This window comes from Pelmatolapia mariae, linkage group LG7, assembly GCF_036321145.2.
Source record: "Pelmatolapia mariae isolate MD_Pm_ZW linkage group LG7, Pm_UMD_F_2, whole genome shotgun sequence".
Lineage (NCBI taxonomy): Eukaryota > Metazoa > Chordata > Actinopteri > Cichliformes > Cichlidae > Pelmatolapia > Pelmatolapia mariae.
Window position 1 is genome coordinate 9,476,042 of NC_086233.1, and position 67,894 is coordinate 9,543,935.

General features: G+C 38.1%; 2 protein-coding genes and 1 long non-coding RNA gene across 5 annotated transcripts; 2 read left to right on the forward strand and 1 right to left on the reverse strand.

Annotated features, from left to right (window-relative positions):
- Positions 1–6,633: 6,633 nt before the first annotated feature.
- LOC134631945 (uncharacterized) lies at positions 6,634–8,391 on the reverse strand. The gene is made up of 3 exons (XR_010094425.1): positions 8,137–8,391; positions 7,161–7,244; positions 6,634–7,037 (listed from the first exon to the last, which is right to left on the reverse strand). It is a non-coding gene; the product is annotated as an uncharacterized LOC134631945 (long non-coding RNA).
- Positions 8,392–19,054: 10,663 nt separating this feature from the next.
- LOC134631670 (ATP-dependent RNA helicase DDX54-like) lies at positions 19,055–24,385 on the forward strand. The gene is made up of 8 exons (XM_065471466.1): positions 19,055–19,130; positions 19,739–19,831; positions 19,948–20,021; positions 20,113–20,313; positions 23,605–23,753; positions 23,845–23,958; positions 24,048–24,158; positions 24,274–24,385. The coding sequence occupies exons 1-8, from the start codon at positions 19,055–19,057 to the stop codon at positions 24,383–24,385; spliced, it is 930 nt and encodes a 309-aa protein (XP_065327538.1).
- A 20,590-nt stretch (positions 24,386–44,975) lies between these two features.
- Positions 44,976–62,374, forward strand: scarb1 (scavenger receptor class B, member 1). 3 transcript variants are annotated; one of them, XM_063477798.1, is made up of 13 exons: positions 46,956–47,295; positions 48,433–48,593; positions 49,996–50,137; positions 50,235–50,438; positions 50,585–50,680; positions 50,802–50,917; positions 51,008–51,174; positions 52,697–52,815; positions 56,289–56,362; positions 56,526–56,577; positions 56,731–56,877; positions 58,688–58,757; positions 61,535–61,636. In XM_063477798.1, the coding sequence occupies exons 1-13, from the start codon at positions 47,176–47,178 to the stop codon at positions 61,537–61,539; spliced, it is 1,473 nt and encodes a 490-aa protein (XP_063333868.1). In that variant the 5' UTR covers positions 46,956–47,175; the 3' UTR covers positions 61,540–61,636. The 3 variants fall into 3 exon arrangements, with proteins under 3 accessions (XP_063333869.1, XP_063333868.1, XP_063333867.1); XM_063477799.1 differs by lacking the exons at positions 46,956–47,295; positions 58,688–58,757 and adding an exon at positions 44,976–45,122 and having other exon boundaries at positions 61,535–62,374; XM_063477797.1 differs by lacking the exon at positions 58,688–58,757 and having other exon boundaries at positions 61,535–62,374.
- Positions 62,375–67,894: the final 5,520 nt, after the last annotated feature.

Below are 67,894 nucleotides of genomic sequence, written 5' to 3' on the forward strand. Positions count from 1 at the left end.
AAAATGTAATATTGTGTTTAATTAAAAATATTAAATAGGCTGAACTCAATTTTTATCAATTTGTTATTAGAACTCAATTTAAATAACTTACCAGTACTTTTTATGCAAAAACGCTGATAAACTCGATTAATTTGAGTTGTCCTAACTTAGAAAAACTAAGTAAGCTGGAAGTTTTGCTTCTCTGGGCGGAAGGATGAAAGATGTGTTTTGAAAATGCCACGTGACTACCGTCCTCCTCCCTCGCGGATCAGTCCGCATGTTCACGGTGCCAGCATTTGTTATGGAATATGTTGAGCAAACCCAGAGAAGCGTCAGCTCAAGAGACTATTGTTGTCATTACTGTGGATCTTTACCTGATACACTGACTTGGTGAGTAAATGTTTACTCTTATTCAAACTGATTTTGTGGCTTCTCTTAGTTTAGCACCAGGTTTAAAATCTTGCTAGCTAGTTAGTGTTAGCCTAGCATTGCTGCTGCCGCTGGGCTCATGTTACTTAAAAATTAACACCACAGCCTTAAAAACCTTACATAAAACTATGTCGGTGAAATTTTCTGTTGATCGTTTGAAATAAATAAGTGAGATAAGAGCCCAGACAAAATTCTTTGGGAGGTGCAGCCGTTAGGTGTGGGGGATGGATAACAGAGCTCTCCGAAAACGTGGAAGCACTTTTGCAAATATGTGATATTTTGATAAATTAAGTAGATATTTGAGCATTACACAGCTACATTCTCCCCTGAAAATATCTTAAAAGGTTATTTTGTGATCCAGAAAGGGTAGTCTGGGGAAAAGGAGGATCGCATTTGTCGGCCACGGTTGTCGGAGCCTGTGCGTACTTGTAAGCGCGGCAATGGCGGAGGAGCGCGGCTAAAAAACGTATTACTTTTTCTGGGTCACAAAATAAACTTTTAAGATATTTTCAGGCGAGAATGTAGCTGTGTAAAGTTCAAATATCTGCTCGATTTATCAAGACATCACATATTTGCAAAAATGCTCCGACGTTTTCGGAGACGTCCATTTTTTTTATGCTTTGTGGCAGCTTTAGAACATCTGTGGCATCTATTAATGCCAAATCTAGCCTTTATTTAACAAAATAAGCAAACTCTATGTTACAGTGATTGCACAGCCATTAAGGATCAAATCAGTTTCTGAAATATGTTCTGTTTTTTTCTCCCTCTGCTTGCTTCTTACTGTCTTTGAGGCTCGGGACCAGCACTCCTGTTGTTGGACAGAAAGACATCAACTCAGTGGTAAGGATTTTTGGTTTTCCAATATATTAGCAACTGTTAGTGACATTTATATTAATCAGGCTGAACTTTAATCATACTTTAGATCAGCCTGTTTTACTTATTGTTTTGTTTGTGCTTTGGTTTGGGGAAGTTGTTTCTTTACTGATCTTTTCCTGTCTTCTGTTATTAGACTTGAGATATGACTGCACTATGCTGTTGCTGTGACTCCAGTTAATTCTACAAGACATGCTGTGTAAGTAAACAAACAACAACAGTTTGGTCTGCATTTCTTCAAACTTAGTTTAGAGGGTCTACACTGTATATAGTGAAGTCTGCAAGTTTTCGAACAGCAAAATTTGTTTTGTGCCCAAATCATTTTGCACATCATTAGAATTAAAGTTATTGGCCATGTTTGCATAGCCCTTTTTAAAATGATGCTTTCATGACATTATTGTATGTTGGGTGGTGGTCAGGGCTATCCAGACTGACAATTGGGACATTGAATGTCACCTCTCCGGTGGGGAGGGAGCCTGAGATTGTCTAAATTGGAGTCTGTTTTATACCAAATGCAGAAAAAAATGTTTTAAGAAAGCAATTAAGTTCATGTTCCAAAAATATGATTGTTTGCTTGCAGGACAACAGGAGAGATGAGTCCTCCGTCACAGATGGTGTGGTCAGTGAAGATGGTCGCCTGCAGGTTCAAGCTCATTGCATCTCCAACCCACATCCACTGCCACTGTACTTAAGGGAAGTTAAAGACTTTCTTCTGCACTTACATTTGGATCACCTCGATCCATGATAGTCATTCAGGCAGTAATGCCTGGACTGGAAACAAGCCATCCTTAAAATAATACAACATTCCAGCTCCTGTGTTGGAATGAAAAACAAATGTGTTGTTTAAATTAGAGACTGCACTTGTGACAGAACAACAAATATTTTATTTTGATTATATAAGTAATGTAAGTACAAAACAAACTTGTGGTAGGCCTAAACTTATTTTCAGAATAATTACATCTGAGACTTTGTTTCATTGTAAGATTATAACAGTGATGGCAATATAATTGTTTGTTGTTCAGCAGAACAGTGTCCAGTATGTTGGCTGTTGTACTTTGTTGTGTTTGAAAATAAAAGTTGGGCTCATTTTAACATCATTACAAAAATTGTTGTTAATTATTTTTAATCATATTCAGGTTACCACAAATTGTTTTTTCATTTAGTTGAACTTGAAATGTTTGTCAGTAGGTAAACAATTAGTATTGTCAGAAAGTCAGAAATATCAAGTTATTCTTAATACTGCAGACTTGCAATGTATAAGTTGTCCTAACAGTCATCTTAAGTAAGCTTTACTTAGTTTTTTTGAGGCAACGAGTTTCCATAATTTTTTTGAGTTCTGGGAACTAACAAGGCTGTACAGTGTACTCAAAATGAGTAAGTTGCCCTAACATGGTCATCTTACGTAAACTTGATCCAATTTTTGAGTTCTGGGAACAAATGAGCTTGTACAGAGTACTCAAAATAAATAAGTTGTCCTAACTTAGTCATTTTTAGCTAAGCTTTACTCAATTTTTTTGAGGCAACGAGTTTCCATAATTTTTTTGAGTTCTGGGAACTAATTAGATTTTACAGTGTGTCCTCTGCAGAAATGCTGGTGTTCCATAGTGATGTAAAAGTATGTTAATAATCTTTAAACAGACACTCGCTGATCCTGTAAGAGCAGGAATTTAACTACAAACCCTCATAGTTCCCATCAGTATCATTCATTCTGCTCTGCCTCAATAGTCACAGTGGCTAGTTTAAGTACGTTTGCCCCATAGAAATCCACTGATGTTCAGTGAGTCCCTTTGATACATATTTAGACCTTCATAATTTTCAGGGTGCATGAGTGTTATATCTCCATCTCATCCTAAACATTTTACCAACATGTAAAAGGCATACGTCCACAAGATTTTGATTTGTTTAATTTTCATTGAAACTTGTTTTATTCTGAATAAATGTGTGAGATGGCCCTCAGGCCTCTAAATCCACGTCCAGGTTTGGGTGACTACTTGGATTAGGGGAGTATTATTTAGAGCAATGTTTGTCACATTGGTTAATTGCTCAACTCAGGCCGTTTTTGTTCAGTCTTTTTCTAACTGAACTTTCACATTTAACATGCTAACTGAAGCCTGCAGTGTCTGAGATGTAGCTCTTTTATTTTCTCTATTGTACAGTCTGACTTAGGGGTGAATTTGCTGGGATTGGTGACTTGCGTTGCATGTTTTGAATAATCTTCTTCAGAGTAGACTTTTGGTGTAAGCTGATAGTGAATGAAGGTAAAGTATAAAAAGCTGCTGTGGTTTTAATTTTCCAAGAGAGGTAATGCACATAATGCAGAGAGTGTGACAAAGTGGAGGAGCAGTTGCAATGCTCTCCATTTGTCCCATATGTGTTTACCTTTTTTTGCACATTATACACATTATTCTGTTTCTATGTATTTGCTATGATTTGCTATTTGTCAAGTAACATTGCTTCACTCACTATCCCGGGTTTGTTTGTGTAGGCGTTTTGTTGCCGGCAAATCAAACATTCTGCAAATTAAGACAAATACTTAGTTATGTTTCTTTATATTTTATTATGTTACAGATTAAGTCATTTGTTCATACTTACTTTGTTTGTCTTTTCAGTCTTCATGAGGGTCAGGTGTGGGGAAACGCCCGCCTGGCATTTCCTCATTTTAAAATCCTGATGATGTCAAACATGACATCAGCAGGTCAAACCAAGTGGAGGGGTTTCTTTTTCCATAGAGATGCTTCCTTTTGTTTGTGTTAAGGTTTAAATGGATTTTTTGGATGTTTTTCTTTTCATTAATACTGCCATTTAGTTGTGTAAATGTGCATATTAGAAGTGTGTAGAGGTTTTGTGTTTTTAAATCATCTGTGTAGAGTTTTACATCCCTCAGTTTGAGTGAGTGGTACTGGCTGGGCAATTGGAGGGAAATTGATGGCCCTATTTAAAGCCAGTCTCTACCAGATGCAGGAGAGGTGAGCTGTGTTACCAGAGCCATGTTATGTTGAGTTTTGTTAATAGAGTTTATTTGGGGGGAAGTTTTGTTAAGTTACATTAAATTAAGTTCACTGTAAATAAATTGCTCACCTTGGAAACCTGAAATGTCTGCCTAGTCTGCTTCCCTACCACCTTCCTTGACGTTCGAGTCTGACTACCCCACAGAGACGAGCGCACGGGGGATATCCAAATTCTAGGAAGGCAGCCTGCTGCTGTACACAGGCGCATTCTTCTCAGTCATAGTTCTTAACAACTTGACTGTTTTCTCAAACCACACAAAGAGTGCTGTTTCCATTCTGGGAAGGCTACTCATTGGTGTAGGTAGCTCTTCAAATTATAAGTAGCTATATATGAGCAGCTATATTAGCTTTGACTTAACATATGTTAAATAGTATACTTTCCTGGTTTCAAATTTATGATGGCTCAAAATTCAAACCTTACAAATTAAAACCCTGAATCATCACCACTTGTGTAAACTACAAGGGTGCCATCATTTTTCTTTTCAATCCATTAAGTACCACATTTTCCACACTGAGCAAGAAAGGAAGTAAGCTCTTCATGGTGACCCCAGAAATTTTAATGTATCACTTTCTAGCATACTACTGACACTGCTCGACATCTTTTTTTTTTCTTTTTTATTTTGCCTGTCCCGTTTGGTTCTTTTGCCATCAGAATTATTGGCTGTGTCCGAATTCAGGGGAAGGATGCTCATAAGGACACTACCTACCTACGTCACAAGGTAGTGTCCTTAGACAGACGGGTAGTCAGGAAGTGAGCGGCTGTGGACAGCCCCCTTTTTTTCTCCATAGAAACTTTATTGAACAAACAATGAGTATTCAAACATAACAGATGGGCTGTGGACAGCCGCCTAGCCTTCAACTCCGCCCTTACTTGCGTGTTTTTCCGGTCGCTAGCGCCACAGCGCGAAAACTTTAAAATGGACCCAGAAATGTCGCTCCGTTGTTTGGGCAATTTTAATTCTCGAGGAGCTAGAAAAATCTTATCGTCGTTGGCCGCACGTTTTGTACCTTAGGCTCATCAGAGACAATCATATCCAGGTAAAATAATTTCCTTTAATCTACACGCATTTAGGAATTACTGAGATATTTACACAGATAATTGAATTATTGCCAGCGTTGTGCCAAAAAAGTGTTCGCCTGCCAAAACTGATTTCCAATGTTTCTGTGTGTAATATGTGTAATATCTTTATGTATGTTGGTAAATAGACTTCGGTGAACATGGTTTACAAAGGGGTTTTATACATACAATAATTACCTGTTGTTCAAGTATCTTTATAACTCTGGTTATAATCTGGGTACAATTGATATATTTGTTGCGCTGTCTGCTGTCCTCTTGGCCAGATTACTCTTAAAAAATAAATTTCTAATGTCAACAAGATTGTTTGTGAACTGGATAAATAAAGGATATATAAAAGTCACTGCCAAAAACTGATTGCAACTTCTACCTTGTTACAGGAATGTTGCTGGTGACTCAAAGTGACTTGATATCATTGATGAGGGAAACATTTGACATATGTTTCACGTATTATAGACCAACAAGTTATTCATAGCAGGTTAAATACGAGCAATCAGTTTAGGGCAAAAACCGGAAATCAGTTTTTGGCAGACGATCATTTTTTGGCACAACATCGGTCATTCTCACACATGTACTGTATCATATAAAATATATAAACTAAATATCTTTGAAACGTATAGAATCTAATCTTTTGTTTTTTTTTTTTACATAGCACTTTATCAAACTGTTGTCTGCTACAGAGTTACAAGTATTATACTAATAATATAGCATCCACCATCTCCTGCTTGCATATTTCTGAAAACATCTTAGTGGTGTGGCAGCCGTCGAGTGAGCCAGCCCTGCAAACCCTGTGGATGGACGATGCAGTGGACAGTGGGAGGAAGCATCCTAAAGCTCTTTGCAGACCACCCTGTGTGATTCTCCACTCCCCGACCAGAAAAGACAAACCTCAGTTGCAGCACCCCATCCACGTCTGATCTTGCTCCGGCAGATTCAGCAACACTGCCAGAGACTTCCTGTAATCTATTACAGTTGTTCAAGAAACGGTCCAGGAACAGGTCACTCAGGTTAATCCTGTGTGAACAACTGAAAATATTGTTTTTCCATCTTTGCATACTGTGTATTTGAAATATTCTTGTTTAATTGTTATTGTTATTTACTTTATTGCTATCAAATAAATATCCAAGTAAAATTGTTCAAAGTTAGCGTTATGTTCATACATGTTAAAAATGCCTGTAAATCAAATTGAGTTCAGTGACAATTACTGTTTGTTCGAATCAATTTATTAATAACATAAAACCTTTAAACTAATGCAACACATATAACAATGTAACAAATATATTCAAATAAATAAATTTCTCAATATATAACTCATTTTGGAACACATCTTTCTAGAAGTGAAAACAGTCTGTCCATCCTCTCCCTGCTCTCCTCTCCTCTGCCTCTCTTTGCTGCCTCATGTCCTCTCTGATGAGGTCTAGCAGCTCATCATCCCTGTCTCTTTTCCTCTTTCTCCCTGTCGTAGGTGGCTGAGCCGCTTCGTCATCACTGTCGTTTTGGTCACCCACTGTTGTGCTTGGCCCTGGAGTGTCCTCAGGGAGAGAGGACATTTGGACAAGAGGCTTAATGGAAGGCCTCTGTCCTATCACCTCATCCATGAGGGCAAACCAGGGCCAAGTAGCAGCAGTGGGCTTCCCACTGACCCACTCTCCTGAGCCTGGATACTTGCAATCCTAAAGGCAGAGGAAATCAAAAATGACAGCAGGCAAATAAAAACACCACAACAACTCTTAGTAATTGCACATTTATTAACTTGTGTTCTTAAGAATTATCTTCTTGATAACACACATACGTACTTTGTATTCTTTAAAGTTATCTCATGTCTTCTGGCCTGCAAGGGGGTGACTTTCCCCTGCAGGCCCATCTTCTCCAGAATTGTCCTGATCACACACAACAAATAAGAGAAGAAAGGAAACCATGGCAACTATGTTAATCCCTAAACCCAAAATTTTTCACAGCAGAACACCAGAGGAACACCGTCTGGACATCACAGGTTCTGTACAGCAGCGGTCCGTGAGTCGTTTGGTACCGGGCCACGAGAGTTGAGGCTCCGCTGTGAAATTTATGGTTTTCAGGGGTTTTATCATTAACTCTGTTTCCCTGGGTCTTTCCCTTGTTGTAGTTTCGTGTCTTATTTTGAAAGAAATATTTACACATTACCATAGCGACCAGAGAGCATTAAGCGGCAGAGAGGAGGATGTTACTCTCAATATTGGCGCATTTTCAGGAGGACGCTGCTAATAAAGTTACACAATTACACAGCACATTCACGTTTATTATTATATTTACAAAATACCAGTTTTTGTCTTGGTCGGATCATTTTATGTGGTTGTATTTATCCGCGATACCTTAAAGGCCGCTCCGTGTCTGACATAAACCGGTCTGTGGCGTAAAAAAGGTTGGGGACCGCTGCTGTAGCATGAGGGTTAATAGGACCGTACTCATATGAATATGATGTGTAAACTGATTTATTCTTGTACCTCCACGCCGTAGCGGCTCAATTCTTCACCCAGTGAAGAGGTGATCGTTTTCTCCTCGTTTTAATAAATTAAGTCGTTTGGTCTTTGTTCCACACAACATATCACCAATTCGAAAAAAATCTAAATTAGCTGTATGTAAGCAGCAATACATGAAAAATCGCGGGACCCCCCATACAAACTGGTTTACGGTTATTTTAAAGAAAAGAAACATGTCTATGCAGATGCCCAAAGCTTAACAAAACGACCACTATAACAATTTAACTTTTGTACAACCAGATTTTCATATACTTACATTTGAAAGTGTTTTCCTCTCCTGCTTCGACCACCATCGTTATCAGAAACAAATCTCCTCTATGACCCGCAATGAATCCTGGGATATAGTAGGACATGAAGGATACATCGGACCATCCTTAGAATTCAGGGCAAAGTAGGACACATTTGTCACCACATTTTGAGGACTCTTTGAATTCGGACAGCCTTCGTCTCGTCGCCGTGACGTCATTGCCTCCAAATATGGCTTTTAAGCATCCTTCCCCTGAATTCGGACATAGCCATCGTCTAAAGACAAAGAAAGATGCCCAACGGATTTACTTTACCAAATGGACCATCCCAGCCTTGCCGTATTGATCTATTTGATTCACCTTTGCTTTTATTGTTTATTTTGTTTTATTTTCACTTGCTAAACATGGGACAGATTTGACTGGGGAAAAGAAAACCAAGAAAAACAGCGGGGAAGAGAAACGGTGATAAAGGGCAAAAAACAAAAACCAACAAAACAAACAGACAAAAAATACATATATCAATCACCTGGATCACCTGTTAGGAAAGAAAAAAGAGAAAACAAGCAATAAATAACATCATCGCGATGATCTATGTGAATATAACAGTAAATACTAAATATTGAATATTATTGCGCAGCACGTAAGATTGACAGCGCACAGTGTGCTTTGAGGTAGGAGCCAAAAAGGGTGTAGTTTGTTTGTGTGAGCACCCGTGTGTTCACCTGTGAGCATGAGCGCGCTTGTATTTAAAAGGTTCCTTCATGTAACGATCTGCTAGAGGGTGTGGGGGGCCACAGCCCAGTCCTCCAGGGCATGAAGCAGGTATGGAGGAGATCCAGGCTCCAGACATCCAGAGGCCCTCAGAGCACACGATATCAAGGAAGACCAACGGAGAGACAACCGTGCCACTATCCCCGAACGAGCTGAGGAGAGCCCCAGATGAGGGGTCACTCAGCAGCTGCTGAGCAGAAGCCAGGGGGTGGTTGCAATGACGTGCCCGTGAGCTCCGCCGGCAGCCAGCTGTGCCAGAGTGACCGAGGGGGGGGGGGGGTCACTGCTCGACATCTCACAGTACAGTATAAGAGTCCCACCACAAGGAGACACTAAAGGCTTTCAAATCAACAGTTTCTGTTTCCAAAGCGGCGCCAACCGTCACCACCGATCATCGTTCTTATGTAACATAGACTGTGGATGCATGTTTAAGTTGATACATCACTTAAAGCCACCACTTTGGCAGGAACTTAAACAATTGAGGTGAATTAACACAAGTTATTCATATTCAATAAACCTGTGCAATTTGTGTTGATAAAATTTGATTGAAACAAAATATCCAATTTGAGCTCCTGGATATTTTAATCCTATACAATTTTCACACTTTATTCCACTTGTGGCCCACGTCACCCCTACTTGCCACCCCTACTATTGACGTGAAGAAAGGAAATGCAATTTGGTCCTTGAAGTTAGTTTTTGTTACGGGGGATTTTGTTGTTGAGTGCAATTTGAAAATAAGTTGTTTAAAAAGCAAAAATGTTTTAAAATGAGGGCAATATGAGCAGAGAGTAAAAACATGTTGAGGGATTGGCTGTATTAGTTCAGTGAGAGAGTTATATGTAAAGAAAACAATTTTCACTAGCAGTCAAAAACTAATGTGTTCACTTATGTCTGCATTTTTATTTTGTTAAATATGGACAAAGTGCTTCCACGTGTCTGGCCAGAAAGAGAGTACCTTTCCTTTTTATTTGTTAGTTCAATAAAAGGTTTCAGTTAGTTAAGAGTGAGAAGTTTTTTGCATTCACGTTTGCAGTTTTGTCTTGTTATACAATATTTGAAACTTAAAGCAAACAAACAAAACACTACATTTTCTGAAAGATTTGTGTGTGTTTTCTTGTTTGTTTGTTTTTGTACTACTTGAACAGTAAAGTGGCCCTCCAATGACATGACAGTACCAGCAGTGGCCCACAGCTCATTTAAGATTGACACCCCTGCTTTAAGGTGGTATTATGTGGATATATGTTGGTTTTATTTAGTTGCTGTCAACAAGTGGAAGGTAACCTAATGAAGCCTGTTATTTCTTTCTGTGGCTCACAAGTTGGAAATTTCAATAACAGTGCGTTATCCAATTACTCAGATTGTCAGAGGAGTTCACATTTCCCTATATAATCGATTAAAGTACCCCATCTTCGATTCATCCGATACAGGTCACCCTGACAACACTGAGCAGTCCCTTCAGTGACAGGCTGCTGCACCCACAGTGTGCAAAGGGGAGATTTTGGAGGCCTTTCCCTCCAGCTGCTGTCAGACTGTACACTGCACAACAGCAGTGAATGTACACCACATATGAACACACTGGGGTCTTTACATATATCAGTGTGCAATACTCAATACCTGCTACTATTAACACCCAAACACTGCACTATGTTTCATTCTTCTTCTACTAGTAATCTGTATAATTGCATCATATATGTGTATATATGTATGTCTGTATATGTATGTGTGTGTGTGTGTGTGTGTGTGTGTGTGTGTGTGTGTGTGTGTGTGTGTGTGTGTGTGTGTGTGTAGATAGATAGATAGATAGATAGAGTGATTTACATATATAAGTACACATGTATTTATTGTACCTGCATAGTCTATATTTCTTCTATTTTTGCATAGCATTATTGCTGTTAGGAATGTTGCACGTGTTCATTTGTTCCTGCCGTGTGTACTCTGTAGTCAAAAATCTCCTGTTCTGCTTTTTGTATTCTGAACTTCTTGAGTGGACAGCCAACAATCCTACAAATAGACTAGATTTGCTTGAAAGGTTTGTTAAAACAAATAACTGGACCTTACTTGTTAAGCTCAATGTTCTCACTGTCACATGGAGACTTTCAGGTTGCTATATTTGTCTCACGTTTACTGTCACAAATAAATGTTTTTTCCCTAATGAATATACATTTTAGGTCTAAAGTGTCTAAAATCTGCAGTTTTGGAACTTTTCATGTGGGATAACAAAATTAAAAAACAAACAAACAAAAAAAAACACTCCAAAAAAACAAGTGATACATGTGATGAAGGACTGACATAATTTGATTCATAAGACTTTATTTGATATTCACATACTGTAAGCAGAAAACAGCTTTAACAAAGCAAACTTGGTGGAAAGGACTAACACCAAGCTTATCCATCTTTTCCTGTAAAGAAAAACTGAAAAATCAAACTGTTAGGTCTAATTGTTGAATGTTGCCATTGTGTTTCTTAAATTTGTACAGTCTTAGTTCAAGCAGTAGGATCAAAGCCATTCCTTTGATTCTAACCACCTCTAACCACTTTGTGCTGGGGGAGGTTTTATTGCAGATACATCCTATCTGGAAGATCTGCTTCTTTTGATGTAAACTTCCTGCGTTTACGACCCTTTGGTCAGCAGGAGGTAACACACACACACACACACACACACACACACACACACATTCTTACCTACATACAGAAGTTCACACATATACATATAATGCCTTGCTGTGTTTTGTGTGAACTGTCTCTCAATAAAAGGCAGCGAGAGGAGGCCGGATTTGGGGTCATTTTCGTGCTGGACACAGATGTGGCCTCCCTTGCGCAAGTAATCGATCGAACGCTGTTGCCTTGTTTTTCTTTCATGATGAATAAGTCTCTAGAACTAGCGGGGTTTGTGGGAACAGACCCAACACAAACTAAAGTAATAAATTACAGATCTATTCAGATGGGTATAAAAGTTAATGTTAACAGTACCAAATTCATGGAACACGGCCGTGAAATTTGCTTTGTCGTTGGGGGGGCCTCAGACACTTCAGCACATCTCCTATACTGATAGGAACTAGAGAGCTGGGAGCTGGACATGTCTGTGGCATTGGTGCTGGTCAAACAAATTCTCTCAGCTCCTCCTGAAGAGTATTCTTGAGATCCACAATTTGCTTCTTCATTTCTGCGAGAATCTCCGCTTTAAATTTATTTATTTAAATTCCAATTCAAGTTATCCTGCCACTTTAGATCTCCTTTTACTATGCCACAAGCAGAGTTTTCATACGAGCTATGCAAAGCATCTGCTTCTGATTGCAAAGCCTCTTCACACACCTGTTCAAATGAGAAAGGTCATGCCTTAACACACATCGGAGATCTTGTTGTATCTTGCCCTCTCTGAGGCCCAAGACAAACTGATCATGCATGTACAGGTCGGCACGCCAAGGGTCTTGTGGCTCTTTTATCATGACCTATCTCCCTTAAATGTAAAGTGAACTTTCTAATAGGCTCTTCTGGCCTTTGTCTGCAGTCATAAAACATGGCACGCAAGGTACCCACAGCTGTTTTGTCCCCATACAGTTCTTTAAATTGAAGAAAGAACTTATCTGGCGTATCCCACTCCACTTGCTCCAAAATAAGAATTTCACGTTGTGGTTCTCCTAATGCACTCAGCTCAAAATCACACTGCTGTTCTATAGACCACTTTTGAGCATGGAGCATTGCACTAATCTGGCTCTCCCAGTCTTCATAATTAGCGTTAAGCCATGTGGTAGGACTTGACTTAAGCGGCCAAAGAAGTGCAGGAGACTGATGCTGTCCAGTGTAGCAAGTTATTTATTCACCATTTTGTGACCCAAACAATATTTACAGAGAAACAAATAAGAAACTCAACTCTATAATTAACTCAGTTCAACTAAATATAACTGAACTTAAATCAACGGAAATTATGGTCAAACTGCACACAGCTATCCTGACCTGAACCTTTCTCCTCAAACACCTGAGTTCTACTTAAATAGTCCACTTAACCAAACGATTTCTCCTCTGGACTATTCCATTCAGTAAGTAGGTAAGATGAACATGATTATATTCAAACCTCTACTGCCACTCTTTACTAGCAACATAAACTCTATGGTGTAATCAATACAGATTACAGCAATAAATCTATTTCTCCATAAACACTCTAAAATCAACTTTATGAAATTACAAGAATTCTTCCCCTTCTGCACTTGGTCTCATCCTGTGACCTCAGATGAACCCAGAAGCTATAAAGCAGGAAGTAAAACTACATTTCCTCCTTTTGTTTCTGGAAGACAGGTAGGTAAGGTAAGTTCAAACAATACAAATTAACAGTTGAAATAACATGTTAACTTAACGAACTTGTAGGAATTTACTTAAACCAAGATGTTATATTATATAATCTGTAAAAGTGCAAAACATAAACAAACCCGGGATAGTAGAAGTTTGCCTATTGCAGACTACATATGAAATATGGTTAAATCAAAACAAGAATGTTAACTAAGAATATGGACAAGTGGTACTCTCACCCACTTTGTCACAAGCCACAAAATTCTGGTACACAGGGTGCACCAATAAAAAATGGTGACACCATATTAACGGTTTCAGATAGTTCATCAGCCATATTGATCAGTCTAAGGCAGGTGGTTTTGTATGCTGGTCACAAATCCTGTCGACAAACGCCAAATATTACGTACGGCTCAAAATGACTCCCGCACAAGAACGTGGTAAGCTCTAATATTGACCAGTAAGAAACCACCACACTCACACTGCAATGGGGTACACAAGATTTAGTTTTCTTCCTCCAAGTCAGACTACAGGCTGAGGACTCAACTCCGGCCTGGAATCCAAGGCCCAAAGCCATGAACTCCTTCTTTTTGCATGTTGTTGCAAGTTAAAATCCTAATAAAACGTCTAATTATTTATTTACCTGCTGACTGCAAAACAGCCACCACACTTCCGGCTGTCACTTCTCCTCCATTAGAAGCTGCAGCAGACGACATCATGCCTGCAGCGCAGGAGCCTGCAGCTATTCCAGCTGAGTTGAAACCTGCAGCTCCCAGAAGAGCAGGAGCACCAACTACAGCACCTACTGCAGGAAGACAAGACATGTATCAGACATGGATCGGGCTTTGATTCAAATTAGTTAAAGATAAATAAACTGCTTACTTGCTCCTACAGCAGTACACACAGCTGTCACTATAACACAACATAAGAACACACATTAACATCTAACTGGGCCATAGCTCAGCACACAGCTGATCGAGGATTTCGATCAAGTAACTGAGCTACAGAGAAGACGGAGAGGCTTTATCCTACGATGGAGTATTAGAGCCACAAGAAAAAAGTTGATATGGACATTACTGTTCCACAACAAACTGCTATAATTACTATTTCTGCTACAAAATTCCTTATTTAGATGAGTTAATGAAACAAATTGATCAGCCGTTGTGTGGTACAACATTCACCCTCTTTATTGCACAAGGATGTAACCATCGATAACCTCGCATCTGTCCATTAGATCGTGGCTCAAGAGTTGGCAGTTCGTCTTGTAATCGGAAGGTTGCTGGTTCAAGCCGCGGCTCGGACAGTCTTGGTCGTTGTGTCCTTGGGCAAGACACTTCACCTACCGCCTACTGGTGATGGTCAGAGAGGCCGATGGCGTGATATGGCAGCCTCGGTTCTGTCAGTCTGCCCCAGGGCAGCTGTGGCTACAACTCTAGCTTGCCTCCACCAGTGTGTGAATGTGAGAGTGAATGAATAGTGGAATTGTAAAGCGCTATATAAATGCAATCCATTATTATTACCAGCCCTTTTGGTACAACCTAATACTTATCACCACACTGTGTTTATGAGCTAAAACCAGGGAGTTTTAGCTCATGAGCTAAAACCCCTGGTGAAAAGCATTTTAAGTTGTGTTCTGGTTATTTTAGCTCATTTTTCCTTGCTACTAAAACCGATTCTGAAGTACGATTTCACCAACTCAGATGATATACAGCAGCAACCATGGCAGCTTGCCTTGAGACAGCTGTAATCTCCACATTTCGACTTTATTCTCAAAATGATCGATAATACCTTTCTTAACGTAGCCCTAATACTACATTGTATTATCCTCACTGCAGCACAGTTACATGTAATTGTTTCTTGGAGCTTTCACATTTATCATAATTTTTTGAGTAATTGCTGGGAATTTTTTTTTTTCCTGCTGAGTACAAAACAGCCACCGCACTACCTGCTGTCACTCCTCCATTGGCCACAGCAGCTGCAGCTGCTATTCCAGCTGAGGTGAAACCAACAGCCCCCAGGACAATAGGAGCAGAGATCACTGCTGTACCTGAGACCAGGAAGAAACACTTGGTTACTGATCATCAGGATGCTTCACAATGAATACATGTCTTGATATGTATGTATTTACCTATGAGTTTTAGAGATAAAAATAAATAAATAAGCAAATAGGTTTGTTACCTGCCCGGCTGTGATGGCTAAGGTTGTCACTGAAACACAAGAAAGAAAACAAAAGATCTTACCACAGCTCAGTCTGGAAATATTAAGACATTTTCTGTAATGCTAGAATCATCAACTCATATGATGTAGAGATGATTTGAAAAAGGCAGCTGTACTCACATAGACCCATTGTTCCACTCAGGGTGAGGAACCTAAGATTGGACTGTGTCTTAAACAGAAGTGAGCATGAGCTGTTATTTCCTGGATAATGAAATTGAATCGGCGTCACTGGGTCTGTGAAGTAAATAAACTTCCTTTAGTCGTCATAGAACAAGTGATTGTGAGGCTGGATCTCAGGGGATTTGACATAGTTATTTATTTGATGTTTTTTATTATGTATTTCACACACACGCGTGTTATTTCAAGGATTTTTCTTTCTATTTAATCCTTGTGTTAAATAACTTGCTTAAAATAAACACAAACAAAAAGGAGGTTATGATACGGAGCGTGTATGAATGTTATTTGGGTCACTGAAAATGTCTTTGTATTATGTGTGTCCTTTCTTTGGGGTGTGGTATGTAACAGAAGAAAGACCGCAGGTACCAATTAGTGTAGAATTTCCTCACATACTTGAGTCATACCTTGATTCTGGTTTAATCTTGTTAAGAAAAATAATGAGAAACAGAAATGGAAATAAAATGGGTGAGTATAAAAGGCTTATTACAGCAGACACAAGAGCAGAAGGTGAGATGAGTTATAAAAACAACCAACGTTTGAGAAGCCCTGGACAGGAGATCCTATGAAATGGCAGCACTGGAGATCATGACAAGACACACGTTCAGGAAAGTTTATTATACTGCATTTAATCCCAGTCATTTTCAGAGAGAGATTAAACATTGAAGGCTGATTTATAACAAGTCCCCACACAAACATAGATAAAGCACTAAAAGTACCTCACTGACGAGCAAGAAGTGCAATAAATAATTGAGAAGTGATACATGCTGTATGGGCGTCGCACATATGACGAGTTAGGAGTGAGAACGTGTTGATCTGTAGGGAAGCAGGAGACTGTTGTTATAGAGTGGATTGAGGATTTTTATTCGTTATTTCTATTTTTCAGTTTTATTTTTCAAGACTTTGTGAATTGTCTTTTTTTAAATAACTTGGTTTACCCTTTTTGGTTTTGTTAATATTGGCAATAGTGTGAAGTACTATTGTTGGGTTCGAATATATTTATTATATAGGCCATCCAGTTAAGGTAAATGTCATGTTTTGAGTTGTTAGAATCTGATGAGCATTATTTTATTTTATTTTTTGTTGTTTTGTTTTTCTGTTTTCCCCCTGAGAGATTACCACCTTAACGTGGTCAGGCGGTGTGATGGCTGCAGTTACAGCCACACAGTGGTAATATCAGTGTAGAGGCTTACACACAACACTGCATTCACATTTGTCTTTCTTTAAATATAAGGTTTAATTTAGAGGATAATAAATAACTGGTTTTGGTCTCAGTTAGGTTTTTGTGTGTTTTACCCCTTTTTGTGAATTTTGTGGGCTGATCAGCCACTATTTAAGTTTCCCCCTTTGTCTCGTTTAGTGAGGTCAGTTTGTTTGAGGTATCAGTTTTGGTTGTTGTTAACTTTGAGTAGAGTTCTGTTATTTTGACCTCTTTTATGGGCTCAAGAGTTTGATTTTTTTTTGTATAATTTAACCAACTATGTTGTTGGGTTAAATAAAAAAAAAAAAAAAAAAAACTTTTTTCTTTTTTAGGGACTGTACTGCGGTGGCCCTGAGAGGCCAAACGGACTGCAACTTAAGAAAACACCAGCAATAAGAAAAACCCTGCAAAAGCACACAAAACACAAAGGAAATAGGAAAAACAAAGCAGAAATAGGAAAAAAAACTGATTTCCAAAAGCACAAGGGAAGTGTTTCTGGGGAGACAATAACCCGACGGACCAGTTGCAGGAACCAAAATATGCTAAGAATTGCGCTGGGAGACACTTAAAAGAAGTGGAGGATCTATCGGTTTTATGAGGAAAGAAAAGATGAGAGGTAAGTGTGTTAGCCTAACTATTAGCCTAAAAATCCGTCATCATATGAATGATGATAAAACACGCCTACCATGTTTTGAGTTCCTGCAACTGGTCCGTCAGGTTATTGTCTCCCCAGAAACACTTCCCTTCCCCTTGTCTTTTTCCTATTTCTGTTGTGTTTTGTGTGTTTTTGCGGCGTTTTTCTTACTGCTGGTTGCAGTCCGTTTGGCCTCTCAGGGCCACTGTACTTTAACCTGTGCCTGACTTTCTTTCAATGCCCGATCCATCGCAGGGGGTTTGCGTGCCTCAGTGACCCTAAAAGCTAGATCAGCGGAAGCTTAGCCTTCAGGTGCGACACCCAAGTTGGTCAGGTCTTAGGGTAGAAGGCTGACAAAGTGCAATCCAATTACATGACAAAAACAGTTAGCATTTGAATCTTCTTTTTTTTTTTCAGTTTTATTGGAGAGAAGGCCGGCATTTCCTTAGCAGATGTCTTAGAATGAAGCCATAACATTATAGGACATAGGAAAGTGAAAACATTTCGTTTTGGTGTGAACTCTTCCTCTAAAATCTGATTCGGATGTCGTATAATCTAATTAATGATATCGTCATTTCTTCTTCCAGAAAACATGCAGGGCTTGCAATCATTAAAATACTGAAACCATCATAACATTTTGACTTTGTAGTAACAAAAACATTTAATAAAGACACGTGCTTATCAGTTCCACTTTCATTTCAGCTACAACCAGCTGATTAGAGGTCATGTACCAAATGTTAGCGCAGTATACAGCCTGGATATTGAAATTACTTTTTTTATTGCACAAAAGGACAAGAGAGATTTCTTTCATTAGCAACCACAGCATTTTTTTTTATCATCTAGAGAAAACTGAGACATACTGTTGAAATTGCACTTCTTTTTCCAATATTGAGATAGCTCAGAAGTGAAATGTGCAGTTCAACTACTTTACACAGGACATTTTCACTGGTGGCATGTATGTAGCCCTCGATGTAAAAATCAGTTTAACATCTCTGCCTTAAACAGTGTAAAGACAGTGTATGGGATGGAAATCATGAAACATCTGTACTTTAGAGTGTGCCTACATCTTCAGTGCCCTTGATCAGACCGCCAGGAAGATCAACATTGGGAAATTTGTGCATCGGAAAGCCATGGTGCTTCTGGTGACTGATGTTGCTGCTCGTGGTATAGACATCCCCCTGCTGGATAATGTCATCAATTACAACTTCCCCTCCAAGGCCAAACTTTTCTTGCACAGAGTTGGTGAGCAGCTGTATGCAGAACGAACAAAGTGATTCAGCCTCTTTAATTTGAAATGATTAGGCCAGCATTACGTGTATTTTTCCCCTGTCTTTTCCCATCAGGGCGTGTGGGACGAGCGGGCCGAAGTGGCACAGCCTATAGTCTGATTTGTCCTGATGAAATGCCTTATGTCTACGACCTCCACCTCTTCCTAGGGCGACCAGTTCAGTTTGCTTCACCTGAACACACACAAGGTAGACTCTACTGCATGCCTGTCAGGTCTTAAACTGACAGATGAACTGTTTAACTGATGTGCTACACATTTGAGGTTGCTCTTTTTATCTGTCACTATATTGAAATGTCTGCATTTCTTTTCATACTCCAGATTCAGAAGGTGTGTTTGGTCGAGTCCCTCAGAGGATCTTGGATGATGAAAGTGCTCATCTCCTCAGCCCTTCCCAGGAGGGTGGCACGGATGCCCCTCCAGTGGTTCTCCTTGGGCTCTCGTACTCTGGGGCCTCTGGATGTCTGGAGCCTGGATCTCCTCCATGCCTGCTTCATGCCCTGGGGGACGGGGCTATGGCCCTCCACACCCTCTAGCAGACCGTTACATGGAGAAACCTTTTTGTATACAAGCGCGCTGATCCACACAGGTTTGCACACGGGTGTTCACTGTTCGTAGACTTAAACTACACCTTTCTTAGCTGTTACTTCAAAGCACATTGTGCGCTGTCTGTCCTGCGTGCTGCACAACCACATTCAATATTTAGTTTTTACTGCTGTTCACACTTAGCCAGATTAACGTGATGGTGTTGTGTTTAGTATGTTGCTTTGTTTGTTTGTTTTTTTGCTTGTTTTCTCTTCTTTTTCTCTCAACAGGTGATCCAGGAGATTTTTTTTCTCTTTGTCTTTGTAAGTGCCCTTTCTCACTGTCCCTTTTCCCTTCTGTTTTTCTTTTCCCTCCTCTCTTTCTTTCTCCCTTTCCTATCCCCCAGTCATGTCTGTCCCATCTGTAACAACTGAAAAAAAAAGAAAAAAAAAAAGAAAGAAAGTGCTCAACTGATCACGTCTCACGAAAACTCCCTGGACCTGCAAAATCTGCTCCGTGTCTCAGAGAACACCTACAAGCGGCCAAACCCCTCGCCGGAGTCCATCAGACAGGTTAAAAACATAGATCTGTCCTGCATGGGTGTCCATCCAGTACTTGGTAAGTTCAAAGGAGGATAAACTATAAAAAGAAGAGAGAAATTATGAAAATAATCAAAAGGAATAGTGAGGAACTGATGGCAGTTAAGTAAGAGAATTTGATTTAAGTTGTTTCAGGGTGTGGTCTGGAAAAAATGGAACTGGAGTGCCTTCAAATAGTCGATGCCATCAAGAGCTACAAATCCAAAGCGGTGAGTTTGATGCAGACACGTCACAGCGCTGCATTTTCTGGTAAAAAGTGTTCTAGTAAGCAAAGAAACATATATTTCTCTCCTGAAATAGACCATCTTCGAAATCAACTCCAGTAGTAAGACACCAGCCAGTGAGGTGATGCGGGCCAAACGCTCTAAAGACACTCGGCTAGTGGACAAATTCAGCAAGCAGAGAGAGGACCGAGCCCTAGAAAGCAGGCTGCAGCAGCCAATCAACCCCACCACTACTGCTGACTGTGACATCACAGAAAAGGATGAGAGTGATCTAAATGTAAGCATGGGTGAAGTATTGCTTCTTTCTTTCTTCCCTGGATCGTTGTAGTTGCAGGTTTAGGTCAGTTTCATAAAGGATTAAGCACACACATTGAACTCCAGGAAATCATAAATCAAAATGTGGATATTACCTGTCCACAGATTCATGGTGACGTAACTGCTCTTTGTTTGGCGATTGTAGAAATGGTTTACATGAGCTAATAGCTGAGATTCAGAGGTTTCTGCAGCACTTATATTTCTGACCTCTCGTTATAACCGATTAAACGCGATCTCCTCCCTTTTGCCCCCATTTTTGGTGGTGTAGGTGCAAATGATCATGCATGACATTCTCATAATAAATCAGATAAGATACTGCAAATAATTATTTCTGCATTTGTGCAATTGAAATGTATTGAAAATGTGTATGCAATGATGCAGTTTTAAAGATTTCGCCTAAATAATTTTTTGAGTGAATGAGCCTAAACATGACGACCTAACCAGTGACACCGTGTCACCTGTGACACACACACACGTATGACTTTGCCGGTTTCAGCTGAAACAATTTCAGTGTTTCAAACCATGTTCCAGGGTTTTTGTTTCACCATTTATGAGGTTTCAAGAACATAAAAGACAGATATGAATGTTTGAAAATGTTTTAGATGAAAAGATTAGATGACAAATACTCAAAGGATAAATTTAATTGGTTTATTATTTTATAAATAAGTTGAAAAAGAAAGTTAAACAAGCAAGTCAAAAAAGAAAAAGTTAAACAAGTAAATAATGAAACAAGGTAAAATGAAGTAAGAACAAAAAGTTAACAAGTAAATAATGAAACAAGGTAAAATGAAGTAAGAACAAAAAGTTAACAAGTAAATAATGAAACAAGGTAGAGGAGAGAACCCCAACAATCCCCTCTGAGCAAGCACTAGGCGACAGTGGGGAGGAAAAACTGCCTTTAAATGGGCAGAAACCTCCGGCAGAACCAGGCTCAGGAGGGGACAGTCAACTGCCGGGACTGGTTGGGGGGGTGAACAGAGGTGGAGCAAGACGAGGCTACATCAGGTGAGGAAGCAGTAGAGTCCCTCCTCCAGGGCAAGCGGAAGCATTTGTTCTTCTTTTTCATGCACTTTTCTACAAGAGCTTTTTTCTCCAAGATGAGGGTTCTCAACTCATCGATTGTTACTGCGTTTTGCTTCTCAAGCTTCTTGCATGTTTGTTCCACCTCTTCTAATGTTGCTTGTTTTTCTTCAAGCTTTTCTTTGAGTTCTTTGGATCTTGCCTCCTGCATTAGCTTGTCCTTGTGCATGTCTGCATTTCTCTGTTGTACTTCTTTGTGCATGTCTTGTAGCTCCTCATTTCTTCTGTGGATTTCTTGGAGCGTACGCTGCAGGTCGTCATGTATTTTGTCTTGTTCTTGCTTTTGCGCCTGCATTTCAGTGTGTTTGCGCTTTAAGTTGTTGTATTCCAACAATATCCCCTTAGTGAGCTCGGAGTTGTTTCTTGCCATTTGATCCATCCTTTTCTGCATGTGTGAGCATTGTTTGTCCAGTATTTCTTTTTCCCCTTCTAGTTCACTTGTTTTGTCCTTCAGTTCATTACAAAACTGTTGCAGTTTTAGATTTTTACCCTCAAGGTCTTCAACAATACGTTTCTCTTCTTTGAATCTTTCTTGCTGTTGCTGTTTCTCTTGAAGAAGGTCTTTACTTTGGCGCAGTGTATCATCCAACTCTACTTTCAGCATTCTGTATTTTTCCTCCGTGACTTTGAGTTGGTGCTGCATGTCTCTTTGCTTTTTCTCCTGTTCTTCCTTCTGTTGGAGGATTTCTTTATTTTTTTTCACAGCTTCATCGAAATTTGTTTGGAGCAGCCGATTCTTTTGGTCCATATATTGGAGATCCCATTCTGTCTTCTCAACAGTAGCTTTGCTGTCTTTAAGCTGGTCAGACATCTCCTTTAGTTCTGCGCTCTTTTGCTTGTTTTCTTTAATCAGAAAGACGATCTGCTCTCGGGCTTGTCCAAACTTGATTCCCCAGCCCTCATTAATTATTGTTATGTCGGGCTGGCGTTGTTGTCTTTCCTCCAGGTTTTTATTTTGCGCTTCCATCTGTCTACACTTCTCCTCCAGTTGAAGTTTCTCTTCTTCAATTTGTTGAATTTTATTCTGGAGATGGTAGTTTTCCTTCCTACTGTCATGTAATGCCCTTTGGATGGCTAAGAGGTCATTTGGGGAAATTGGCCGGCCACGACAGGAAGGAGAAGCGGCGTAATCTTTTTGTCTTGGTTGGTGTCTTGTTGGATACATGTTGAAGGTTGTACACGACAACTTTGAAAAGGTTTCCAAAAGTTTCTGTGGTGAACGTTTGAAGGCTGCAAACACAAATGCTGCGAAGAAACGAACTACAAATTGCTGTTTCTCACCCCTATTTAAGGACAAACTTCAAAGGATCAAAGGTCCTTAGGGTGTCCTTGTGACATCACCACTCCGTGAGCCAATGTGATTGTCGTGTGACATTCTGGAATGGGGATATTTGTTTTTAAACCGTTTTCAAATTTAACTTAATATTTGACTGTTTCTTAACTGACCTATTTAGCTGATTAAGAAATTAATTGCCACGAGCATCCCTAATGTTATATAACAGACAACAGCAAAAAACACTAATAGAGGTTTAATACATTTTTTTATTTTTATTTTTTTAAATTATCCCACTTTTTATAAGAGGGAACATTATTTAAAGAATATGTATTTAATTAAAAAGCTCTCTATTCATGTAAAGGGTATAACAAAAAAGGTGAGCTTCCTGCTCGAAAATGAAATGACCAAAATAAATGGAGCATTTCTCTGCAATTACAAACTCTGTGTAAACAATCTTGGTTTCAAAATAAGGCTAATGCTTGTGAGATGTCATCACAGGTGTAAATATTACTGCAGATGTTACTATGTCAAAGTCTCACAATTGTCTTATGTTTATTTATATAGGCAAGACCTACTTTTCACTTTTTTGCTTTGCTATATGTTCTTAAGTGTATTAGTTTGCCAGCAGCATGAACATGTACTAGTGTCAATAATAATAGTACGATGGATTAGAAAACCTGCTCACAAGTTGAATAAACACCCAGGATTGTTTCATCATTTTCATTCAAAACCAATATTTGAGTCAAAATGAGAAAGTTGTTTGTGATGTCTGATGGAGAAGAAGCAAAATAAAGTGCAGTTTTGATGTAGTTGATGTTGTATACAAACTAGAAGAGGAAGAGAGTAGGATCTGTATTTTGTCACTTTGTACCATGTAATTCTTTCTATTTCCACCAGGGGGTGTTTTCAGAGGTGGTAGGTGGTAAAAGAAGAGGTCAGCAGGAAGATGGCGAAGAGCGACCAAAGACCAAGAAAAAGAGGCAGTCAGGCAAAGATGAAGAGTATTATATCCCTTACAGACCTAAAGATTTTGACTCTGAGAGAGGGTGAGGCATTAAACTGTTGCATCTGTTTTCTTTAAAAAATGTGAATGGCTGTGTGTTTTATGCTGTTTTGTCCTGTGTTATGCGTCGACAGGTTGAGTCTCGGTGGAGAGGGCAGTGCTTTTGAACAGCAGGCCTCTTCAGCTGTCCTTGATCTCATGGGAGATGAAGGCAATCGCCTTAACCAGCAGAAGAAAATGATGATATGGTACAAATTTCCCTGTGTTTGACTCAATATCCATAAAATGGTCATTTAAAACTATAATTTAAAGTCTTTTTCCCCCCTTCTTTTCTTAGGGACCGTAAGAGGAAGCGTTTTGTGAGAGAAACGGGAAAAGAAGACCAGAAGAAGAAGATCAAAACAGACAGCGGTCAGGTTATCAGTAACAAGAAGAACAGGAAGAACTTGTATCCTTCCAACAAAAATCTTCTCTGTGTGCTGCTCTTAATGACCCTCTTCTCTACTCCTATGACAATGTTAAGCTGTACTGTGAAGATGTTGTATCACTTGACAACATGTCAGTTATGAGGAGTGGAAGAAAAAATACAAGATTGATGATACAGGATCTGGATCAGATGGAGAAACAGGCGGAGGAGGCAGGAAGCCAGCAAGAGGTAGGAAGGCATCAAAATGAATAGCACAAAAATGTCTGCCTGTTAAATATAGACCATCAGCCACCATGTTTTAACTCAACTCTAAAAGTCGCCCGCGGGCACCAGGTCGCCCGCAAGGACCACATGAGTCACCCGCGCCTGTTCTAAAAATAGCTCACCATAACAACTTACCAGTAAGCTGCATCTATTTTTATTTTTTCTTGCTATTTTTTTTTTAAATCAGAATTGCATTGGTGTCAATTTGTTAGAGATAATATATAAAAAAATGTTTATTATTAAATATTAGATCAGTGCTAGCTGGTCTCCACGGAAACAGTTGCCGTGAAGACCAGCAAAGGTGAGGAGATGAGGAAAACATGGCGGAAAAAAGAAAGAAAACATATCATTTTCACAGTGAATGGGAGGAAGAGTTCTTTTTTACCACTGTGAAAGATTCATGTGTGTGTCTCATTTGCGGTGCGACTGTGGCAACGGCAAAGCGGCACAACGTGGAGAGACATTTCCGAACGTGTCACACAAGCTACCATGCTAACTACCCAAAGGGCAGCACACTGCGAGCGGAAAAGGCCCGCGAGTTAAAGGCAGGTTTGAGCAAACAGCAGTCTTTTTTCACGAGACCGGTGAAAAACTCCCAAAAAGCAACCGAAGCCTCATTTAGAGCTATACATTTCATAATTAAGAAAAAGAAGGCATTAAAGTCATAAACCGACTTGGTCAAGAGTTTGAGAACAGGTTTTGTGACCTTGATCAGCTTGAGCCATGTGTCTCATTTGTTTCCAATCCTTTCATGAATGTGGACACAACATGCATTGCTGAGCAACTAAGTTCAATGTTCAGCTTGGATGCTGGACAGGTGGAAATCGAAATTGTAACATTGCAAAATGACGTCCACCTCAAAGCCTATCAGGGTGCACCAAACTTTTGGTGCCTTGTTGACACAGAAAAGTACAGTGGTGTATGCACAGCAGCTATGAAGGTTGCCAGCCTGTTTGGTTCAACCTATCTTTGTGAATCATCCTTTTCTGACATGAACTTCATCAAGAACAAACACAGAACACGCCTCTCTGATGCACATCTGCAAGACTCACTCAGAGTTGCAGTGTCAAGTTATATCCCAGATTACAACACACTGGTGAACAGCATGCAATGCCAGGTTTCCCACTAACAGACAAAGAAAGCCATATTAGATGTTCTCAGTGGCAACATTACAGTGTCATGTCAAAGTTGAATTTAATTATTGAAAAACAAATGTGTTTGTTAAGTGTAACATGTGACAATTTGCTTTAAAATGCTGCCAATTTGGTGAAAAGTTCTGTAAAATTTGAAAGTTGATTTTTGTATGTTACATACATTATTTTTGTATGTATGTAACAGTGCATGATTTGTTAAAATTTGTTAGTGGTAAGTGAAAATGTTGTAGAAGTGATCACTTCAAAATGTAAATACTTGCAGAGATTTCTAGAAATAAAGCGTTGCATATTGATATTTATCTGTTTCCTACCTTGTTTCCTACTTGCATTCTTTATAATTATGGTGAAAAATAATTAACATAATTAGTGTCTTTACATAGATGAATATCATTAATTATTAATGATAAAACATAATTAAGTTCAATTGAGGAAATTTGTTATTTGAGAAGTGTGTGTCAAACTGGTAGCCCTTCACATTAATCAGTACCCAAGAAGTAGCTCTCACTTTCAAAAAGGTTGGTGACCCCTGGTGTACATCTTGTTGGATTCAGATGTGTAAATCCACAAAAAGCAGTAAACCTCAGCTCAAGATCAGCTGATCACAGACTGTATACAGGTTTCAGTTCAAGGAGACAGATTATTGTAAGTAGCCTCTTAACAGCTTAGTATTGACATATGTTTCTCTGTTTCTCTAAATTACATTGGAAATACATTAAAGGCTCACAGTCAGTGTGACAGGAAACAGAGGCACAGAGTTTTAGAAACTCATGCAATGTGAAAGCCCTTTTTTCTGACAGTTGGAGCTCCAACTGCTACATCCTCAGATTGGCACCATTAAACAGGATACATCTCTAAATTAGAAAAGGATGATGATTGAGCAAGAGTACAGTGACAGCAATAACCTAGCACAGCCGTTTTCATAAAGCTAAAAACTAAACCTCTTTCTAACAGGAAGTTGTTACTTTGGTGCCATTACATAGTTTTTTAAAAGTATGCCCCCATACGGAGTATAAGTATGGACAAAATAGTTTTATTTTATACTATCAAGCAATAAAGAGGTCATTGTTTAACAAAAACAGTTTTATATCTCCATGTAAGAGCGCAGGCTCTCAGTACATTAATATTTCTATGACTGAATTATTCATATATACATGTGTGTGTTTTAAGGACTTGGATAATCGATAAATGGAAAAAGAATAAACCAGACAATGAAACAATGATCTTTTATCAGTGTTTATTTTTAAACCAGCCAAAATGATTAAATTAGAAACTAAATATAACAGCTGCTGGCTATGCTTCTAATTTCTGGTTGATATTGTAGTATTCTTTTAGGCTGGACGTCCAAATTGGGTGAGACGACTTGAGGTTTGAGTGGGAGTTTAATTTGAGTACGTTTGATTTATATAGCACCATTTTACAATAATAATTGTTAAATATAATAAATAAAAGACCTTGAAAATAATAGAGACAAAACCCTAACAATTAAATAATCCCCTATGAGCAAGCACTTGGGGATGGTGGGATGGAAAAAACCCCTTTTAAGAAACCTTCGGCAGAATGAGGCTCAAGGACGAGCAACTGGTTGGGGATGACAGAAAAGACAAAATAAGAAAAAAATCAAGAGCATACGAGGACAAGACAACACATGATGGGAGGAAGAGGACCAACGTTACTGACACGCAGTATTGATATATTAACACACTGAGAGTAAAAGACAGAAGTGCTCAGTGCATGATGGGAAGTTAATGAGCAGTTGTGGCCTATAACAGCATAACTAAAGGATGGGACAGGGTCAGCTGATCCAGCTGTAGCTATAAGACTGATCAAAAAGGAAAGGTATGAGTTTAATGTTAAAAGACGAGAGCGTTTCTGGTTAAACAGGACAGGGACAGGAAAGCTGAAGGCTCAGCCTCCCATTAGACTCATTAGACCTCACCAGAGTGAACAACTTTCTCTGCAGCAACACAACTCATAACTTTTATTCACACCCTGTCCTGATACTTCTATTTCATCTGCTATAAACAATAACCATACACTATTATTGCAATCTATACTACAGCTCAAAAGTCTGTAGAGAATTAGAAATGTCTTATTTACTGACAACAGTGAAAATCTTTTTGATGTTTTACTAAATTAATCAGAAGCGTAAAGAAATATAAATAATTAATGGTAACATTTATCATAAATCACAAATGAGATTTAGTGGAATATCTACTAAGTGTTGTTGAGACAACGTCGGTCTCTCCGATTCTTTTTGTCTTGGTAGAGATCACGCAGAGATGTTTCCAAATTTCACACAATCCTTTTATTACCCATTTTCCTTACAGATGCATCTGGAGATCAGCACACTGCATCCTGTGCAGTCCTACTCTAAAGGCTGGTCTGAAGAGTTTCACACAACAGTTACAGTTATAGTCTCTTTTCTCCAATTTCTACAGTAAATCCCCCACAATGGAAAAACACTGGTAAAGTGGCCAGGGGTGCTGACACCCTGACCCCCATCTCCTTTTAAGGTAATGTACACTGGCAATTGTCTGCCCCTCACCCTCAGTAAATCTTGCTACTGTCCTGTGTTTGGGGGTTAATTGCCCCACTTCCCTGGACCCCAGTTCTTTGTTCCCATCCCAGGACTATTTTCTATTTTGTAATCTTAAATCCTATCAACAACAAAATCATACTACGACACACACTAATAAACTACATTCACTATGACCTCAATACCTAATGCACAGTCCATTATTTCTACAGTGTACTGTTATGAAAACAACAGAATGATGATGAGACACTGTGGTAAAGTTTTACAGGTATATTTGCAGATAGTTATCAATACAGGATAAACACTATGGGCTCCAGGAGACAGGGCAGAGGTAGTGAAGGTTGTCTGGAGGCACACTCAGACACTGTCACAGAAGGTTGCGGAGATCCGTAACGCTGAAACGTCTGCAGAGAAACAGAGAGTGAGCAAAGGCAAGAACTGATGGAAAGTGTGACATGACTGTGGCATGATACGTTACCTTCGTACTGCAATGATCTGGTTGTTTAGAAGCCAGCATGAAGACCTCGTGAGGAACAGGCGAGTAATCAGCTGATTGTTCACAAGTGACTGAGGGACGGGAAGGTGGAGGAGCATCCCCTAAAAAAGACAAGCACACGGACAACAACACAGGCATGCACCGAAAGAGGAGAGAGAGAAAGAAGCAGGCCAGAAAAAGAGGGCAAGGGAACCATAACATCTACAGAGGCCCATTTTCATTTGGTACATCGTGTTGCCAGATGTCAGTTTGTGATGTTACATCCCAACTTGTCAGTCACGAAACCTTTTTCCAAAGATATCAGCACAAACCAAAATCATTGTGCGGATTAAAAACAGTAAATTTTTGAAGTTTGTGATGGATCATCCCATTTTCTGTTTGTACTCATCAGATGTGTTCCAGGTATATAACCATGTGATCGGTCCACACAGGAGTGATTGTTACTAAAAATGGGCCCATGTATAAGTGTGTAGACATTTCCTAATGCATCATGGGTGATTTAACGTAAATGATTCATTAAACACACATCTGTGAAAACATTACTGATAATTTTCATGTAATATTATGTTAAAGCAAATGTAAATTATTAATTAAAAGACGACTGTTTGAAACTGACCACAAAATTTTGAGCAGTAGTGTGTGTTGTATGCATGTGTCTGTTTGTATTTTGTCATCAGTGTCAACAAAACGCTAATTTTTTTAGCTGTGTCTATCATCAAAAATTGAGTTGGAGTTTTTTAACTCTGATGGCAATCTCTCCCTAACAAGTCCACTTTATTGCGTGCTCATTTTCTCCTATTAGTGGCTCATAGGAGTCTAACTAATGCACTTTATGCATGTTTCCTAATTTGTCACGCTTATCAGTGGCTCATGGTTGCTTAAGGCCTATGTCTGTACTTGACCACAGAGGCAGAGCATCATTCAACCTGCCAGCTGCCTATCTTGGGAGCTTTTCAAGGATGACAGACTCCACTTTCTCTGCAGCAAGACAGCTCATAACTTTTTTACAGTGTCTCCCTGTCCTCATACTTCTATATATTCCTCTGTAATAGATAACTATACGCTATCATTGCAATTTACACTACAGCTCAAAAGTTTGAAGTCAATTTTCACCTGGTTTATAACCATGTGATCGGACCACACATCAGTGTCAACAAAATGCTCATTTTTTTAGCTGCGTCTATCATCAGAAATTGAGTTGATGGCAAACTCTCCCTAACATGTTGACTTTATTGTTTGCTCATCAATCTACTGTACAGCTCAAAAGTTTGAAGTCAGTTAGAAACGTCTTTTTTTCTTAAAAAACCGAGATTCGTTTTTAGATTTTGTAAATTAATTGGGAATGCAAATAAATATTATTGCTTAAAACTTGCATAGATCACCAATTATGAATGATGTTTGATAAAATATTAACTGGTGTATGGATGCAACAATAATGGTGGTGTATGGATTACAACAATAATAGCGAGTGTGTAGATTATATTACCTTTCCTCAGTTTATCACATTAAATCTCAGCTTACTAGTGACCCAGCATTTACCCAAGTACAGCAGCGCTAACCAACATCATTTTTTCAAGTAATATAAAAATCAGTTTTATATATTGCCGTTTTAAACATCCCAATTTTCTTTCTAATGTCATTAAAACAAGTTTGCACATTTGTATAACAACAGTTGGACCTCCAGATCTTTTAAGCTTTCAGTTTTTTCTCAGTGTCACACATAGATTAGTTTTCGTTTCTTTCAATAAGAAAGTCAAATCTTCAAACCCTAAAGCAATCTTTGTTTCTTTCAATCACTCCAATATTTTTCATCTCCTGTTATATAATTGCAGTTAACCAGGGCTTAGCTACTCTGATCCACAGTGATTCTGGGGATGTGGATACCTATTTTTTTTCACAGGTGCAGAGCCTTTTTCTACAAAATTACGAATAAACTGCATTTTTTAAAAGTACCATTAACATAAATGTAGACTGACAAGTAACTCAACCTTTAACACAGTGATCAGTAGAGAGGAAAGAAAATAACCCATTTCAAAATTCCTAGTTCAGATCAAAATTATTGTTCTGATTAAGGAAACAGTAAATCTGGCCACATTATTGTCCCGATCCTCCAATTTTCCCTTTCCAATGTGACTAAATAAAATTCAACTTTTTTAAATAAAAGCAGATGCACACCCAGATATTTCTTACAGTAAGAATCCTCCAACAACCTTTCAAAAGAAACATTTTTTGTCTTTCCTCAATTTTGAGACCAGCTGAACCCACAAACCTGAAGCTGCAGACCCCAAACTAACCAAATTTAATGTTTCCTTAATCAGCACAGTAATTTTTAAGTCTTTGTGTGTTATGTTTACTCACAGTTTTGATGCTTGCTTCTTCGACTTGATCCACGATTAGCTCTGCACCATCGCTCTGCTGTTTTCTCTCTCCTCATGCTTCTCCTTCATGCGTCCTGTCCTCAGATATAATCCAACCAGCTGCCTCCTTGTTTCCTCCTTGACTTGTATTCGCAAAATTTCCAGTTAAATTAAAAAAAAGATCCAGAAAAGTTTTCCTGCTTCAAAAGCTCTTCCAGTTGCCTCTCTTCTTGTCCTCCTTTAAATGTGCATTTTTGTATATTTGTATTTATTTGACTTCATATTGCCATGACAACATAACACAGAGCATCATGGTAGATTAAAGCAGGTGGTTCTGTCCTCTGCAGAAATGCTGGTGTTCCATAGTGATGTAAAAGTATGTTAATAATCTTTAAACAGACACTCACTGATCCTGTAAGAGCAGGAATTTAACTACAAACCCTCATAGTTCCCATCAGTATCATTCATTCTGCTCTGCCGCAATGGTCACAGTGGCTAGTTTAAGTACGTTTGCCCCATAGAAATCCACTGATGTTCAGTGAGTCCCTTTGATACATATTTAGACCTTCATAATTTTCAGGGTGCATGAGTGTTATATCTCCATCTCATCCTAAACATTTTACCAACATGTAAAAGGCATACGTCCACAAGATTTTGATTTGTTTAATTTTCATTGAAACTTGTTTTATTCTGAATAAATGTGTGAGATGGCCCTCAGGCCTCTAAATCCACATCCAGGTTTGGGTGACTACTTGGATTAGGGGAGTATTATTTAGAGCAATGTTTGTCACTTTGGTTAATTGCTCAACTCAGGCCTAACTGAAGCCTGTAGACTCTGAGATGTAGCTCCTTTATTTTCTGTGTTGTACAGTCTGACTTAGGGGTGAATTTGCTGGGATTGGTGACTTGCGTTGCATGTTTTGAATAATCTTCTTCAGAGTAGACTTTTGGTGTAAGCTGATAGTGAATGAAGAAAACTATAAAAAGCTGCTGTGGTTTTAATTTTCCAAGAGAGGTAATGCACATAATGCAGAGACGAGCGCACGGGGGATATCCAAATTCTAGGAAGGCAGCCTGCTGCTGTACACAGGCGGATTCTTCTCAGTCATAGTTCTTAACAACTTGACTGTTTTCTCAAACCACACGAAGAGTGCTGTTCCCATTCTGGGAAGTCTACTCATTGGTGTAGGTAGCTCTTCAAATTATAAGTAGCTATATATTAGCAGCTATATTAGCTTTGACTTAACATATGTTAAATATTATACTTTCCTGTTTTTAAATTTATGATGGCTCAAAATTCAAACCTTACAAATTAAAACCCTGAATCATCACCACTTGTGTAAACTACAAGGGTGCCATCATTTTTCTTTTCAATCCATTAAGTTTCACATTTTCCACACTGAGCAAGAAAGGAAGTAAGCTCTTCATGGTGACCCCAGAAATTTTAATGTATCCCTTTCCATTCTTAGTTACACTGTAGCAGGTGACAGTAATTAAAAGCTACACTTTAGCTGTGGTGTGTCAAACTTATTTTAAAATAATACATATGTACAGTACACTGTTATTGACTCCAAACATCCTTTGTATGGAAGACAGTGGACCAAAGCCCACTTTTCTTTTCCAGCCCTGGTTGCAGTGACATGGCAGTACATTTCTGACGATGCAATAACACCGAACAATCACATTTTTGTTATATATTGCTTTGTGATGGCCCACCAGAGGGCTCCACTCACACCCAGGTAGGGAGGAAGGGTTCTGCTGGTTTTTGGCACAATGTGTTCAGTTGTTGTTTCGAGATGAATAAAGTCAGAATGGAAAGTTACAGCTCCTGTGTCGTCTCTTTTGTGTGATTGTGTTTGAGCAACTATTTTCTTTTTTCTTTGAAGCTCAACTCAAGACTTTGAAGCTCAATGAAAATAGATAGGAGTGTCACAGCAGTGTATCACCCTCAGACAAATGGCCTCGACGAAAAGACAAATGACAACATAAAAAGGTATTTTTTATTTGTATGTAACATTTCAATAGCTTTTAAGACACTGTCACTATTATGTTTGTTTTTTTTATGTCCACATGTAGAGCCCTGAGAAAATTAGTCAACAGTCAACAGAGTGACTGGGATGTGTATCTGGATGCTACACTGTTTTCTTTGAGGTCCAAGGTCCACACCACAACCAAATACACACCATTCCATTTAATGTATGGGAGAGAAGCTACGTATCCTTCTGAAGTTCCTGATGAAGTCCCGGTAAGTATTTTTAAGGAATTCTATTTATGCTACAACTATGATAATGCATAAATAAAATGTAATCTTAATTGGAAAGCATGCATATCGATATTGGCTGCAGATTTAATCTTCTTTGCTTAACTTCTATATGAAAGACACATTTTAAAGATAAAGTAAGTGACTAATTACTTCTTTGTGTTTGTTTCTTTATGTAAAGTAAGAAATGGTGAGGACACCTTTCACTATAATGTTTTCACCTGTGCAAGTGTATCAAGAGTAAAAAGTGACTATACAAAAAACGATAGGAGTCTATCTTTGTGGCTTTCTGTGCTCTTTTAAACATTAGTTATTATTGTTCGATTTTTCAGTTCATGCATTATTTGCCTTTCTGATTTTAATTGTTAATTAAAATGTGAAAATTTTAGCTGTCCTCCATCATTCTCCCTGAGGAGTCGAGTTACAATGACTTTGTATCTTCTACAAGAGACGCACAAGACCAAGTTAAAAAAACTGTAGAAGAAAATATGGCAAAGTCCCAAGACTTACAAAAGGAAGCCTATGCCAGACGAGTCCAGAAGAAGTACGGAAAACTTGTGTACAATGTTGGAGATGAAGTTCTTCTCCTGAACATGAGGAAACGTGAAAGGAAGGGAGGAAGACTTGATCCAGATTTTTCAGGACCCTACACCATTCAGGACATCGCTGGCAAATGTGTGAGATTAAAAAACACGGAAGGAGCAACTTTAAAAAATCTGTACAGCATTGACCATATTAAGCAGTACAGAAGAAGCCACCATTTAAATGTCAGTGACAATGAAAAATGCCCAACTCACAGTCAGCCAGTGAACAGCAGCACAAACCTGTAGATGCCCCCATGCCATCCTACTGCTAACCCTCAGTGCCAGCAAAGTCCAGAGGATACCAGACCCTCTATTATTCATTATGCACCCAAAACGGCTGACAAAAGTTTTGGCTCCCACCAGGAGTTAAATTCAGTTCCAGGACCAGAAACGCTTGAACAAGAACTTCCCTCCTGGAAACAAAGCTTAGAAAATGAAGGTGGCATAGTGAACAACTCTTTTTGACCAGTTGGTCATTTGTTGCCAGTTTGGCGTTCCAACTTGATTCACTGTTGCATGACTTTGTTTTGTTTTGAAACATGCAACGTGCACTGAGCTTGTGGAAGTCTGGAAATGGATCTGCCTGTCAGTAAGTTTCTCTTTTGCCCATCCACTGTACCTTTCCTATTTCTCTGCGTGAAACTGCATGTTTATTGTGCTGACTTTTTTTCCCTGTTGTGCCCCGTTGGCCTTTACCCGGCTTTGCCACTAAAAATCTCATGCATGCCTGAGCTAACTTATCATATTTTTCTTTTAGTAAAGAGGCTATGGGGTGCAAAGGATACTGGGCGCTTGGAGTCAGTTGTTGGACCATACAAGCTATTTGATTCCTCTTTTCAAACACTGCAGGGGTCACGGTGGCTTTCTGATGAGGTAAGAGAACTTATCATTATTGATTCTGATTTTGAAGTGCTGCTCCTTCTGAAGCATTTGCAGTGCAAACACCATTAATGGTTTAAAATGTGCGGGTAGGTGGGGAGGTTTATATTACAAAACTCCGATAAGGTTTCACCCATACACTTCAGTAGGAAAGACTGTTATCAACCACAACACAGATGTTGTGACATCTGTGACATCATAATACCCAGTTCCAGTATATGCAGAAAGAACCTTTATCGGCAATTATATTCCTTTCTAAGTTTTTGTGTACAGCACTCAAGCAGTTACTTCAGAAATTGTTGCTGTTGGTGTATAAACTCTGATTTTTCAAAACAGGTCATTGATGCATACCTGCACCATCTCATTAAGAGACGAAAGGTGTCACGGCGAGTGAGATTTTATTGGACACAAAATGCAAATAGAGAAACAGCAAACGGGACTGAAGACTATCTTAACTGAGAACAACTAAACTACTGAACACAAACCAGGACATGAACATGAAGGAGGATGAGCAGAGAGAACACACAGATGAAGCACGGTGGATACACAGACGGACCAGCGACTACTACAACAGAAGACACGACTTAAATACACTCAGAGAAACACAGGGAGATTACACACAGGTGGAGGACACAGCTGGGAGTAATTAACGAGACGAAACAAAGGGAGGTAAAACTGAAAACACTCACATAAGACACGGACTTTCACAATAAAACAGGAAACAAGAAACCATCACACAAAGACGCAGACTCGACACTGAGAGGCAGACAGAATATAACACATGGAACTCAATGCTAAACATGAGACACAAATCTTGAAACACGAATAAACAGAAACATGGAACTCTAATAATAATAATAATAATAATAATAATAATAATAATAATCATAACACCCGAAAAACAAAACAATCATTCAAAAATAAACCAAAACATCAGAACTCAAAATGCTGGGTCGAACCGACCCAGAACTGTGACAAAAGGTAAGTAAGAAATGTCCTTTGCCCACTTATTTTGAAATACAAAAAATGTATTTACTGTTCTATAACATTTTTGTATACTTATACAGAATGCTGCATACCTGCTCTGTTCAGTAGTTGCAAGCTCGTTGTTTTCTGAGCAGTTCAGATCCCTCACCAAGGTAAGTTGGAAGTTCAGAAGTGGTCCAAAAAGTTGACTCCTTTCTATTTCTGAGGACAGAGTTCGGTTCCTTTAAAGAAGACTATATTTGAAAACACCCTGAGACGCATGGTACCTAAGTAAATCGAAATTATTCTAAACTTCCAATCCCACACATGAAGTTCCCAGTTGAAGACGTGGCTGTGCCCTGTGAACTTTGGTACACACTGGATTCTTGTGGTATGTGTTCATTTAGTTATTAATTAGCGTAATTTGTTGTGAAGCAGTTTCTTGCTCAAAGTGTTATTTTTAAATAGGTTTTCAGTGGCAAAAACTATTTAAATTTTTAATTTATTTACTTTTTTTTTTTTTTAGATTGTCAACATTTCTGCACAAAAAATATTGCTCATAGACCCCATGGGGAATGAAGGTGTTTATGACAGGAAAATTCTGTGCAACTGGAGGTATGTATGATACTGAGGTATTATTCGTAGATAAAACATTTCTTGTTTCATTATAAACTGTTTTTTCAACAAGGAATTTTCTAAGGATGAGAGGGCATGAAGACACCGTGGAGTGGCAGTTACAGACTATGCAACACAACAAGCAACAGGATTCCAGGAGTTGCGGCGTTTTACTGTTAAAGGTAACCCTTATTCAAATAATTCCATTTATTGTTGGCTATAATTAAGACTTTATATTATAATTATTATAAATCTCACAGTTTGCAGAACACTACCTTGCTTTTGAAGAGGTCAGTGAGATGTTAACCACTACGGAAGCAGTTGTGCTGGAGCGAATGCAGATAGCTTGGACCCTACTTGAACATCGAGATAAGTCCAGTAATGTCCTTATCACGTTAGAGTGTGTACTTCCAATTTAAATAGTGCTTTTCAAACAGCACAGTACAAATAGTACTTTTCAAACACTTTCTGATAAGACCTTTCTTAAATTCTAATTTAAAAAAATTCAGGAGACTAATTTGCCATGAAGTATTTGTGGAAAAAATGTACTATTATTTTTTAATTATTCAATAAATAATGTTTAATTAAAAGCAAATGGCCATGTATGTGTTTCAGGGAACGCTGAGGACTACTGCATTGTTTGCTCTATGTTAGGTGCTGGCGCTGATCGCAGCATGATTGAAATGGTAAAAAAAACAACAACAACAACAAAAAAACCCCACATAAGTCTTAGTATCATTACTTACTAATCATGTTTAAAATGGTATCTAATAGTATTTACCAAACATAACATGAGCTATTTATTTTTCCTTTCCAGGTGCAGTGTGATTCTTGCCAAAGATGGGCACATTTTGCATGTGCAAAATATAAGGAGAGCAACTGAGAATATAAATGCAAAAAATGTGAGGAAAACATGTAACAACTTCTAATAAAAACAGCTGTCTTTCCCCCTCCATTTCTCCTTGTATTCTGTGTCAACATTAGATGAATTTGTGCTGGTGGCATGTTTTTAAGTGTGATTTGGCCATCAGAACGTCCTACCTAGATAAATCCAAGCAGGAAGCATGTTTTGATAGTGTGATTTGGCCTTCTGAACATCCTACCTATAGATATGTACGATGGAGGCATAAACCATATCTCCTGTAGTTTACAAGCAGAAAGCTGTTTGTTAGCTTCTTACTTAAAGAATTAAACCTTTCTTCATGTTGCACTGACAGACCTTATTTCTCCAATATGGGAAAAATATGCTCTCTCTTTCAGAGGCAACATGGCTTTCTGTTTTTGTGGAAACTTGTGGTCACTTTGAGAGGACTTTCTGTGTTGTCCATCTCCCTTTTCTGTCTGTGTGCAAGTAAACCAAGAAAACAGAAAATTACCCTCAGTCATTTTTGACCATTTTGTCCCAATCGGCCCATGACAGAAATGAGGCTGGATGCAGCAAACAAATATTATTGCTATCCAAAATTATTTTCCAAAATTATGTGGTGCGTGCTCTTAACCTTTAACCACAGGGGTCATCCTTAATCTCACAGTTGTGTACATGATTTAAATATTGCTAATCAAATTACAGTTGAACTATGCACAAAAACATTTCGTAATTTTATATGTAAAAAGAAATGCAAAATACTTTTTTATTTGAAAAATATTTGTCAGATGGAATCAGCAATATGGCATAGTGGGAAGCAGTCACCAGAAAATAATTCAATTTCAAAGGCACATATCACTGAAACAGTTAAATTCCTTGCATGTAAAATTAACACCCTGCATGCTTAAAATTTAAGCACACAAAACAGGCATCACACGTGGGTGTCTGTGTGGCAAGCACTGCAGCAGTTTAATGCTCTTGTGTGTAACTTTGCTTTCAAAGCTTAAATCAGTTTAATTTCTGACAGTATGGAAGGCAGAAAAAAGCAAAGAGGAAGACTGGCAGTGTATTTACAACAAATGACTTTATAGAAATCCTCAAAAGTGGCAGATTCAGACAAACAAAAACATCCTCCACAATTTAGCAATTCAAGATAAACTGGATCAATTTTAAACATTAAATTTGTACTCTACATCAGGACATGAATGTCATCACATTTCTGTGGTCCTTCTTTGCTGAAGAATTTAAAAGTATTATTCATTCTAAATAAATATCTATTATTATCAAAAATTATTTGCTATTTGCTGACAATGACAAGGGATGGAGGATTTTTTTTCCTAATCATTTCTTTAGGAAAAGAAGCAATCAAACACTTGGAAAACACTTCAGTACAAACAAAATTGTATTACTGAAAAATTAGCATAAAATATGAAAAATTAGCATAAAATATCAAAATGGAATGGTAAACAGGCTGGCTCAAATGTGCTTTTCTACTCTGAGTGCTCCACACAACTTGCCTCATTCACACAAGCACTTTTTTTCTAACATTCACAGAAATTCATACTTCCATGGATTCATCAAAGAGCAACTTGGGGTTAGTATCTTGCCCAAAGATATGTGATATGCAGACTAGAGTCGAACCAGACTAGAGTCGAACCAGCTAGCACCTACCTATTATTGGTAGGTGCTAGCTGTGTTTCCATACAAAGCCCAGGTTGTAACTGATCTCAAAGGAGTGAAAGCGCAACCTAAATCATCAGTAGAAAAGCTGCTGACACACCCATATAACATAGAGAACCACAGCCTTTAATGAGTATGAAATAAGCACAGCTTTCAGCAACAATTGCCAACTGTGGCCACAAGATGGAGGCAATATAAAGGATGGAGGTGAACAGATGAGGAGCTGAAAGGAGAGATAGATCAATTTACTTTGGTACATTTCAATTTATGTATATTTTTAGGTTTGTCCTGATGGAGTGCCGTTGCCTTGGTGGGTGGCTGTAGGTTCGGAGGTTATCTACTAAATGGAATGTTGTTTGATCACTTGCTGCTCCGGTCTGAAGAAAGCAGAAAAAAGTGCTTGTATGAATGGGTGAATGAGGCAAGATGTAAGAGCGCTTTGAGTGCTCTGGTAGAATACCTCTGCTCTATTTATAATTTTAAAAAACTCAAAATGAGGCAAATGAAGAAGGTTGGTGTGCAAAGTATCTGGCAGAGTAGCATATGAAGGCTCAAGCAGCTTACACAGCATATGAGATTTTACTTATACAATCTGAGAGTTATCAGCTATAGATATATATATATAATGTCAAAAGTCTTCCAAAACATTAGAAAAAAATGTGTCCAGGGGTTTGGAAGTATCAATGCAGTAATGCATACAGAAAATTTACTTAAAAATCAGAATGGTGTCAACTTCTTTAGGACTCCATTTCCACAGAGATGCAGGCAACTGTACACAGCAATAAGTGGGTTATCAAAAGGATCCCTTACCTTTTACTACAATTTGGATTTGCATGTCACTGGTCTGTCCTTGGACTAGGAAAGGAGTCTTCTCCAAAATATAATCAAAAAAAGATCCAGAGTCCTGTTTGCAGGGTTTTCTGTGGTAGTATTAAGGATTTTATGTCTATATGTTGAACTTACCAACCCAGAGAGTGTGTCTCAGGACAATTACTGAAATTTATTTACCTTTTTTGGCGATGACAGTTTCAAGCAACCCTTGCTGTATGGAGAAACTGATGGCATGCATTGTTCAGGTGTAATTTTGGTCCATTCTTCCAGACAACCAGTATTCAAATCCTGAAGGTTCAGTTGGCCCCTTCTATAAACTCTGAGCTTTAGAGTGCACAAAAGGGGCCAACTCAGCAACATAAGTGGTTGGTTTTGCATAGTGCTTTTAGCAGTTCTAGTACTTTTAATTTTTTTCTCTGAAACCAATTGAGACTTTCTTTGGCTGTGTGTTTTGAGATCATTGTTCTACCATGATCTTTGTCACTTTCAAAAAAGCTTCCTGTGCATGCAAATGTCTAAAAATATTTGTGAATTTCTCTCTCTGTCAAAGCATCCAAATCATCCAGATCCGCAAATAGAGGATGCGTTAAAGCGCCAGTGTAAAGCTGGGGCATGTGGGCTTCCACTTGCGTTATCTATACGAAAACAGAGCTTTTAGTTTCAAAGGAAAAGCAGAGATTTGAAAATCTATAAACTCTCTACAATACTGAATACATGCTAACATATGATTATGGCCATATGGCTTAAAAAAGGTACTGGTAATGGTGTGGTAGTTTATCTGCTTGGGAAACCATAGACCAAGGGTTCCCAACTCCAGTCCTCAAGAGCTAATGTCCTGCAGCTTTTAGATGCAGCATTACTCCAACACAGCTGAATCAAATGGTTGAATTGCCTCTTCAGCATGTCATCAAAGTTGGGGTTAGAGAGATGAAGGAGCAACCTCGGGGAATTAGGTGGATGGTGAAATTCAGGTGACCTAACAGTGAAAGCAGATACCATTTAGAGATAGAAGTGAGAAAGAGAAATGACTCTATGTCCAAATAGATGCCACTGCAACAGAGATGAATGGGATGAAATATCTGTGAAATATCAAAAACTGTGGGTATCAAAAACTGAGCAATATCAGAAAAAATAAAACATTATAATGACAGATATTAGCCATAATGGTTACGTCAGCAATACACACAAATCACATTGCAAACACATGATGTTTTAGGGAAGCTCAAAGCATCTTTTTCGAAACTTCCTTCTATTAAAAGACACCATCAGCATTTGGGATGGAAGGCATGTGAGGAAACGCTTAGTTTAGTAAGTTTAGTGAGGAATGAGGCAAGAATACAATTCCTGCTTGTGAAATGTTAAATGAGGACAACAGATTTCACAGCGTAGTCAGATGAGGAGCTGTCATGGTCTGTGGCTATCTGGCCTTTTTCCCCTTCATTATGTATGAAGACATCATGTGTCTTCTCAGGAAGAGAGAACTTCTTTATCATCCAAATTTACCAAATCCATAAAAAAAAGGATGTACAGCATTGAATACCACAACTGAAATGTTTCATATCCTGACATTGCAGTGCAGTGTGATCTGCCTTTTTAAAGTTAGTGTGAGCTGTGTGGAATACACATGTATTTACAGTACAATTAATGTGAAAAAAAGTGAAATACATTTTTAAAACTGCACAGTTTTTCATAGTACATCTCAGGCCATTCATACTCCGTGTTGTAAATGATGGTGCAGTGGTAAAATGTTATTGTGTTTTAGGTAAAATAAAGGTGAGATTCAGTTATCTTTGAGTGCGATCAAATGTCAAATATGGGGTCAGGGAGACACACTTTAATCCTTCAGGGCCTCTGAGGCAGTCAACAGTTGTACGACTGCCTCAGAGTGTCGGCAGTCATACAACTGTTTCCAACTAAATCTAGCTGTTTGTCTTTAAGAAAATGAAGTGAGAGTTGCGCCTGTTCATCAACAAATAAAACAGCACTTTTACATCAGACAACAAATACAATGTTAAAGAGACTCAATTAAAAGAAACACATAAATTCAAGTACAGGTGCTTCATTAACTGACAATGTTTCATGAATGTAAACAAATTTATTTACACTTGAGGTGTATATTATTATTATTATTATTATTATTAGTAGTAGTAGTAGTATTAGTAGTAGTATATTATAATATTGTTATAATTGTTGCAGCCACATGACATTATTGGTCTTGTTCAAAGAGTCTTGTGTTGATGCCTGCATGTAACCTGTCTTTCTGTCTGTATCAAGAAGTTGTCTAAATTATTTTGTTGAAATGAAATATATTTTGGAAAAAGAATATCAGCTTCTAAAGTGAGGCAACTTTAATTATAATGGCAAGCAAAAAGTAAAAGAGCTTTTTCTTATCCTTTTTATTTTAACAAGGTCTTCCAAACTGGAAATGTACTCTCAGAAGTGACCTTGTATCTTTTAAACTGTATGTCAACAGAAAAATAACCGGATAGTTAGTTTTGAACAATAGCTATAATCTCAGAAACACTGCCCAATCCTGTTTCCTCCTCTTAAAGAACATTTCCACATACAAGTACTGCCTATTCAGAAGTGACCTTAAAAGACATCCTCAATAATATAAGAATTAATTGTTTAAGTGACTTCTTAATATAAGAAGCCCTTAAACAATAACTTAGGTAATAACTTCTATCCTGTTTTTCATGTGTATTTGTGACATTTCATTTCAGTATTTGAGCACGATCTTTTGTAATACCTCTGCAATGGGTTTTGCATCCTGTTTAAATGTCTTCCTCAATCTTTAATTACTTCCATTTCCCTTTCCCATACCAATTGTTTTATTTATTTATTTTTTAAAGTTCCTGATAACCCTGTGACAGACTGACAACCTGTCCAGGGTGTATCCTGCCTATCGCCCTATGGTGGCTGGGATAGGTTCCAGCCACCATGCGACCCTGAGTTGGATAAAGAAAATGGAATGATGGAAGTTTCCAATGTTTTCCACAAGAAATCTGGTGAAACAACCCTGAACTATCCATTTGTTAAGTGTGGGGTCTTTAGTCATTTCCTAGTCCAAATTCTTAATTTTTCCAGAAGAACACTAAGAGTTACACCTTGAAGAGTTACACCTTTGTTGTGGTTTGCTGCTATATATATATATATAATTCTTTTACTTCCAATATAAAATTATCAGTGTGGGTATTTTATTATAATAAAACAGCAACACTTCTATAATAAAGTTAAACTTTAACACTTACATTTGCTAGCTGGTTGACATCTAGTGTGGAATCTTCTGACTACTGTTGCATCTTTAACATTAAACATTAAACATTTTTCTATTATGTCCGAATTATTATTCTCAAGTGTTATTGAATACAACATGATGTATATTTTGTAAATTAGTGTCCCCCATCAGAGTCAGAAAAGAAGATAAAACAGACTATACCTAATAATGAGATTGACAAGCCTGTGATAACATAAGCAGTATCAGTTTCACAGTCTGACTGCTCTTCATCTCCATTCTAAAAACACCAGCATGGCAAGAGCAATAAAAGTCAACTTGAGCTTGACAAATGGACTTCAGGAACCAAAAACTGATGACTATGTATCTTTTATATACAGTGCATCCGGAAAGTATTCACAGTGCTTCACTTGTTCCACATTTTGTCATATTACAGCATTTTTCCAAAATGGATTAAATTAATTGTAACCTTAAAATATTAAACACACTATGCCATAGTGACAACGTGAAAATGTTTGCTTAAAAATTCATGTAATAAATATGTTTCATTTAATAAATATGTTTATTTAATAAACAAACCAAAAAAGTATTCTAATATGTACATAAGTATTCACAGCCTTTTCCATGATACTAAGAATTAAGCTCAGGTGCATCCTGATTCCATTAATCATTTGTCAGATGTTTCTACAACTTGACTGGAGTCCATCTCTGGTAATTTCAGTTGACTGGACATAATTTGGAAAGGCATAAACTGGTCTATATAAGGTCCATCAGTTGACAGTGCATGTCAAAGGACAAACCAAGCCATGAAGCCCAAAGAATTGCCTGTAGACATCCAAGACAGGTTTGTATCAAGGCACAGATCTGGGGAAGAGTACAGAAAGAAATTCTGCAGCATTGAGGCTCCCAATGAGCACATCGTTTTACGTTATCCATCAACGGATGATGTAACTCCTCAGTAAAAGCACTTTTAGGTGAGTGTTATTGTGATTTGGTGCTATGTAAGTAAAATTTAATTGAACTGAATTACAAGGCATACGACAGCCTGCCTGGAGTTTGCCTAAAGGAACCTGAAAGGCTCTTAGACATAAGAAACAAAATTCTCTGGTCTGATGAACCAAAACATTGAACTCTTTGACCTGAATACCAAACGTCATGCCTGAAGGAAACCAAGCACAGCAACATTATGCCTTGGCAATGTTTTTCAGCAACAGGAACAATGAGGGGAAAGATGAATGCAGCAATGTATAGCATTATGCTTGATACAACTTGCTCCAGAGCGCTTTGGACCTTGGACTAAGGCAAAGGGTTATATTCCAACAGGACAATGATCCTAAGCACATAGCCAAGATAATAAAGCAGTGGCTTTGGGACCACTCTGTGAATGTCCTTGAGTGGCCCAGCCAGAGACTAGACTTGAACCTGATTTAACATATCTGGAGAGATCTGAAAACCAATGCTCTCCATCCAACTTGATGGAGCTTGCTTGACAAGTTCTACAAAAAAGAATGTGAGAAACTGCCCCAAAATAGGTGTGCCAAATTTGTAGCATCATACTCAAAAAATACTTGTTGCTGTAATTGCTGCCGAAGGTGCTAGCATTGAGCCTAGGCTGTGAATACTTATGTACATGTTAGGGGTGCTCAGATATCATAGTAAAGTGGTATATGGGAACCAGTCCATTTAACATGTTATATTTTCTTTTCTTTTTAATAAATTTGCAAGAATTACAAGCTTCAACTTTTTTCATTTGTCACTAGGGTAGGGTATTTTTTGTAGAATTTTGAGGTGAAATGGATTTAGACTATTTTGGAACAAGGCTGCAACATTGAAAAATGTGGAATGTGAAGGGCTGTCAATACTGTTGGGATGCACTGTATTTTTTGCATTTTTTCCATATATTTTTTCTAGTGGTCTGAAAGTAGTGAAGATGTGCATATACAAGGAGGGGTGGGGTCTGCGGCGAATAAACTCAAGCTGTTCACTCAACTGCTATTTCCTTTGAATACATCACTACCAGTGGCTCGGCTTTAAAACACCACACACTCATTCAGCCTGTTGGCTTGCAGACTCAGAGGCAAGAGGAGCAAAACAGTGTCTTCTTTTATTATCAGACACCACTGATCATTGCTAAGAAGCAACCATGGCCATCAATAAATCCAAAATAGCTGTTGGATTTATAGTGGCAGGCAGTCTGACTTTGATTTTTGGGGCAATTTCTGTAATTGTGGGACCAACAGTAATAAGCAACCAAGTTGTGAAGGTAAGTATTATCGTTATATGAATACTTCAGAGTTTTATCAGGGTGTTCTGTTTATTTCCTGTTCCATTTTAATTTCTTTGTCTTTTTTCTTTTGCTTAAGCGAATATAAATTTGTGTTTTTCTTTATTTTGCATAAAGGCAAAGCTTTTTTTTTTTTTTTTTTTTTTTTTTTTTACAATAAATAGACTTCTTCACAAAAGATTTAGTTAGACTCATTCAGGTTGACATTTGCAGGTATAGCAACCATTTTATTGTATATGGAGTGTTTAAATAGCTTATCTATTATCTACAAAGAGCACTTGTCTTTGACTACATATTTATTGTGTCAGGTATTTGCATATGTAGTCTGTTTACTCCTATTAAAATTTTATTTAACAAAAAAATAAAATACCAATGTTTCACCAATGATGAATCAATTTTTCCAAGCATGAAGGTTGCAGACATTATGGCACTGACTTCTGATCTGTTAGCTGAATGTTCACATGTCCAGACTACAGTTATCTATTTTAGATACACATATGTGCTGGTATATGTGTATGTATATGTATACATATTTATATTTAGTGTGTACGTGTGTGTGTGTGTGTACATGTCTATACTTATAGATACTTATAGATACTTATAGGTATCTATTACTTACATAGTAATAGTAGCAGTAGAAGAGTTAAATTTATGTCTTGCATATTTCCACAACCCTCTATCCATAATCACATACTGTGTATGCTACCGTTGTATATAGTGTATTATCCTGCTTATTTTGTATTTGTTTGTATTTTATTTGTATTTTTCTCCTGCTATTTGTACCTGAGCTGAGGTAGCGCACAAATTTCCCCGCCGTGGGATCAATAAAGTCTTATCTTATCTTATCTTAACTTATCTAGATATGATATGATGATATTAATTGATATTTCCAGTAAAACGTCTGAAATCTAAAAAAGGAGGCTCTTAAGTGTTCTTAAAAACTGCTTCAAACGCGTTCTTATATCTGGACCCACTGCTTTATCTAAATGAGGCAGAAATCTTTTTGGCAGGAGATTGAACTTCATGTGAGCTTTTATAGACCATCCATTCATCCATTCTCTTCCGCTTATCCAACTCAGGTCAGGGTCGCAGGGTGGCTCGAGCCTGTCCCAGCTTTCATAGGGCGAGAAGCAGGGTACACTCTGCACAGGTTGCCAGCCTAACACATAAAAACAGCATCTGGTATTCCCGTGCGGTATCCCATCCATGTGCTGTCCAGGCCCGACGCTGCTTAATATTCAGGATCAGACCGTCATAAGCCATAGCACCCTGTTGCCTCACAGCAGGAAGGTCCTGAGTTCAGTTAATAAAAAAAAAAAAAAATCCTCAAATGCAATACTCGATCTGAATGTTAAACTTTTAAAATTAAAGTAGAATTATAGATGAAAGGTGGCAAAATATTTTTCCTTGAATAATATCACATAAATCAGAATAAAAGTATGTAACCACAGACTGTCTTTGAACTTGTACTTGAATGGTACAATAATATGGTTACTTCCGGCGCCCCTCTTGTGTGGCAGCCTGTTACATGAGCTCATTTCTGAGCCATTTCCTATTTTCCTCCTTTAATACTAAAGGTAAGCATACACTATGCTTACAGCATACCAAAAGCTCTTGCCACTTGGGAGACATCTTGAAAGATCGGGCAGTTACTTAAGCTTTTACTTATGGCTTTCATTTCTGTGGAAACCCGGAAATAAAAATACACGTAAAGAATCGCAAGCCATATCTGGAAAAAATTAAGGCGTTCTTTCCCAACCCGATATAGAGAGAGGGAACTCCATTTCCCAGAATCCTCGGTAGGCGTGTCAAACAGTGCAAATACGGCGACAATAAAAAGCAGGTCACAACAATATCGATCAGAGAGATGAGCGACCCACAGAGATCTCAGAGGAATATACGTTTAATTATAAGTTTTGTTTCATGTCGAGACTCTGGTGGAGTCATTAAGCTGACTCCGTTTATCTTTACCGACAAAAAGTGAGGACACGGACAAAACAAAGCTACGAAGACTCACTGACAGCCTGTCAATATGGCAATTAAACGACCTAAAGTCGCTATTGGATTCGTAGTGGCAGGTGTGCTGATGGTGCTTTTCGGCACAATTATGTGTTTTGTGGTGCCATTAGTCATCGACGATCAAATAGTAAAGGTAAGAAACGTCCTGACACGGATAGTTAGCATGTTTTAAACCTGTGCTTTAATGTGCTGAGTCAAGCAAGATTCACCTTTAATCGTACCCGAGGACTTAAGTACTTCAAAGAGCCTCCAGAGTTAACCAGTAAATGATAACAGGCGCGTGCAGATAAGCTAATCACTAAATGTATGCAGTCAGATTAAGTAACAATGCTAATAGCTCCGGAAAAACTTTCTGAGGCTTTTAAAGAGTCAAGCATGCCCAATGTTAGTAAAATGATTTGATTAACTAACTAAACTATTATTGGTAATGTCATTTATTTCCATATTAAAAATCACAACAGGCTGAGGTTCTTCAACTTTCTTTTCACTCAATATATCCCGGTAAAACGATACAAGTAATATTATTATTTAAATAATGTGCAGAACAGGGAAAAATACGTGCAAAAGTATTGCCTACTTCCTTAGTTTGCTTTGCTTCTGTTGTCAGTTCACAGTGCTGCTTTTACCCGTTAGCAGCTAACTCTGTAAGTTGCAGTTGGTTCCCTTTTGCAGTTGACCTTTGCAGTTAGGGCACATGCAGACCGCTGTCATCCTACCCTGTTTGAGCTAAATATGAGGCTACAAAACATATAAACATGGTGAGAAATATAGCATTTCTACGTACCAGGTGTTTGAACTGTACTGCACTATCAAAGACTGGATGTATTTAATTATTTTATTTTCATTTTTCATATATAAAAGTCCAGAAAACATACAGTTACATAGTGTTTTCACTTTCTAACTAATCACTCAACGTGCTAAATTTAGTAATTACATAAGGAGCACCACAAAGAAGTATTCCTAAAAGGAATAGATTCATATCATATCATATTTGTAGGAACATTTGTGACTATAACAAAAACCTAAATGTAAATAATAGATTAAAATTATAATGAAATGTAATGTTGTGTAACTTAAGATGATGAACCACAATCTCTGGATTTGGGACCTTTTAGGTAAATAAAATAAAATAAGAAAAAAGCAATTTGAAGGTGTCCCCTTGAATTTAGATTTTTTTTTTCCCTCTATTAGTTTGTGGAAATGTATAAAAACCTTAATAAAGAAAATGCTCATTGTTTTGCTTTTGTTTTTTTCCTCTCTTTCACATCAGCACACAGTAATTGATCCAAAGAATGATCTCACATACACCATGTGGAAAGACATCCCTGTGCCATTCTTTATGTCAGTCTACTTCTTCAATGTCCTCAATCCTGCTGAGATACTGAAAGGAGAAAAGCCGATGGTGGAACAGAGAGGACCTTATGTTTACAGGTACACAATTTAACTCCTGAAGACTTGTGCTCAACCTTAACTATCAGTTAAAAACTTTTGTTGGATACTTAAACTTCAATAAAGTTTGCTACAGTGAAACTCCAAATGTGCTTATTTTTTGTAATAAAGTTAGATTCATAAAATTAATAATTTTATTAATAAATTAGAAATTTTATTAATGGTATAATACTCTGTATGTCCCAGAAAACTCCTGTTTTTAAAAAATGTAAAAGAATTAAAGGTCCATTTTGCTGGAAGGAACTTCATTGGTAAACTGGAGCTAAGTGACCATGATAGCATAGTGTACGGTGGCTAGATGACACTGGGTCGGAGGTGTATGTTGTACAGGTTATTATGAAACTAGATTCAGTTAAAATCAGTGCTCCAGCTCCAGCTGTTTATGTTTTGTGCATTATTTCTGGATTTTAAATCTTTCTAGCTATTTTGCTAATTTATGATATTGTTAATTTTGTGCATTAAGTAGACCTTGAGTGTTTTGAAAGACACCAGCAAAAGAAATGTATTATTAATGTCATTAATAATGACTGCTTAACTGCTTTCTACAAACTTATTACTGTTCTAGGAGTTTACATCCTTTGCTACAATTTTAGATTGCAGCAGGATCTCTTTTACAACTTCATCTTAAATAATCAATTTTTGCTCCCGTTTGCCCTTTAAGAAACTGGTTGAGGAATCGGTGGTTAGATGTTAATTGCAACGATTGCCACCTACAGATCTCGTTGAATGCCATTCATCAGTAAAACAGATAACATTAAACTTAAGCCTTACCCAATTTAACCAAAACTTAATTTTTTTCTTCAAAACCTAGAACATAGAACGTAGAAGTGAAAACTAATTTTAGAAGTAGAAGTGTAAAAAATTTTAAACAAGTGTTATAAGCATGAGCTACAATTTGTATCCATCCAAAAGGTGTTTAAGAATCATTAATTTTTTAAAATATATGGCTGAACTTTTTTTACATATTGTAATATGACAGTGAGCATGTTTCAGTCCAACATTTTTGGTCATGTCCACAAGAGCATGTGTTCACCTTTTGTGCACCTTTTGTGATTTGAATGGGGGGGGAAAGCATTCTGGAAGGATGTGATTCTTATTTAAAGGAGAGAGGTTGCAAATGGTAGACCACTTCAGACTCTTCTATTGAAAACAACTATCAGGACATTCCAGAAATAAATTAAAATGATTTGGCTGCAACAACCTGAGACACCAGAAGAGCTTTTTATTTTTTATGGTTTGTTGTCTTTTCTGTGTCTGATGTTTTAAGGTCTGTCAATTTTTGACTTTCTTGTAAGGATAACTGAATCCATTAAACCCTTAAGATTTGTGTACAGAGGTGGACTTGAAGCACAGGTTTTGAGTGGACATATTACTTTTCTTCCAGAAAGCTGTGTCAGAAGGAAAACATTACATTCCATCCCAACGGTACAGTGTCCTACAGGGAATACAGACAGTACCACTTCGAGCCCTCCATGTCTGCTGGGAACGAGTCTGATGTTGTCACAATTCCAAACATGTTGGTGTTGGTAAGACATTGTTGCCACCTCCTCACTTCTTATTGTTTGGTTCAATAATTTCCTCAGTTTGGTGCTTTTTCACCGCCTGTGGCTTCTGTAATTTTAGGGTGCATCAGTGATGATGGAAAACTTGCCCTACATACTGCGCCTCATGATGAGTGCAACCTTTAAAACTTTTAAAGAAGGTGCCTTCCTGACCAAGCCTGTAGGGGAGCTTATGTGGGGTTATGACAGTGGACTAGTGGATTTTCTAAATCAATACCTGCCAGGAATGATTCCCACATCAGGAAAATTTGGCCTCTTTTCAGAAGTAAGTATTAGAAATGCTTTGTTATGCTCTCTATCTATCTGATTACTATGAGCATAATAGGTTCAGTTTAAGGAACAGATTTGTCTTTTACATGAAATTTCTTTGAGCAGGTAAAGAAAGGTGTCTGCCTTTTATGCTTTCTTTAGTTCAACAACTCCAACACTGGCCTGTTCACTGTCTTTACTGGACAAGATGACATTAGAAAAGTCCACAGAGTCGACTCTTGGAATGGTCTGACGGAGGTATGATGCCAGCAGATTGTGTTTTGTTGCTGTTGTTGTTGTTTTGTTTTTTTTTGTTTTTCTTCCCCTCACACCATTTTATTTTTCACACTGTAACTGGCCTCTTTCTCTTTGGTGACAGCTGCCATACTGGAGGACTGCTCAGTCTAACATGATCAATGGAACAGCTGGGCAGATGTGGCCTCCTTTCATGACGAAAGAGAGCACTTTGCCTTTCTACAGCCCTGACGCGTGCAGGTAAAATGCTTTGCAGAATTGTACTTTTTTTTTTTTCTCAATTCTGCCTCTCCCATTATTCCTTCATATATTTACCCATTGTTTTTCCAGGTCTATGGAGCTGGTTTATCAGCGTCCTGGAGAGATGTACGGGATCCCTCTATATCGATATGTTGCACCCAAGACCCTTTTTGCCAATGGGACGGATTATGCTCCCAATGAAGGCTTCTGCCCCTGTAGACAGTCTGGACTCCTCAATGTTAGCACATGCCGCCACAGTGAGTAATGATGATCAGTGTAGGAGAAATAAATATTCAGTCCATCACAGCATTCCCAGAGGTTATTAGAACATTTTAAGACCTACCACTACCCATTTCTTTATATTTTGAAAAATGAAACTTATAAAATAAGTACGATAGTGTTGGAAGTCTGGGGTGTTGAAATCCCAAATTTAGATTCATCACTCCATGAAACCTGTTGCCACTGATTTTCAGTCAGCTCATGGTCCAGATGTATTTCTCAGGTCCCATGTAAGGTCTTTGCTGGATTTTTTTCCCCCTATTTCATGAGGGCATGACTTTCAGATAATGATTGTCTGCTGTCGAGTCTTTTTTTGTTCTTTTTTTTTATTTTGTTTTGTTTTTAAACCCTGATATTTTTTTTTCTTATTTTGTCCTCTGCCTGTCCAGTTTCCTAACATCTTTATAAGAAATCACTACACACAAGTTAGTATGCCAAGGCTTATTAACTTTTCAGTTAATACCACTTTGTGAATCACCTTGATGGCACAAAACTATGCACTGACAAAATGCTAGACCTTTTGGAATTTTTCGTAGATTCATCTAAAGAAATTTCTGGAACAATTATGTTATTTCTTTATTTTTTTCACAGGCTCTTGGTAATAAAATTCTTAAAGATAGAATTTTAAAAAGTTGTCTCATGTGTACACAGAATGCGAAATTTTATTTTTGTCCACGAAAATAAAAACTGCCAGTTTTGAAACCCGAGGCAACAAGGGAAATGGCTACCAAAAACTACGCTGTGGTCCCTGAATCTGATCTAGCAGCAGGTATATAGTTGCCTTGACATCCACCTTTGTTGTAGCCTTTATGTCACATACTCATTATATCACGGGACACTCAGCTGCGTTGCTATTATGATGGCCACGCACATTCGGTGGTACTCGATTGGCGTGGAAAACAGTCTATAAGAGCAGGTACTAATGGAAAAGGGGCTAAAGCTAATTGTTCTGTTGAGCTTCAAAACAGTGTTAGAACCATGTGAGCTGGCTTTTGCCGGTGGTTCTCAGCAATTGGAGCAATTTCAAGCATTTTCATGCAAGCTTAGGCATTGCATTAAAATGCCTAAAAACCTCATAAGTTTCCAAAAATTATTATCCCTTTGGCTAACGCTGCTGAAATATACATTTTAAATGGATTTAGGGTATTTTCACATCTATTTGTTCAATATGAAGCTTCTTGCCTCAAGAAGCTTCATATTGTAAGGTAAAGACCCCACAATAATACAAAGAAGAACCCAAAAGCAATTTTTTTTTTTTTTTTTTTTTGCATTGCGATTGCTGTGTTCACATCTTCACAAGCAAACCACACCAGGTGGGAAAACAAATCAATTTGATTTAAACAGGCTAAACAACACCACAGGTATGAAAACATCCTTAACTAAACCAATGCGATCTTAGAGATATGGCAGGGATTGCCAATAAGCCATGAGTTGTGAGTGTACTTGATAGATTTTTCAGTGGTCCAGTTGATTAATGTTGCCATTCTTTGAACATTTTAGACTCTCCAGTTTTCATCTCTCATCCTCACTTCTTTAATGCTGATCCTGTGCTGCTGGACTACGTGCAGGGTCTTAATCCCAGTGAGGAGAAGCACGGCCTCTTCATAGACATTCACCCAGTGAGTACACAGCACACACAGCACAGTGTGTACAGTTGGTCATCATAATTTTGATTCAAAGCTCATAGGTTAGCAATATTTTCTACTGAAACTGGATGCAGTAGTTATTTGTGGGCTTTTTTTGTTTGTTTCTTTGTTTTGTTTTGTTTTTTTGAACACATCTCTTCCCATTGCTTATTAGAAATCGCATATACTTAATTTATGCTTTCATGTTACTGTGAAGACTCCAACTTAAACTGCAACTCTTTTTTTTTTTAAATTTGATTTTATTTTGGAACAGACCCACTTGCAAGACTCGCAAGTGAAAGTGCATTTGTGATCAATGAAAAGTGTGTAACATTTTGTAAATTGGCTTATATTTAAAATGAATGTCATTAGTCTGCAATATTTTTGTAAGGACATTAGAAGTCAGCCCTGTTGTCCTTGAAACCTGCTGTGATCATGAGTGTGGCTGGACTCTTGCATATCATAGACCTTCTTTTTATTTGTCATTGTCAAGTTTTATGGCACAGAGAGAAACATGTAGGGTGCATTTTGACATTTAACCTATAAGAGGCCATCCTGATAGCAAATTTGTGGAAGAATTTGGTTAAAGGTTGTATCGTATCATTATCACTTACATCCAACTGTTAGATCTTTTCTACAATACAAGACCAAGTCTTAGTCACTTTCTCAGTCTTCCTCAAACGCTTAAAGTTAGTTTCCTTTGAGTACAAAAGAAGTGTTATCACAATGCAATCATTCAGTCATCACTAATGCAAAATAGCAGTGATAAAGAAGTAAGCTAAGGGGATGAGGTTTAAAGTTAATGTTTATTTTTCTGGATGGTAAAGCAATAGGAAAATTGATATGTAGTTTTATTACTGTACAATCACGCAGTAACCTGTGTGCTATAGTACAGAAAAAGCCAATGACTGATAAGACTAAAAAGATATTCCCATGTGTCATTCCTTATGCAACTCTGCCTGTGTAAAAAATCACCTGCAGTGTTTTTAGTGATAGCTGTGGTTGTGATAAGGTAATTGGAAATTTGATTATTTCTCCATGTTATCTATTGCTTCAATAAAATAATAAAAATCACAGTTGATACAGAAATGATTTTTGCTTCATAGATTAAACCTTACAACATTGTTCAGTCAATTCCATCAAGCCCACGTTGATATCAAGTTAATAATAAAGGGACATCAGTCGGCATGGGGTTCCATTAAGTATAGTGTTTAGTTTGTTGTTGTGACTAAGAGTGTAAATTTTGAAAACAAGAAATGGTACTTTCTTCATCTAAAGATGAATTTATATAAGAACAAATACATTTATAGGCCATCTTCTGAGCTAAGACTGCGGTTTACTGGTAAAGTAGATCGGGAAAGGCAATACTGCACCTGTGAAGAGTCACTCTTTACTTAAGGCCCCATGTTATTTAAGAGCAAAGATAGTGATTTGATAAACATACAAAAAGTAATTTATTTAAATATATTAATGAAAAAGCAATTAACAGTACATTGACAGGCAAAGAAGTCTGCAAGAGCTTGAATATCATCATTTTCACTTTATGCTGCTGAGTGATTCTCTGATTTGCGAGGTTTTGCTCAATTTGATGGATTCATTAGATAATTTGCATTTGTCACCATTTGCTGATGCTGATTACATTTTAATCAAAGACATAATTGAACTCTTCCTTATTAGAAAATATTGTTTTTATAGTATTGTTAGAAAATGGCTTTTAATTGTTTACAATAAAAACAAATGAGCATTTAATAAAACTAACATGTAAGCATGTTTTCACTCTAAAAAAGTATTTTTCTTTTTTATTGCTGATGAGAGATTTTTGCAAATCAGATATTTATTTTAGTCATTATGAAAAGATGTACACATTTTTACATTTGAAGTCATTTACGCATTAAGTTATTATAATCAACTTTTAAAAATTGCATTGCCTTTAACCTTTATTGCTAATGTTAAATGTTGAGTTTGCTAAAACACTACCACTGGTACAGTTTGTTCTTGAATTCCTAATACAATCTTTTTTCTATAACGTCATTAAGATAAGGTAATTGGAAATTGGGCTATTCCTGTATAACTGCTGTTGTTTGTCAGTTAAAGGGTTGTTAAAAACGTTCTATGATGCCAATAAAAAGTCAGTATTGATAGTGAAAGAGTTTTTACTGTCCGGATAAAAGCTCACAAGATGTTAAATGGATTTCAGCAGGGCAACATTGACACTTAAGTTAATAATTAAGAAACATCAGATGGCTTGGGATTTTTATGGCTCTATCGTACGATAGAGCCAAGTATCCTGACTCTTGAACATGGCACTGAGGAGACTGGTTTTATCTCTTAGTTTTCTTCTCTTTCTCTCAGTGCCAGAAATTTGAATCTTTTTGGTACATTTAGTACATTTAGTTTGTGCTGACATAAAATATCAAGGAAATGATAGGGAACTCGTGTGTGGTATTTTTACAAAAGTAATGTTACATGAGACACATGACTTAAAAAATATAACTTTAGTATTACAATAAAATGTATGGCACTCATTTCTGTCATACATGTATGTTATGCGCATTTTTCTTTTAGATCTTCTGTTCTGTTTTGGCTCTGCCAACAGCTGCATTCCTATTGTCTATCCTCAGCTGTCGTCTTTCTCTTGCCTTCAGCCCATATTAACTTTTTATCAGAGCCACATGTCTGGAAGTGAACTTTGTAGTTTGTTTTATGGACACATTGAGCTAAAATCTCTTGGAAAAAATGTCAATAAAAGATGAGAGAATCGTGTACAGCAGTAGATTAAAATATTTTGACAGTTTAGTTAACTCACAAAATGTAATAGAAAATCTGGACCTTATTTATTTATTTATTTATTTATTTATTTATTTATTTATTTAGCTTTTCAAAGCTGATTCACTACAAATCACTGCAATCTGTCAGCTGTGCTGTTGAGATAATTGTATTACACTTCTTTTAGTGAGGAGACTTTTTTCAGTGTGTATAGATCTATGGATTTTTTTTAAAGTGTAGCAGACCATGTTTTCTCCTTTCAAGCACTTCTTTTCATGTAGAGGGTAAAGCAAGTCTGTACCTAGGCTACATGTAATTTCCTGTGGGTTCAAAAAGTAAATGGTTGCTTTCAGCTTCAGGTTACTATGCAAAATGTCCTGTACTGGAAATGGCTTGTAGGCTCACCCACATTGAGTTTGGCAAAGCTTTTAAAGTTAAAATTACTTGAGGCCATTTTGTAGAGATTAAAAATAAATAATATGAAGCTAAAAGTGAACAGCAGTTATGTGCATCCTCCCTCAGATGAACCAGTCAAACAGAACATTTCCTCCTTGAGTTTATTGTTAAAATTATATGTGACCATATCTTTAATTGCTACCTGGAGATTTAAATGTTCCAGCACATTTATGGTGTTTGAGGTATAATTCCCTCCTTTTTTATTCCCAGTGTGAGATCTGTATATTTTTGTTGTCTATTTGCAGCAAACGGGTGTCCCTCTGAATGTGTCCATCCGCCTGCAGCTCAACCTCTACATGAAAAAAGTCTCAGGAATTACGTAAAAAACTATTCCCTTAACCACTATCACGCCAGAGACATTGTCATGTATTGTTTTATATGTTGTGATCATTAAATATGAAAGGGTCTTAGATATTTCCTGCCTTTCTTACCATTTGCTATGTAACCTTGGAGTGTGAAGTTGAATGTCTTTGTCCTTCTAGTGAAACTGGAAAGATTTCTGATGTGGTGATGCCTATGATCTGGTTTGAGGAGGTGAGTTATTAATGATATAGATGATGTAGTGTCTTTACATCTATTCTTCTGCATTTTTTTTTTTTTTTTTTTTTGCACAAACAGATTAAAATTCTACAGAATGGTTCTCTGTGTGGATTAAAATGTTGTAAATGTTTTATTTATCCTCTTCAGAATGGATATATTGATGGCCCAATCGTCAATACGTTCCGTACAAACTTGGTTGTTCTACCTACTGTTTTGGAATACCTACAGTACATCCTCATAGGGCTTGGTCTGGCAACCATCATCGTCGCTGCTGTGGTGTATCACAGAGTGAAGGTAAAGCTGCCACACAGGATTCAGTCCAGCATGTTATCTTGTTTAACTGCACGTTGCATTTTGTTTTTATGTTTTGGTTTTTTTTTCTTCCCTACACCGGTGAAAGAAAAGGAGTAGGAAAGCATGCCCTGAAGATGCTCTCATTGAGTTTCAGGATTAAAATTTGTAAATTAGTCAATAAGTAAATAAACAGAGAAAAAAGTAAATTGGTAGTAATTACTTTATTAATTAATATTATCTCGATCAGTTGCACTCACTTCTGCTCCTTTCCTGGCATTCATGTGACAGAATCATTAACTTGATATCTAACCCCGCCTCCCCCGCGCGCCCCGACTGACTCGACATTGGTTCATGTTACTGTGGTAACCTCCATCACATTATTACTATTACTGTCTGTTGATCTTCAAACTAATGCCATGCAAAATATCAGCTATGGCTTAATTAGGTGTGGCACAGTAAACAGTAGTGCTTGTCAGTAAGCATAAGTAAAAAAGTCTTGTGTTGAGTCACCATGTTATATTGTCTTTTGTTTTTGTTATTAAAAAAACAAAAGCAAAAAACAAGTAGTTTTTGGATTTGATCGCACATGAAAAGGTAGGTATTGTATTGCCAGATATAAAGCTGTAGCCATTTATACTAAGCTAATTTTTATTTTTTGCTTGCCAAGTAAATGTAGACATGGCAGTGTTATCTTACTATTCAACTGTCAGTATAAATTATCATTAATGGCAAGCCCCCCCAATTTCTTCATATATTGTATGTATTTATTTCTTATTTTACATTTAACAGTTTAGATAATTGTTTTCCCATTTTGTTAAGGTATGTCACTAGGCTTATGAGAGTCAAGAAGGTAGTAGCAACACTGGCCCCAAAATGTAACACCAAAATGTGGTTTGCCTTTTTTTTTTTTTTTTTTTTCTTTTGTTTGAGCCAAAGTGTACTTGCTGAGAAGTTCAGATTTCAGTAAAGTTATTAAGTGAGTAGTGGCAGCTGTTAATATCAAACTTAATTTTTTTTTGTTGTTGTTAATTAATTAATTTGTTTATTTATTTTGCAGCGGTCTAACTTAAATGTTTCAGTGAGCTCCACATTTATCGAGAATGTTGGGGTGTGTAAAACCTTTCACTCATTCAAACCTAAATCATTTTGCCAGATCAAATGATTATTTGATTTAAACTGTAGTGACTGAATTCATTTTTGGAGTGGAGTTTTTAAAGACTGGTTAGAATGGAGGGGAAAAGATGTGTGGTTTATATCCTGAAATTGGAGAGATTTCCTGCTTTTGGGTTTTTGTTATTAGCATGAAAGTACACACTGAATATAATGGTGTTAACAATCCAAATTTCTTGAAACATTATTGGTTTGAGGTTCTCTGATACAAATACTATGGTTTTGATTTTACAACCTACTTTTTTTACTTGGATCCTGAACATTTTTTTTTTGCACTTTATTTGATTTGATTTGATAGTTTTCATTAAATTATTACTATTATTATTATTTATAATTCAATGCAACATAAAATTAGAATGATAATCTTCCATGTAAACAAGCTGACAGTGTCCATTTTCACAAGTATCTGATCATTTTAAAAAGACTAAATTAATCAACTGCATGTCCCTTTGATTAATTGCATGGTGAAATCAATTATCACCTCAAAATACTCCCTGCATGAATCCTTACAGTATCTCTCTACACAATCTCTAGCAGTCTAATATGAAAAACCCAAATGACTATCAAAATCCCATTAGCAACCTTCTCTATTTCAATTTTCGGATTGGCTGATTTTTAAGGCAATTTGGTCATCTTTTAGGCAGCCCAGAAAGAGCCGGTAAAAGGCTCACATGGCCTTGAAACAAAGAAGAAAAGTATCAGTACTTCAGGTGGGTGCACACATGCAGGTGAACACATGTACCCTATAAATGTATTGTTCATTTATGTTCAAAGTTTTTTAAAACCTAGAACACCTTGGCAATAAAAGCACATTTTCTGCCTAGACTGAAAAGTTAACTCAAACTATTGTTTTTGACTGATAGTATTTAGTCTTCCAGTTCAACCATGACAATATGGATGAACAACCACCTTTTTGGGCTTTTACAGCATTGTGATCAGTAAAATACTTCCTGGGTCTAGTTTAAGGAATGATTGTTTGTTTTTAAACCAGGTTTGCTATCAATGTAACCATTTTGTCTCTTACTAAAGTAAAGAAACCTGTGTGTGTCTTTGTACTTCTTTTAAGCATGTTCATGAGGACCAAAAATTGGCATGTCATTAAACTCTTTAAAACTCTTTTTTTGGAAGAGGGAACACACATCCTCCTCACAGATCTTTAGTAAGTAACGGGTCAGAGGAGAGAGGTGTGAGGGTTGTGAGGGCTGCAGGTAGTCTTTTTGTGTAGGTATGAGCAGATGGGAGGTGTGAATGGTTGTCTTTAAAATTTGCAGTAGAAGGTGTTAAGGTCATCAGGAAGCTGGGGATGGTAAATGGACATATTCTTAGGCTACGTCCACACTAGCCCGGATAGATTTGAAAACGGCATTTTCGTCTGAAAATGCTCCGCGTCCACACTAGCGTTTCAGTCGTTTTCACAGAGTTGTGCGTCCACATTGAAACGGCTGAAAACGCTTACGTTCCAGTCCTGCGCATGCGCAAAAGCGAGTGAGAATTAAAGGATTTGAAAAAACGCTATCTGGAGCATGTACAAACTGATATTATCAAAACAACTGCTGTATAATGCCCTCCGCTATCTTTGTTTAATTGGTCACATGACTGCATCACATGACTAAAATGCGTCATCATTTTAGAAAGTCTGCATTTTTGAGCGTCCAAACTGTGACGGGACAGCTCCGTTTTGAAATGTATGCGTTTTCAAGAGCGTTTCCAAAACGCTGCGTTTTTCCTTGAGCAAAACGCTGCGTTTTGTTGCCTTGAGCAAAACGCTGCGTTTTTTTGCCTTGAGCAAAACGCTGCGTTTTTTTTGCCTTGAGCAAAACGCTGCCGTTTTTTTGCCTTGAGCAAAACGCTGCCGTTTTTTTGCCTTGAGCAAAACGCTGCCGTTTTTTTGCCTTGAGCAAAACGCTGCGTTTTTTTTGCCTTGAGCAAAACGCTGCGTTTTTTTTGCCTTGAGCAAAACGCTGCGTTTTTTTTGCCTTGAGCAAAACGCTGCGTTTTTTTTGCCTTGAGCAAAACGCTGCGTTTTTTTTGCCTTGAGCAAAACGCCGTCTCAGTGTGGACGGGAGGCCAAAACGGAGAGAAAATGATGCGTTTTCAAACGAAAATGCATTAGTGTGGACGTAGCCTTATATAGCACTTTAAATACTCCAGGAGAGTAGAAAAGTGCTCTATACAACACGCCGCAATCACCCATACACACCCATTCACACAAGCACTGTTATCTATACTTTCAGTGCTTTCTAACTGTCATTCATACGCATGTATACTCCGATGGATGCATTGGAGAGCAAGTCGGGGTTAGTATCTTGCCCAAAGATATTTGGCATGCAAACTGGGGGAGCCAGGGGTCGAACCAACCTTCCAATCAGCAGCTGACCTGCTCTACCTCCTACAGACAGCTACAGCCACAGGGGTGGCTGTAGCTGTCTGTCCCAAACTCGGGGCACAGATTTTTCTTAAGCAGCAAACATATTGGAAGCAACTTGTGGTAAACAGAGATCGTAGAAAGTGAATGATGTTCAATGACTTAAAGCGACTACAGGTGAAATTTATGCTGGAGAAACTACCAATAAGAGCAAAGGATACTACTGATTGACATACGACCTGCTTGTAAATTCATTAAAGGTTCAGATAGGCAGCTTGACCCTGGAAACTCTGCAAGCGACCGGGTGGCAGATTCAAAGTAATCTGTAATTAGTGAATCTAGTGTGTGCAGGGCTTTGGAGTTCCTACCAGTGTTTGTTCAGGTACATGGCACAATGTTATGGAGCATAAAGGTATTTATTGGCATTTTTGATGTGTTTTATGTCTTCATTTGTATTTTATTATAGTGTTACAGTGACTTTAATGAAAGTGAAAGGAATTAAAATCAAGTATTTATATTATGTTTTTCCTAACATTACTTGAATCTTTTCCTGGAATTTTTGATTAGGAAAATGCAAAATGTGACCACACTTAGTTTCATTAACACTGTTTTAATTCCCAGTACTAGTACTATTATATTGATGTTTGACCTTATCCAATTTGCAAAATAATAATCCACATCAGTGATGTGGAATATATTATAGAATATATTTCTTGTGTTTCCTCAGAATATCTCAGTGTGCTTGTCCCAAGCTAGAGGAGGTGGCAAGGGAGAGGAGAGCTGGATGGATGGATAGATGGCAGTGTGTTTGCCAGACGGGGTTTTAACCCTTTGCAGTTGCAGTGGCTACTCTTTTCATATTACTGCTGCCTTGGACTATCCAGAAAAGTCTAAGCAGTCATTTATTGCCCAGTTATTGGGGCTGAATGTATACAGTGTCTGCTCAAATGCTACTGGATATTACGAAGTCTTTTATATGGAGTTTTTTTTTTTTTCTTCATCCAACCAATTGATTTATCAACAATTTCTTCAAACTTCTAGCATTTTCAGGTTGGCCATGACTAGACCACAGGGTGATTTTATTATTCAACTAGTAACCTTTTTATTTTGTTCCTAACACAGACTAATCAACCTGACCACAGCAACCTACCGGATGGAATCAAATGTAGTTCAGCTGAAGAGAGGGGCCCTCTGCTACAAGATGACATGAACTGAATGATGCGCAAATAAGCCCATCCAGCTGTTGTTGTGGACTTACCAGCATCCTCCAAGTATAATTTAACTGAAACACTGTCACAAGTGGTTTTGCAATTGTGTGTATTTATATACATATTAATAAGTAAAGCAATAATGCAATCTTTTCATATAGAATAAGATTTATGGAACTCTAAAGTTCAGTATGTGTTTATGTTAGGGCTGCATGAGTTGAAACTGTTTTGTCTCTCAAGGCAGAACAAGAGAAGATTTGAAAACCACTTTTTTTTTTTTCCCTTTAGTTCAAAATCTTCCAAAACAAATAGGCTATTCTTTCCAGTTGCCAGTCTAAACCCATTAAGCCTGTTATGATCATCATCACATTTGAAATGGAACAATTTATAATTTCATAATTTTATGCGTCAGCAGTAATTACTGTGGTGATTATTTATATGGTAACTTGAAAGAAATGTTTCGGTGAGTTAAAAAAAAAAATAGAACCATCCAACATAATGGTCTTACCTGTGCCATGAAAGCATTTATCTGCTTTAATTTTCATATGCACTGAGGATTAATAGAGAGAAGTTGGAACTACTTGTCGAGGCTCAAGCTGTCAAACGTCTGACCATCTGTGAGTCAAGCAGAGCTAATGCACTCCTGTTTCTGTATCACTGTATTCTGTAAAGCTGTATTTCTTGAAATGTATGAGGATAATGCAGTTTGGTGCTAAGCACCTTCTTAAAAAAAGTTAATAAATTAAAAGAAACATGGAGGTTAAGTATAAATGTGTCCCTGTTGTCATTACGTGGTGTGTTTCTGTTTTTCATATTTGAATTTCTTCTTCGTCTTCTTCGTCTTCTTCTTCATCATCATGTATTTTTTGGATAGGTTATCTATGCTACATGTTGCATGCAAATAGAAAACATTGCCTGAAAAACTCTTAATTTGTCTGCTCCGACTCGCTCTGTTGTGACAGACCAGGTACACAAAGACAGAGCAACAGAAACAATAGGCCCAAAGGTCAGTGATAGCAGTTCTCCAAGAAACCAGTAAAGATTTGGGAATCTGGCTTGTAGTGGTGAACAAGTCAGGACTACCAGGTCCCTATACTATGAAGCTCATGCAACACACCCAGGTTATCTTTCTGTTATCTGAATTTATTTCCCCTAACATTGTTGATTGGAATATGGAATATGGAATATTGCTGCTTTATAAGAAAGCCCTCCGCAAAGCCAGAACATCTTACTATTCGTCACTGATTGAAGAAAATAAGAACAACCCCAGGTTTCTCTTCAGCACTGTAGCCAGGCTGACAAAAAGTCAGAGCTCTACTGAGCCAACAATCCCTTTAACGTTAACTAGTAATGACTTCATGAACTTCTTCAGAAATAAAATTTTTATCATTAGAGAAAAAATTACCAATAATCATCCCACAGATGTAATATTATCTACAGCTACTTTTAGTACCATTGATGTTAAGTTAGACTCTTTTTCTCCAATCGATCTTTCTGAGTTAACTTCAATAATTACTTCCTCCAAACCATCAACGTGTCTTTTAGACCCCATTCCTACAAAACTGCTCAAAGAAGTCCTGCCATTAATTAATTCTTCAATCTTAAATATGATCAATCTATCTCTAATAATTGGCTATGTACCACAGGCCTTCAAGGTGGCTGTAGTTAAACCCTTACTTAAAAAGCAATCTCTAGACCCAGCTGTCTTAGCTAATTATAGGCCAATCTCCAACCTTCCTTTCATATCAAAAATCCTTGAAAGAGTAGTTGTCAAACAGCTAACAGATCATCTGCAGAGGAATGGCTTATTTGAAGAGTTTCAGTCAGGTTTCAGAGCTCATCACAGCACAGAAACAGCTTTAGTGAAGGTTACAAATGATCTTCTTATGGCCTCTGACAGTGGACTCATCTCTGTGCTTGTCCTGCTAGACCTCAGTGCAGCGTTTGATACTGTCGACCATAATATCCTATTAGAGCGATTAGAACATGCTGTAGGTATTACAGGTACTGCACTGCAGTGGTTTGTATCATATCTATCTAATAGACTCCAATTTGTTCAAGTAAATGGAGAGTCTTCTTCACATGCTGAGGTTAATTATGGAGTTCCACAGGGTTCAGTGCTAGGACCAATTCTATTTACATTATACATGCTTCCCCTAGGTAGCATCATTAGAAGACATAGCATAAATTTTCACTGCTATGCAGATGATACGCAGCTCTATCTATCCATGAAGCCAGGTAACACACACCAATTAGTTAAACTGCAGGAATGTCTTAAAGACATAAAGACCTGGATGGCCGCTAACTTCCTGCTTCTTAATTCAGATAAAACTGAGGTTATTGTACTCGGCCCTGAAAATCTTAGAAATATGGTATCTAAGCAGATCCTTACTCTGGATGGCATTACCTTGGCCTCCAGTAATGCTGTGAGGAACCTTGGAGTCATTTTTGACCAGGACATGTCCTTCAAGGCACATATTAAACAAATATGTAAGACTGCTTTCTTCCATTTGCGCAACATCTCGAAAATTAGAAATATCCTGTCTCAGAGTGATGCTGAAAAACTAGTTCATGCCTTCATTACTTCCAGGCTGGACTACTGTAACTCATTATTATCAGGATGTCCTAAAAACTCCCTGAAAAGTCTTCAGTTAATCCAAAATGCTGCAGCAAGAGTACTGACAGGGACTAGAAAGAGAGAGCATATTTCTCCTGTTTTGGCTTCCCTTCATTGGCTTCCTGTTAAATCCAGAATTGAATTCAAAATCCTGCTCCTCACATACAAGGTCTTAAATAATCAGGCCCCATCTTATCTTAATGACCTTGTAGTACCATATCACCCTATTAGAGCACTTCGCTCTCGCTCTGCAGGCTTACTTGTTGTTCCTAGAGTATTTAAAAGTAGAATGGGAGGGAGAGCCTTCAGTTTTCAGGCCCCTCTTCTGTGGAACCAGCTTCCAGTTTGGATTCAGGAGACAGACACTATCTCTACTTTCAAGGTTAGGCTTAAAACTTTCCTTTTTGCTAAAGCATATAGTTAGGGCTGGACCAGGTGACCCTGAATCCTCCCTTAGTTATGCTGCAATAGACGTAGGCTGCCGGGGATTCCCATGATGCATTGAGTTTTTCCTTTCCAGTCACCTTCTCACTCACTATGTGTTAATAGACCTCTCTGCATCGAATCATATCTGTTATTAATCTCTGTCTCTCTTCCACAGCATGTCTTTCATCCTGTTTTCCTTCTTTCACCCCAACCGGTCGCAGCAGATGGCCGCCCCTCCCTGAGCCTGGTTCTGCCGGAGGTTTCTTCCTGTTAAAAGGGAGTTTTTCCTTCCCACTGTCGCCAAAGTGCTTGCTCATAGGGGGTCATATGATATGATTGTTGGGTTTTTCTCTGTATTTATTATTGTGCTATCTACTGTACAATATAAAGCGCCTTGAGGCGACTTTTGTTGTGATTTGGCGCTATATAAATAAAATTGAATTGAATTGAATTGAATTGAATAAATGGTCACATGAAGCTGATTATCAAGTTGGTAAGTTAACCAAGGATTTTCCTGGCATGTTCCCCAAACAAGGGTGGTGTTGGCAGCATCTGACCAATCTACAAAAGAGGTATTTTATGAATCATATGACTCTTCTTCCACAGGAAAGGACTGCTGCTACCTGTATGAGTGTGACTATTTAGACTTGAGTTTGTTTTAGAATTTAGATTTTATTATATTTATCCCCGTTTATTGTTGTGATTTATTATTGCCTTTGTACTGCTCTTTCTAAACGTTTTAATTTGTACTGACTATTGCACTGTAGAGGCTGGTGAGAAACAGTATTTCATTTCAGTCTCTCATTTCGTATGGTATTACCCAAACTTCTTGAAGTTGAAGGAAATGGTTTCAGTGACACCTACAACAGAAACATTATCTAGACTGCATGAAAAGAAACACACCTACCTGTTCCTTAAGTTAGGGCAATGAGGGTCCTGGCAGTCCCTGCATCTGTCCTGGTCCCTAGGGTAAGGGTGGTCAGCACCCTATCTAAGCCTGCACCTGTAGCCACTGACAGAGGGAGGGCAGATAGGGTCCCTATTCTCATTCCATTTCCCTGGGAGGGGGTGACCAAGGTCTTTCTAGCTACTTGCATTCTAATATCATAGCTTTTTCCAAGATGAGGATGGCTAGGACCCAGCTTAGCCCCACTCCTGTACCTATTCCAAGGGCAAGGGTGGTCGAGGTCCAGCTCACTTTTGCCTTTTCCTAGAGTGAGGATGGTTAAGGCCCAGCTTAATCCCAAGCCCATACCAACTCCAAAGGTGGGCCAAGTAAGATCCGGCTTAAACTTACCTGATTCCAGAGTGAGGACAGCTAAGATCCAGTCTTCCTCAGCACCCACATCTATTCAGTGAGGCTGTTGTTAGCCCTAACAACAGCCCCAACTGACAGAGGAAATGGATGGGTATTCCCACAGTCCTAACCCAGCCTCTAGAGTCAGCTGTGAGCCCAGCAAAGCTCCAGCCTCCCCCAGATCTTCCTGAGTCTTCTCCAGAAGACTACTTCTTCCAGAGAATCCTCCAAAGTGGCCTCCAGCACCTCCAGAGAATCCTCCAGTGTCTCCAAAGAACCTCAAGCCAAAGCCTAAACTGGAATCCAAGGGTTCTGAGCCTCTGGCCAAAGCCCTTGTTTTTCTTTCCCTCCTTTCCGGCCCCCTTCACCCTCCTGGATCAATGGGACTCTCCTGCTCCTTGTTTTATATATCTCAGTCTCTGTCTCAGTGTTTGTTTTCTGTGTTATTTTGATGGTTAGGTTTAGGATTGGAGGTGAGGGAGAACCCAACTATGCTCCACCGTCTCTGGCTTTATAACAGTGTGGTGAGCCTTCTGCAGCCAATCAGCACTAAAAATAAATCAGAAAGGAGAGAGCACATTAATAAGAAAGATTAATAATCAGGGCTCTAGAGTGCGACCAAATTTTTCAGTGGTGCGACTAAAAAAAAATATTTCGGGTAACAAAAAAAAAAATCTCTGCAACTCTCCGTGTGGTCAACAACAGACACACATTATGCCCCTATCGTGGACTAAACCAATCAGAGATAGTCAGGGGCGGGACCTCTCTGATTGGCCGTGGTCCAGTTGAAAGTGCAGGTGGAAGAGAGAGGTGAGTAGCTTGAATAAAGCGATATCAATTCATTAACGGATTCCACACAAAGACGTAAACACAGCGCGGACCCGACGCATCAGAATCAGCTTTGTCTTTCTCGGCCTTCTCACCCCACGGCCCGAACACGGACACGCTGTCAGAGCTTAGCGATTCTGATGCGTCGGTTCCGCGCTGTGTTTCCGTCTTTTTTGCGCTGATTCTGAGCTGCAGGTTTTGTCTCTCTCCAACCAAAATTTGCCGAGCCAGCAGCAAAAGAAGCAGCAAACTACGCTTCACATTTGATCAATGTCGTCATGAATTCCCTCTAACTTTTGCTGTTTTGCTTCCACCACGATAAAAATCACACTTCATGCACATCTCTCTCTCTCTCTCTCTCGCTGTACTTCAAGAACAGTTTCCCATCTCAAATCTCTGTTTTCTGCATTATTCATTCGCTTATTACCCACCAGTCTACCGTTGTTTACAGCGCTGTCGGCCGCTGTCTTTTTCTTTTCTTTTTCTTTTTTCACTTAAATGACCTCGGACAAGAAAGCCTAATTTCTGCTGTTCAATACTGAAGAAATTTAAACTTCTTAAAATTATGCAAAATTGCAGAATGTTGCAGAATATTTTTAAGGTTATCTGCTATAAAACGCCAGACCAGGAAAATCTCCTTCATGTTTTTCTGTGTTTTATTCTCAGTTACTTTGGCACAAAGGCATCTGCTGTGATGTTCACAATTCTGATGAAGTCTCATGTGTATCAGTACTGATAAATGATCAGAATTATAATATTTCTGACTGTCTGAGGCTAAATTGAATCGAATCAGGACTTTGAGAACCGGAATCGAATGGATTATAGAAATCAGTGATGATACCCAGCCCTAGTGAGCAGCCTAGGCCTGACAGAAGTGGATGTAGCTGTGGGTAATAAGAAAAGATGAATAGAACTATTGATAACTTTTGTGTTAAGTTAAGGCCTGATCCGTCTGAAATTCATAGCCATCAATCTTTGAATGCTGAAAAAGCACAGTGTATCCAGAAAACACATTATATGCTGCAATAAATGCACTGCCCAAGTGTCCCCTCTCCCCACTGCCTTTCAGCAGCAGGCAGCAGCAAACAGGTCGTCAGGCCAAGATG

Excerpts from the sequence above, each read along its gene's own strand:
- LOC134631670 (XM_065471466.1), top strand. The coding sequence starts at position 19,055 with ATGAAAGTGCTCATCTCCTCAGCCCTTCCCAGGAGGGTGGCACGGATG. Across the intron at positions 20,314-23,604 it reads AGGATGAGAGTGATCTAAAT|GGGGTGTTTTCAGAGGTGGT; the intron begins GTAAGCATGGGT and ends TATTTCCACCAG. Across the intron at positions 23,959-24,047 it reads CAGAAGAAAATGATGATATG|GGACCGTAAGAGGAAGCGTT; the intron begins GTACAAATTTCC and ends TTCTTTTCTTAG.
- scarb1 (XM_063477799.1), top strand. The coding sequence starts at position 45,003 with ATGGCCATCAATAAATCCAAAATAGCTGTTGGATTTATAGTGGCAGGC. Across the intron at positions 48,594-49,995 it reads AGAGGACCTTATGTTTACAG|AAAGCTGTGTCAGAAGGAAA; the intron begins GTACACAATTTA and ends CTTTTCTTCCAG. Across the intron at positions 56,363-56,525 it reads AAAAAAGTCTCAGGAATTAC|TGAAACTGGAAAGATTTCTG; the intron begins GTAAAAAACTAT and ends TTGTCCTTCTAG.